The following is a 70,657-nucleotide window of genomic DNA, read 5'->3' on the forward strand; positions in this document are numbered from 1 at the left end:
TTTGACTTCAGTATATACCTTCAACCGTAGAGACAGACACTGTATTTTAAATTTAAATAGAAAGAGGCCTCCACAGAGTTTGATGCTGGAAAAAAAAAAAAGTCTGAGTGCCTCCTCTCTCATATTCCTTATCCTCTTGCTCTACCTGCTTATATCTAATCTTTCAAGGTATATATGGTATCATGAGGCTCACAATCTACATTTCACATGCTAGCAGAGCTATGTGGCATGGTCTACTCTAGGGAAATTAAACCTGTGAGAGCACCCGGAGAGCTCCCGGGACATTTGCATCCGCACATCCCTACTGTCTATGCATGGCCCAATAAACAGTCAGAACAGACAATTTTCCAGCGAGTTTAACAGCTGGTTTAGGGTTAAACGGTTCATCCTGAACTAGGCTTGTGTGAACACACACATAGAGAAGCTGAAAGGGGCAGACTAGTCCACCTGATACTGTCCCATAATGCACTTGTTGCCTTTTGAAATCTCCCAGGATGCATTGCTTCTGGGAGCTGAGCCAGGACTTGTGGGGTAGGTATGCAGAGACTATTGCAACTAAAAGAGTGTGGGGACAACCGTTGGGGGCCAAAACTTAAACCAATTCATCATGACTAGTGTGAACGCACCAGCTGGTGCCTGAACCACTTCACTTGTGAAAGGGATACAGTGTACCCCCAAGTTCCGCCTCACTTAAAAACTACTTGTTTACAAAATCACACATAAAAGTACCAAAGGGTTGCAGCTATTAGTGAAAAATTGCTGACTTTCTCATTTTTACCATATAATTATAAATAAGTCAATTGGAATATAAATATTGTACTTATATTTCAGTGTATAGTATATAGAGCAGTATGAACAAGTCATTGTCTGTACGAAATTTTAGTTTGTACTGACATTGCTAGTGCTTTTTATGTGGGCTGTTGTAAAACTAGCCAAATATTTAGATGAGTTGGTGTACCCCCTGGAAGACCTCTGTGTACCCCCAGGGGTAGTTGAGAACCACTGATCTAGTGTAGATAACGTCTCAAGAGCCAATCCTGCATGAACTGCCCTGCACGTTTCTTGAAGCCATTGGGATTAAGCTCTTAGTAACATCTGTCCTTGCAAAGCAAGTTCCTACAAGAGTTCACCTTCTCATTGACAAAGTCTGTCTACATGGTGGGAACTTCCCCCCAAAATTCTAGCCAGTTTTTAAACCAAATCAGTTGAAACTGGCTTTAAATAAGAGTGGGCAAAAAATTCAGTCAAAATGTTTTTTCCAGTAGAAAACTGGGTTTTCAACTAAACAAATGTTTTTGTGAAAAGGATCCGCTTTCCCTGGAAACACTTGGTTTTTCAGAGAAAGCAGGAAAACCAAACTATTTTGGCCCAAAACTGAAATATTTCAATTTCTAGTCAAACTTTTCAGCATTCAAATTTCAGCAAAAAAATAAATACATAAATTAAACTTATCCATGGAAAATTTAAATGAAAATGATGTTTTTATTTTGTTTTCATCAAAATGTTCCATAAGGGAAATAAAGCATCTAAGCACTTTTTGACCAGCTCTAGTTTTAAACCAGTTGGAGCTGTAGCATAGACCAGGTCTGGGTATCCTAATCATTTTTACTTGTGATGGTTCTGCAAAAGCGGTTCAGGCCATCTAAGCCTTGTCTACACCACAGCTCCAACCAGTTTTGAAACCAGTTTAGCTAAACCGGTTTTAAAACCAGAGAGAATTTTTTGGAAAATATCCCGGCTGCAGACTAACCAGCTCACTTTCCATGAGTTCAGTGTGGAGAGCTGTACTTTAATGTTTATATAACAGCAAATATCCTAATCAAAGATTCTTCCTACTTTCTTTCCTAAATAGTGAAATTCACATTTTCATGGAATTTTCTACCTTTTTCATAGAAAGTCCTTGGGATTTATCTGTGCAATGACAAAGCAGCTACCATGATTCAGAGGAATCAATTGCTGTGAGATACAAGCACGAGGTGCTGTGTTTTCCAGTTCAAAACATTGGGAGATTAGATAGGACGGCTAGATAGATTGGATGGAGACAGCAAGCGAATGAGCAAACCTAAGTACCCTCATAGACCCAGTGACCACCAGTCCTTGATTGTGATTGGTCCGGGCTGGATAATGCCAGGAATAGGCATATTAAACACATGAATGTCAAGTTCTAATTCATCTCTTTAATGTTGTACAGTAGAAGGACTGTAGCCCCCTGCTGCTGTGTAATTTCACGCTAAGGAGTCTGATGGGGTTTCCTACAGACTGATCCTTTATGGATCAGAAAACTCACTTTCACTTTGTGTTAGAGGGCCTAGAGATTATCTTATTAACTCCTTTCATGCCAGACCTGATTAAACAGAAGGCTTTGCCTCCTCTAAGGAATCCTATAGCACATCCCAGAGGTGAACAGTTTGGGGTTTTGCTCTGGTTTTTTTCCAGTGAAACCCTACAAAAGGAATAAAAATCAAATGTCAATAATCTACCACATTTACTTGAGGGAGGGACTTGCTTTGCCTCTGCTGAATGCACTCAAACAGCACAGCCATGTCTACACTAGAGAACTAAACTGGTTGCCACAAATGGTTTGGTGCGTCTAAGCTAGCCCTGCTGAACCGGTTTGAGTTTTAGCTCATGTCCACACGAGCGCAGTCCTTAAACAACTTTCAGCCACAATGCCTTCTGAACGCCTATCCCACTGTTCCTGGCTCAGTTCCCAGGAGATTGTGAAAGGCCAGCAGTGCATTATGGGACAGTGGGAAGAGAACTAGTTGAACTGTTTCAGCTTGACTGCATCCACACTGGCTCTAAACTGCTTCAGACTGAACCAGTTTAGCTCTAACTGGCTATTGCATCAAACTTCCTCCAAGGTCATCTTTTCTAACTGACTATTGGACCAGTTTAATTTCCCCAGTGAACACGAGGCCCATGAACCCAAAACATATGTCTTGAACAAGGTGAAAAAAAAATGGCCTTGACGGGCAAAATGAAAACCAGAGAGACAGAGAGATTAAAAAAGAGCAAAGAAGGGAGGAGTAATTATTATGATAAAATAAACGTGGTTTATAAATCATCCCCAGGCCCACCCCATTTCTGACCGTCTCACTTATGGAGGAGCGTTAGCGTTAGGAGAGTCTGTTCCCAACCAGATTACAGTTCTCGAGTGGCACAGAAGAGCCGAGAGGTGGCTGACTATAAAGGGGATTCTGTCCTGAGGCTACCAGACTCTTTTTCTGGGTGCTGGACTGACTGAAGACAACAGGCCCATCAACCTCCAGCACCTTTAGATCACTCCAGTGGCAGCAGAACACCTGCAGACCACCCCACTGTTCACTCTGCTTGTGAGTTACATCACTAACCCGCCGGTGTTTTTTCTTGTCTATTTCGATTGCAAACTCGCCAGGAAAGGGGTGACTCTCGCTGTATGTACGTACAGCATCTGGCATCATGGAGCTTTGATCTCAGTGGGGGACCCCAGGCACTACCATAATACAAAGAGGAAATAAATAAATAAAATAATGATAATAAATAATAATAATAAATGATAATAATAATAATAATAATAATATGAGGAAAGCTGGTGGATACAATGGCTAAGATTATTTTTATTATTTTTTTTTTTATTATTTATTGTTAGAGCCCTAGTCACATGCCAGGACTCCCTGGTGCTAGGTGCTGTACAATCACAGAACAAAAGGACGATACTGTCCCAAAGAGCCATGTCATGAGGGCCACAGATACAGATCAACCCCCAGGGAATCTTCTTGGCTATAGGGGACTGTCCAGGTGATGAGGAGATGCCAAGTCTTCTGTTCTCACTGCTAGATGGTGCTCCCTCTCAATGTGGCCCCACATGGGCAATATGTAATCAAGGGATATTCCGAGCTAGGAGAATAATTGAGAGGAGACGATATGATGTCATTTTCTACCCTCTGCCCCTTATCTGGACTCTCCTTCCCCAGCCTGGCAGGGTTAGTCCCTTCCTCTGAAACGCTTCTAAACAGAGTGTGAGACAAGTTGTTTTTAAACTGGCTAATGGCCATTTGGCAGCGATTTGATTTTCCACTTTTCCTCACATGTCACAGAAGAAACTCACAGGACAGAGAGGCCCTAAAGGGCAGTGTGCACAATCTCAGCTGGTCACAAAGCCCAAGGTTAGAGACAGGCTGGAACTACAAAATTCTGATCTAGGATTTCAAACCCGGCTCTCTGAAGTCTGGGGTTCTTCAGATCAAAAGACTCTGATTCCTATTGAGTTACTGAAGATCAAATCACTTGAGGTGAGAATGGAACTGGATAAAATAAGTACAACAGACTCCCCAGACTACACTGTGGAGAGAGGAAAGCCCATACCACTGCCACAGGTTAATGATCCTCACACTGGACTGCATTTATGCCACATTTGAGTTAGTGGGTGTTGGTCCTGCTTTGAGCAGGGGGTTGGATTGGCTGATCTCCTGAGGTCTCTTCCAGCCCTGTTAGTCTATGAGTCTACGATTCGTGTCTACACTGCAGGAGGGAGAGCCAGATTCTATTCTGCCTCCTGCATCATCAACCAGACTCTTAACTAAGAAGATCCCACTGCAGCATGTTGTTAATGGAGAATGATAGAAAGAGCCCAGCTGGGATTTTCGGAGCCTAAGCAGAGTATGCAATGCCTGAAGCTAGAAAATAGCCGCGAGACTCAAACATGTGGTCTGGACTGGTGGGGAACTGAGGGGAAATAAAACACAGAACCTCACAACACACTATCATTGCAGAACCCCCCCAACCTGAGTGTTGCCACATTGCATTACACTCCCTTTGCTAATTTGCTGGCTGAGCCAACAAACCATCACATACGAAAGGTCCTAATTAATCTTACTGCCAGTGGAATTTTTTGCATTGACTCCCATGGGAGCAGGAGCAGGGCCTAAATGTTTAGAGCTCCTGATCCGGACAACACTTAAATTCACACTGACGTTCCATTTAAGTCCTGTGCTGAAATACTGCCCTGGAATAAAAATGCTTTGCTGAATCAGGGCCTTAATATCCCCTCCTGGCCTGCCTGATGCTGTTAAATGCAATCACTTAATCTGGTGCAAGCAACATTTATATTTAAACTGCTTTGTTTGCTGTATTGTCCCTCATCGACTCATGCTAAGCCTCGCCGAAGAACACAGGGGAAACGTCACCCCCATCAGAGGCACCTTCTCATGTTAATGAAAAACAACCTGCACTTTATCTGCAGCACTAGCCTTGCCTAGGTCTTATCACAGCCCAGTCAATTATTTAATGGATCTCTGAGCATTAAATAATCCTCACCCAGCTCAATGGTTGTGTAAAGCTCTTCCCGGCTGCTATATAGTTGGATTAGGAGGTGCTGCTCAGCACCCCTGCCCCCCAGATGATATTTCATCGGAGGACACAAAGTCTCATAGGAGAGTATTTTTCTTCCCCCTTAATCCAAGCATTTTTCATTCCAGTTACAGAATCTGCCCTATTTCCCTGGCACCAACCAACTGCCATGCCGGGCATCTGTTGTCAGGGCACATTCTCAACAGCATGGGGAACAGGGGCTCGAGCGGAAGAGACACCAGGTAGCCAAAGGAACTGCCTCCATCTCTGCTCTCTGTAGCCAATATGGGGATGAGGAATCTAGGAAGTTGTCAGGTCTTTTATTTCACAGAGTCCAACTCTGGAAGGGGCTGAGACCCAGATCTTCAAAGATATTTAGGCACCTAAATCCTATGGAGGTTAAGCACTTAAATACCTATGAGAATCTGGGCCTTACTATAAAGGCTACACATGGTCAAGGCAGCAGAGAATCAGGACCTGAGAGCTCCTCTCACCAATCCACTGAAGGGCTTGCAGCTTTGGCCCTTAAGCTAAAAGTTTCCCTCTGGCTCATTGAAAGACATGATCCCTGGCTTTGCAAGGGCTGTGAAACTGTCCCTGTGTAGCCATTCCCTTTCTGTTACGCATTGAAGTCATGTCCAAAATGTGTTGCATGCTTTCCAAACTTATAAGAAGAGGACGTCCCTTCCCCAGAATTTTGCAGTTCTCCTGTACCAGATGGGCACTGGTCACCTGCAAGAGGATGGGACAGGAGGGATCTGTGGAACCGTGGACAACATTTTGGGGAAATGTTGTGCTGTTTTCCTTCACCCAAAATATCAGATTTTCACAATATCTTGGGAAAACAGCAGTTTCCCTGCAGAGCCAAGTTTCATCTCAAAGCAGTCACGGGCCTCACTGCAAAAAGTTTCAAACAAGAAAGAACACAAGTAAAGTCTCCATGAGAGAGGCAGAGTGTAGTGTGTTTACCTCCTCTGGCAATCTGTTCTGAGCTACAAGAACAAAATGGCTGATGAACTGTCTAGCATACAGGGAGAGTGCTAAGAAACTGAAAGGTGCAGGACACAAGAGACAAAAGGACACACAGTTCCATAGCTACAATCCCATTCAATTCCAGAATTTCAATGAAAGGGGAAAATGCCCAAGTCTCTCACATGCTAAATGTTACTGTTGGGGGAAAGGACATCTCATCAGCCAAAAAGGAAAAACATAACAGGGTCTTACCGGCTGCAAGGGAGCAAGATAGCACTTGTGGCTGGTAGATGCAAAATGGCCAGTTTATGGATGCAGGTCCCTAGCTCTGCCCAATTTAAAGGGACAGTTCCAGAACAGCATGCTGGGAAGTTCTAGACAGGCATGCTGCTAAGAGAGCAACCCAGCACTGGGGAAAGTTAGTAGGAAGCAAGCCTTTTATTAGTGAAGGCTAGTTGGTCCAGTGGTTAGGCTGTTCTTTTATGCTATAGAAGATTTGGGTTCAAATCCTGCTCCTGTCTCACTATTCTGTACCACTTAATTAGTCTTTACATGGCTTAGTTCCCAATCTATTCAAACAAGCATTTCCCCCTTTCACAGGGGTGTGGGACAGCAAGTACCTTTCAAAAACAGTGAGGTGCACAAATACTGTGATGATAAGGGGTGAGTAAGAGAACTAGAAGGTTCTGCAGGGGGAAAGGGCAGCTTTGATGTTGTACCTGCTAGCATGAAATCACATGTGCAAACATGTTGCTCTGTAAGGAGGCAAGAAAGGAAGGATACGGCTGCATCCCAGCTCTGTTATACATAATAGCAATACAGGAAATAAACAAAGCTCAGGCATCATTTTGGACAAGTATGAATGGAAACATTGGACTATTTTTTCCCTAAATGTATTTATTTTTTACATTTTAAGGCTGGGATAATCGGTAATTGTAACCTGTTATTTAAGCCTTACAAATCACTGTTGACTACTTGTGCTTTGGGGTCTTTCTCTGAAGCTTGTGCAGGCTTGGCCTGTGGAATAAGATTTCTGCTATTTAGTTTCAACCAAAATTACCCAGGTGGAAAAACCATTTCCAGGAGTGGAAATAACCACAGAAAAGCAAATCCCTAGCCGTGAGATAAAGAGTGATTCACTCTGCAGACAATGGACTTGGAACCCTTTGTTTAATCTCTGTGCTGAGCAAATGCAACTGCTGCTGGAACACTGGATCCACTTGTGGAGCCCACAGTTCAAGAAGGATGTTGATAAATTGGGGAGGGGTTCAGTGAAGAGCCAGGAGAATGATCGAAGGATTAGAAAACCTGCCATACAGTGATGGACTCTAGGAGCTCAATCTACTTATCTTAACAAAGAGAAGATTAAGGATGTGACTTGATTACAGTCTATAACAGTGGTTTTCAAGGCCTGGGTGGGCGGCAGGGTCCTGCCTGCCCCACACAGCGGGGGTCCAGGGTCAGGGTCACCGCCTAGCCCGATTGGCAGCAGTCCGGGGCTGCCAATCGGCCCCACGGGGTCCAGGTCACCAACCGGCCATGTATGGAGGGAGTCCGGGGCTGCCTGTGGAGGGGTCTTTGGTCTGGAGGCCCTGGGCATAAGGGTCTGTGAGGGAAGTTCGGTGAGGGGCATTGTGGTTCTCAACCTGCGGCCCAGGTAACACATTGTGGGCCACATATGCAGCCCACAATGAGAAATAGGTTGAGAAAAACTGGTCTACAAGTATCTACATGGGGAACAAATCTTTAATAATGGGCTCTTTCTAGCAGAGAAGGGTGTAACATGATCCAAGGGCTAGAAGGTGAAGTTCGAGAAATTCAGACTGGAAATCAGGTGCGAGTAATTAATCACTGGAACAATTTACTAAGGGTTGTGGTGATTTCTCCATCACTGACAATTGTTCAGTGAAGATTGGATGGTTTTCTAAAAGCTCTGCTCTAGGAATTACCTGGGGGCAGTTCCCTGGCCTATGTTCTATGGGGGGTCAGACTAGCTGATCACAGTGGTTCCTTCTGGCCTTGGGATCTATGACTCTAAGAGACAATGTCTCAAGGGGCCTGGCTAAGCAGATTCACAACATCATTATTTAGTGAATAGTGTTCAGGTGACCCAGATGTGTTTCATGGCAAAGTAAATAGCTGGCCATTTGCCCTCCGGTCACTGTGCTTGTTTCCAATAATATAAAATGCCGGCTAGAGTCATAGAATCTCAAGGTTGGAAGGGACCTCAGGAGGTCATCTAGTCCAACCCCCTCCTCAAAGCAGGACCAATCCCAACTAAATCATCCCAGCCAGCAGATGAGAAGGTGGCAAAGTCCAGGTGGGCATGGCTGAAAGAGTTGGTGATCTGTACAATCTGGGCACTATACTGCACCAGCATTAGAGAGGTAGCTGAAATTTTGCCCTTGACATGGGAATCCCAGGAATGTCCAGATTTTTACCACAGCTTGGAAGCAACCAGAGAAGCAACCCTGAGACTAGAACCCAGGACAGGCAAGAGAGCACAGCTGCGGTGGACACACAGAGCCTCTGAATTGATGGCCCTAGGCATGTCTGGGGTTTCTGGATGTGACCTGTACCCTTTTCCACAGGGGAACATGGCAGAGGACTCACTTTCCCAGGCCAGGAGCATCCGCCTCCCGCTAGTCATTCACTCCCAACACCCACCTCACACTGTTCACTCTGAACCAGTCCCCATTACCCACAAATGCCCATTATTTCAAATGGCCTTGAATCCCTTCACATACAGTTACACTGAAAACTCCCTCCTTAACCCACACCCCTTTTACGAGTGGGGCAGTAACTCTACTGAAGGTTAAGATAGCTTACTGTTTACAAGCCAATTCTTCTGTTGCTCCAGTCAGGGATTGCAGGCCAGGTTCTCAGCTTTGCCCCTTCCATGCCCCCTGCCCAGCCCTGCTTAGCCTCCAACAGCCCCTTCCTTCCTCTGAGACCAAGCAAGTATCCCAGAGGGTGTAGAGAGGACATGGGGGACGGGACAACATGACAGCATCAGCAGCAGCAGGGTCAGGAGCTGTGCTCCCAAGCAAGAATGGAGCTGCAGGCTCTGTTTAGTCCCAGTGCCATTGCCAGTTCCAAGGGGGCAGAGTTAAGGTTATGGGGTGGAGTGGGTGGTTTTACTGTAACGCCTGGGTTTTAGAGGTTTAAATGTAGCCACCCTGCACACTCTGGAAGGGGATGGGGCAGTATTGGGCAACCTTAACTCCCTGTTAATTACTTTTTTTTTTAAAGTGAATCTGAATAAATTGCAAGTCCCCCGTTCTGTTCAGATGAATACTTTTTTTTGGCGATACAGCTCATTAACTTAATTAATTAGCAATGCCTTGAGAGCCCTCTGCAGAAGCACAGGGCTACAAATGTCCTATTCTGCAGCATAAGGTAACACTTCTTGTTTAGCCCTATCTGGGTCAGGCCGTTCTAAATCAGCCTCTATTCCTTCTCTTTGATAGGTTCCTAAATGAAAAGCCGCTAATATTTTAAGCGGAAGGCGCTCCCCTGAAAGTCACTTTAAATCCCCTGGCTCGTCCTCCCTGAACCCTGGTGTAACGCCGTGGGTTTCAGTGGCACAGAATCAGGCCCTGCTCCAGATCTGGGGAAGGGGCAGCAATTGAGGACACCGGCTGGGCATTAGACGGGGGCCTTTTGAGCAGCGTAACTCCCTCGGTGCAGAAGTTCTCCCAAGCAGCTCCAGAGAACTAATACTTCATTGCTGGCGGGGAGAAGAACTGATAGGAGGCTGACTAAGAAGGGCTCATGCAAATGCTCCTGAATTAAGCTCCGGCTTGAAGTTAGAAAGGAGGGATGATAAACACACTCAGCTTTAAAACTGCCAAATATGCTTTGCAGGCATGACGCTGAGGAAGTAACAAAAAAGCTTGACATAAGCAAAGCATTTCTGCAGCTCCCTAAAACCAAAGTCCCATTAAAGAGCCCTAACTATTATTTACACTTCGAAATCTTAAAACCATTAACAAAAGCCACTTAATTCAATTACCTTCCCTGGGCGCTGCTGTTATTACAATCTCGTGGCGGAGGCACATTTGGCTGCGGTCGGGGATGTGTGTGTGGGGGGGGTTGTTGATTTCTCCCCCACCCTCCACATTTTCATCCCCACCTCGTCTCCCTTCCCCGACGTCATTGTGTGGAGCTAATGGGGTAAAGTGAAATGATGTCTCTCCCCATTGACAGGTTTATGAGAATTTAATAAAGCGTGGCGCGGATAAAATGAGATATTACAACGCCGCACCAAGCTGATTTGACTCCCTCACGTCAGCGTTTTTGTGCCGGGATATTGACAACTCCCGGCCTAATCACGTCATTCGAGTGGAAAGACGCTTTTATTTATTTTATTTTTAAAAACAGGGCCTCGGGGCTTTGCGGAAGCCCCAGCTTCCTGCCGCCGGCCAGAGGATGAGAAGCCGAGGGCCAGCCAAGAACTTTTCTTCCACATGCACCCTCTATTTCATCTTGGTGCCTAACTTCCCTGTGGAATTATACCAGGGAGGTGTCTGAGAGTCCAGAAAAGAGCCTCATAAAATCAAAAACAACGAGGAGTCCTTGTGGCACCTTAGAGACTGACACATTTATTTGGGCATAAGCTTTTGTGGGCTAAAACCCACTTCAGATGCAAAAACAAGCTACTCCTCCCAGCCGAGGTCCTTGTGATTACAATTATAGTTCATTCTTTGTATTGTGGATGTGTCGAAGAACCTGTTACGGACCAGCACTACATCGTGCTAGGGGCTGTACAAACAGCTGACAAGCTAAGAACTCCTCATGGGCTCATCTTCCTGCCACTTCTGACATGTTGGTCCTCCCTCTGCTCAGAGCCTGATCCAGTCATGGGGGTCCAGCCAGTCACCAGGGCCCAGATCCTCCAGCGTATGTCGGTTCCTAACTCTCATTGATTTCAGTAGAAATTAAGGGCCTACGTACCATGGAGGCTCTGAGACTAGGAGTCTTGCCAAGCCCAACCCCCAACATGAAGCTAGCCAACTGCAATGCGCGGGGGCCCACTGTTCTGCCTCAGCCTTATGCCTTGCTCCTCGGCCCCATGTTCTAAGTGTGACGTCAGCAGTTAGGAAAGAGCAGCGCCGCCAGGCAGCTAAGCCATTCCCAGGAATTTCTAACTCCCAACAGGGATTGTACTCTACTGTATTTAGCCATCAAACTGTCATGATTTTTTTTTTCTGTGCTGCACCTTTAAATTTCTCAGAGTCTACTGGAGGCGTCTGCCATTGTGTGTTTTGTTCCAAAGCAGCATGTAACACAGGAGACATGCACCCCGTGCGTGCTCTCTCTCTCACAGACTTTATTTTTGTTCTTTCTTGTTTCCCCTCGCTCTAAAACAAAAAGGCATTCAGACTCAATGGATCAGGTTGGTTTTGGTTTGTGGAAAACAAAGACACCTGGCTACAAAGGCACATACCCCAAAAGTCATAACAGTCGCAGCCACATATCCCAAGCAGTCACTCTTTTAATCAACATAAGAACTGCCATACTGGGTCAGACTAACAATCCATCTAGCCCATTATCCTGTCTTTCAATAGTAGCCAGTGCCAGGTGCTCCAGAGGGAATGAACAGAACAGGGAATCATCAAGTGATCCATCCCCTGTTGCTCATTCCCAGTTTCTGGCCAACAGAGGCTAGGGACACCATCCCTGCCCATCCTGGCTAATAGCCATTGATGGCCCTATCCTCCATGAACTTATCCAGCTCTTTTTTGAATCCTGCTATTTTCTTAATAAATTAATTTCTCTGCATGGACCAGGACCCATTGTGCTAGGTGCTATACAAACAGAAAAGACAATTCCTACCCCATTACCACACCAGGACTGGGAAGCAGCCTGATCTGTAAGAATGAGTGTAACTCAAGAGGTCCAGAGTTTCTACACCTGACTAGCTGCATGACCTTGGGCAAACCACTTAACCCTCCCAGGCCTCAGTTTCCCCATCTGCAAAACAAGGCTAGGAAAATCAATTACTTTCTCTGAGCCTCAGTACATGTCCCTCACCCTATGTCAGAGCAATAGTTAGATACTTTTAAACATCCCTGTAATTAATTAGCGAGGTCCCATGTGCTGGGAGGTACTGAAGCCAACGGCTCTGAGGCTGCTCAGCCCTTTCTAGAGTATCTGTCCGGCACTACAGTCCTGAGTGCTGGAGGCGTGCCAATAAACAACTGAATTAAGACATTTGCACTGATGGTAGTTACACTGGCCGGAAGGAAAACCATTGTTTGTCCGAAAACTCCTCACCAGCCTGACATTCAAAGTCTGGGTGAAAGTGCTCGAGGGACCAACAGGCAGGACAGGTTTGTGCTACCAACCTGCTGCATGACCATGGGCAAGCCTTGCCCCCACTGTGCCTCAGTTTCCCTTCCCCGCCCTTTGTCTGGCTTGCCTATCTTGAACCAGTTCATAGCCCATCCTGTATGCCTGCACAGAGGAGTCAAGCACCTACGTACGGCCCTGCATGGGCTACCCTTCCCGTGGATAGGTGCTCCAGCAGCCACCACAGTGATCTAAGCATGTGAGTAACTCTAAGCATGTGTGTTAGCTCCATTTACTCACATGACGGACGCACATACATGCATAATACATGCATGTGCAGTGTAGGTCTCTGTCTCCCAATAATGGCCAGCCCCTGAGAAGAGGCTTATGCAAGAAATAGCCAGTGAAACTTCAGCTGGCTTCTTCCTCAGAGACTGTGGTGATTTGTGCTTTCAGATCCAGAAGTCATGCGTTCCATCCCTGCTGAGGGTCTAGAGAAGGATCATGATCTCAGTGTCAAAGCTGAATATAGCAGCCTGGCTTGGAGGAGGGAGGCAATCCAATGGGTTATGAGCTGCAAAGAATGTGATCAAGGAAAAGGGCTGACTCTTGAGGGGTGCTGAACACTGAAGGGGTGGCTGCCTGGGATCTGGCTGCCAATGCTGGGGCAAAAAAAGTTAGAATCTTAAGAATTCTAACAGTTTCCCCATCTAAAATATTTGCTTACACTGGGCCCAGCCCCACTCAAACGGCGGCCAAGGGCCAAACTCTCTGGCTGTGCTGCACAGAACTGGATTTAGGTCGTGATCCTGGGCTGGCTGTTTATAGGGGCCAAGTCTCAAGCCAAAGCCCTGACCCTGCAATTGGCCCCATGCAGACAGAGAGGTTTACAGAATGGGTCCCTTGCTGTTGGTATGTTTTCACTGCAGAGTTAATTTGGGCTTTTACCTTAGTGTTACCCCATCTCCCCTCCCATCCATACACAAAAAGCTCTAACTTGAGTGTGATGGTGCTTTCAACTCTGGGTAGCTGGCCCATCCTAGGGGAATCATACAATATTAGGGTTGGAAGTGACCTCGGCAGATCATCTAGTCCTACCTGCTGCCCAAAGCAGGACTAATCCCTAGCCAGATTTTTGCCCCAGATCCCTAAATGGCCACCTCAAAGGGTGAACTCACAACCCTGGCTTTAGCAGGCCATGCGCAAACCACTGAGCTATCCCTCCCCCCTACAGCTCAGCTGTCACTGTCACTCAGGCTGAAACCCACACCCTCTTTGCAATGAAGACACATGCTAAACCACTCCAGGGCTGACTGTCCTGCAGTGCCTTCCCACTGTTCCCCCTGCGTGCCCAACTGGACAGACTCGCACTCCCCCAGATCACTGGGACGGAATCACAGAGTGGCACAGGATGTCCCAACGACACCACAAGACATAGACGCTGACTCCGTGGGTGCTCCGGGGCTGGAGCACCCATGGGGAAAAATGAGTGGGTGCTCTGCACCCACTGGCAGCCAAGCTCCCCCCACCCCCAAGTCCCACCTCCTCCTTCATCTCCTTCCCTGAGCACGCTGCGTCCCGGCTCCTCCACCTTGCTCCCAGTGCTTCCTGCCCAGCCACTGCCAGCCAGCTGTTTGGCTGTGTGCTTGGAGGGAGGGGAGGAGCAGGAACGTGGCACACCCAGGGGAAGAGATGGGGCCGCGGCAGGGATTTGGGGAGGAGCTGGAATAGGGGTGGGGCAGGGGTGGCGTCAGGGCAGGGCTGGGGGCACAGCAGGGTCAAGCACCCACTGATGGGAGCAGAAGTTGGCACCTATTCTATAAGGGAAATGCAGCACCAGTGAGGACACTAATTCGGGATTGGGCTTTGCAGTTTTGCTGCCCACACCCAGGCTGGGCTAACCTGGACCAAGTTAACTCTGCAGCAAAGCAGGCCCTGCATAGTCAGTGTCACATCCTGGCCGGCTTTCTGGCACTAGCACCATGTTGTGTTGTTTATGCAAGGGGATGCTTAAATCTAAGCTTGCTACTTAAATTGTTTGCAGCACTAAAAAAATTCAAACCGTTCATGCCAGAATTTCTATCCACCTGCCCCCTTTTTTAAATACCAGGGGTGAAATCCTGCCCCCACTGAATCACTGGCAATGCTCCCACTGACTTCAATGGGGCCAACATTTGACCTCACACCTATGTTTTGATTCTAAGTTAGCTGATAATGTCCCTTTAATTCTAGTGACTAGATTTAAGTCCCCTTCCATTATTAAAAATACTCTGGGAGCATGACCAGCTGCTCAGGAGTCAACGGGTGTGTGGGTATGTGTTAGGGTGACCAGATGTCCCAATTTTACAGGGACAGTCCTGATTTTTGGGTCTTTTTCTTATACAGGCTCTTATTACCTCCCACTCCCTGTCCCGATTTTTCACATTTGCTGTCTGGTCACCCTGTAGAGAGTCGGCTTTCAGCACCAGGTTCTTAGCAAAAATCCCCCAGTTTGTTGGGTGACCCAAATCAAATGGCAGGATGGAAGTTCAATCTCACCCTCTAGTGGTTTAAATTTGAAAGACTGCATTGCCCAGCAGAATCTGTCCCTCTAACTATATGTGACACAAAATAAAACGATAAGCCAAGAATCAGAGTATATAATTTTTTTTTAAAAGCAAATGTTCTTATCTGATTGTAACCCCTTAGGTGATTGAGGCTGGACATGCTTTTAACATCTAAGTACCCTGCATTTAGTTTTTGTTAAGTCCTTCCTCCTGGATACGGAAAATAGAAGCACGCAATTCTCTTTTGGGTCCCGTCCGCTTCACTAGCTGGATCTCAGGCCTAGCACAAGGTGCAATGTTGGTAGAGCAGTGGCAGTGTGGTAAAACAAGCAAACTCAGGGCTCACTGATATTTTAGAATATCTATTAAATTAAGAGTATTTATGATTAATTATTATTATAAAAATACCTAAATTCTGGGCACAAACAATCCAACAGTAGGACAGACTCTGTCCCTTGTTCTAGCATTTAGGGTCCAATAAATAAATCTAGGGGATTTATATGGCTCCCATTGGGGGGGTGTCACTTCAGAAAAATTCAGGGAGGGGGGAGCAAATTTGTGTCAGCATATAGAACATTATGTGATTATATAATATCCTGCAATGCCTTGGAGAGAGGGGGAAGGGAGCATATAGACCTATGTAAAGTTGGAGTGGGCAAACCAAGGTCTGTGGGGGTGTAACAAGGCACATCACTTAGCATCACGGCACCTCCTGCTGGCTCTTCTGGGAATTAGCTCAAGATCTCCAGCGCGCCCTCCTCAGATGGTGTCTCACCTGTCGTCACTTCTGTCTCCACCTCCAGGATCCGCATCGCTCCCTGGACCATGTTGCCCACCCTCTTCTGGACACAGCCCTCCGGCTATGCCTCACTCGGTTCTTTCCCCCTTCCGGGGGACCGACAGTCCTCAGTCCAACCACTTGCCTCAGTGGCAATCTGCAGCCCAGGCTCTAGCCGCTCGTCTCAGGGGAAGACTGCAGTCCATGCAGTGGCCAATGGGGGCAAACGGGGGGTACCCAGGCCCACCCACTACTCTGGGTCCTGACCCAGGGACCCAATAGCCAGCAGCCACATACCGCCCCTCCTCCAACTCTGCCGTCTCTTTCCCCGGGCCACTTCCCCGCAGCCCCAACACCTTCTCCACCCTTGTATACGGGCCTCAGGCGGGCAGCCTGGAGCTTTCTCCCATTCTGCTGATCCTGCCCAGCTCCACCCTAGCTAGTGTCCTCCTCCCTCACCCTCCAGGGAGTGACTACCCCTGCTCTAGTGAGCAGCTCTTCTTATACAGCCCTCCCTGGCCCTGATTGGCTGCTTCAACAAGCCAGCCCCTGATTGGATCTCTACAAGCCCTCCTCCCATTGGTTGGGTTTGCGCGGGCTCCCTGAAGGCTGCTTTAACCCTCCATCTACCTGTGTGGGGCAGCCACCTCCCACAGCAAATAATGTCCCTGGTCCCCAAGCATCTCACAGTCTTTATCTTCACAACATCCCTGTGAGGTAGGGATGTGCAGTTGTCCCTATTGTACAGATGGGAAACTGAGGCATAGAAAAACTAAAGGGATTTGCAGGCGTCTATGTGGATCAACCTAGCTTGCATGGGTACATTCACGCAAGCTGCAAACCACACCCAGAGCTGCAGCATAGCCGTAGCCTAAGTGACTTGTCAATGGGCACACAGGCCGTCTGTGTCAGAGCAGAGATCTGACCCCAGCTCCCTGAAAGCCTGTGCTCTAACCACTGGATAATCCTTCCGTTCTGCACGCTCTGCAGCTTGCCAGGCCCAGGTACCTTCAGCCAATCCCTGGAGGGCTGGGGGCAGAAGGGGGTGGGCCTGTCGCATATGGCATCACTGGGCTTCTGGGCCTATTGGCAATGTAGGATGGGCTGTTGTATCTCAGAGCAGCTGCTGGCCTGAGCACACTGGGGGCAGATTGTGAGCCTGGAGCAGCCCACAATCCAGAGGTGCTGTAAAACCACCTGCCCCAATGCTGGGCACCTTGGAAGCACAGCAGAAAATTGGACCCAGTCTCTCCCACTGAAAATCACTTACGGCAGCAGCTCATTTCTTTGCATATTAACTCCCCTTATTAGAGCAGGATCAAAGCAGTAGCCTGAATTAATCAACCTCCCATGTTACAAGACCCTCAAAAGATCCCCCACACCCTGATTGCTCCAGTGATCATCCAGCTGGTGTTAGTTCCGTGAGTGGTTGTTTTAGGCAGGTTTCACTGTCGCTGAACTGACCATTTATTGAGTCATTTGTACACAGTTGACTTACAGACTCCTTAAATTCAGGCTGATTGCAAGGGTTCCCAGACACCTCCACTGTGTCTAAGACCTGGTCTACACCGGATGGATCGCTCTAAGTTACGCAACTTCAGTACATGAATAACGTAGCTGAAGTCAACGTACTTAGATCAACTTACCATGGTGCCTGCACTGCGGTGAGTCAACTGCTGCCGCTCCCCCATCGACTTCGCCTGCGCCTCTCGTGGCAGTGGAGTACAGGAGTCGACGGGAGAGCACTCGGGGGTCGATTTATTGCATCTAAACTAGATGCAATAAATCGACCCCCGCTGGATCGATCACTGCCCACCAATCCAGCAGGTAGTATAGACATACCCTCAGAGTCAGGCAGTCTCAGACTTTCCACTCCCTTTCAGCCATCTCTACGCTCCCTTTATTGACTAGCCCCTATCATTCTGCGAAGGGCCAGCAGAATACTTCAAAGAACCAGGGTAGCTATAAAGTCCACAGGTGGATCCAAGACCACTCTAGTGGGCTCTTGATTGGGCCCCTATGAATCAACTCACACGTTAGTCATTTATTTCAGAAACAGTCACTTCAATGCACGGAGAGTTGGCAAATGCAGAGCGCTCCTTAACGATGTGTGGTTTGCGATGTTGTTGCAGCCGTGTTGATCCCGGGAGGGGAGACCTTTCCCAGACCCCCATGAAGCTCAGAAGCTCATCTCTTTCACCGACAGAAGTTGGTCCAATAAAAGATATTACCTCCCGCACCTTGTCTCCCTTAAAGATTTGACTGTTGGCCTATGATTATGAGGAGCATGTCAGGCTGTACAAAACTACCGACTACATCTTGAAAGGTTTTATTACCCAAGATCATTTAAACTGAATTTCACACACACACACACACACACACACACACACACACACACACACACACTCACACACACTCCTTGCTTTAATATATATGCAGGAGCCACCAATAAAAGGGAAGTGACCAAATTGTTCCCACTTGAAGGCTTTCGAGCCAGGAGATCAGTTAGACTCTGCTTCCATGTAATCAGCTCGGGCGGCGATCAGCCTTTCCGAATGTAAATGTATGTAAATCTTTGGCAATATCCAGAATCCACCTCTCTCTCCCCCACTCTCTTTCCAAGCCAGTTGGAGTAATCACAGTGCGGCCCTGTTCTGCAAAGCGTTTCTGCTGATGAATGCAGTCACTATGAACATAGTTTTATGTATCATTAATTCCCTTAGCGTTCAAAAAATAACTTTCTCTGACTGCAGATAATACAGTAATCACTCACAATTGCCAATACAATTATCTTCATTCAGCTGTGTAAAACTACTACGGGAATATTTTTAGCTACTTACATTTTCTTTTTCTTTCTCTCTCGCTCTTTCTTTTTTAATGTTCACATTAAATGCAAAGCTGTTTTGACTCGGGTTGCTGTGACGCCGGCATTCCCGTCTAGAAATTAGGCCCCAAGTTAATCTGCAAGAAGGTGAGAGGAAGGGGATGTCGATCACAGCGAGGCCCTAATTTTCTGCCATCATGCTGCACAGGGAAACCAATTACAGGCCCAGGGCCAAATCCTCAGCTGGTGTGACTCAGCATTGACTGCAGTGCCGGGGAGGATCCAGACCTTCATTGAAAGCAACACGGGTGGTAGATGGGTGGATCCTGTGGGTCTGGGAGTGGATGGCTTGGAAGATGGGGGCTCAGCTAGGTGCTGGCTGGAGTGGGAGGAGCCAGAGCTGTTGGAAGTGTGGCACCTCACATGGGTAACACAGAGATCAAGAAGTCACCCTCCAGCAGCAACTGGCAGAGCAGAGGAATGATGCCTCCCAAAGCCATGCTGGCAAGGAAACACAGGGTCCCAATCCAGAGGCACTGGCACGTTGCAGATCTGGGGGCAAGTCAGCGCTGATCTTGGAGGATTTGGGTGTTTTGGGAACCTAGCCTCCCTGCTTCTTGCAGCTGTGATCAAATTCCCTCCCTTTGGGAGAACTCACAGGAAACCCCATAGGTAGAATCTCCTCTATGAGCACAGCTCTCCCCCCCACACACAGTATGACCAGACACTGAGACCAACAGGACACAGAGGAGGCAAGTTTGCGTCTTCCCTGTGGCAGAAAGGAGGAGGCAGAGACAGCCCCATGTGACCAGCCTGCTCTCCGAGTCATGAGCAAGTGACCCATGGATAACAGTTTGGGAACGCAGGGTTTGGTCATCAGTGTTTCACCTCTGGAGACCTGACTTCAAAGGCTGACGTGGGTCACAGAAGTTTTAAGCTGGGCTTGAGGGTCCATTTTCTTTGCTCCCCATCTCTTTGCACAGAGGTGCCAGGGCTAGGAACTGTCTGGCCCAGAGGTGCCGGGGCTAGGAACTGGCCCAGAGGTGCCGGGGGGCTCAGCCCTGGCAAGGTGCGACACAAACAAAGCACTGCATATTAGGCTTTTGATGTCTGAAAAGCTTTTGGGAGCTCAGTCGGCCACCGTGTTTTGAGTCAGTTTCTGTATTATTTGTTTCCTCCAGAATGGTTAGAAAAATGGTTTGGGCGTCATCCGTTCACCTCTGGAGCCCTGAATTCAAGGGCTGCCATGGGACACACAAGTGAAAGCTGGGCGTGGTGGCGGGGGCTTTTTTTTTGCTCCCCATATGTTTGCATGGAGGCTCTTGAACTCTAGCACCTGAGCACCTTGCAAGCACTGAGCCCCCCCCCCCTCCAGGCAGAATAAATGTGATTAGTGCCTGGCTTTTTTTGATGACTTAAGAGACTCACTTGCCCCATTCCTAAGAGCACTAAAAGCACCGAGTGCTGCAAGCTTCCCTGAAGAGGAGAGAATCCTTGTGAGAGGTTTGGCCATTTGCCATTAAGAGAAGTCATTCATTCCTCCACCTCCCCAGGTTCACAAACCCCAGAGGCTCTAGGACTTGCAAACAGGGTTTTATTCGGTTTCTCTCTTCGTGGATTCCATTTTGAACAAATGCCCCAGTTCTGTGCTAGGGGGCGCTATGCTACAGGGGAGGTGCTAACTTGGGGAGTTCAAATGTAGTTCTCATGACCAAACCCTGCCACTTTTCACAAGAGCTGGGTGGTTGGCTCTGGTGTCCTAATCAAACAGAGATGTGGGTAATTACATCAGCTGATCCAAATTCTCCTTTCAGCTGCATGTGGTGTTCTTCACTTCTGGTCCCCAATAAAAGTGCGTTGGTGATGCTAAACAACGGCCATGGCCAGAGCTGGCTGCATTTTAATAGGGGGCAGAGCGCTCCTTGTTCATTAGACAGTTGGCACATCAGGTTGCATGTCAGGGTGGGATGGTTGTGTTTCAATGTCAGGTTGGGTTGGTTGGGTCTGCACATCAGATTGGGAAGGCAGTGTTTGCACATCAGGCTGGGCTGGTTGTATTTCAATGTCAGGTTGGGTTGGTTGTGTTTGCACGTCAGGTTGCATGTCAGGCTGGGTGAGTTGTGTTTGCACATCAAGTTGCATGTCAGGTTGGGAAGGCTGTGTTTGCACGTCAGGTTGCACATCAGGTTCGGTTAGTTGTCTTTGCACGTCAGGTTGGGTTAGTTGTGTTTGCACGTCCGGTTGCATGTCAGGGCCAGAGGACTGTGGGCACCCCTGCAGTTGCACGTCAGCTAACAAATCAGTTTGAGATCCTGGTTTTTGCACATCCGTTTGCACGTCAGCAACCAGATCAGTCTGAGCTAGTGTTCTTTGCACATCCATTAGTATGTTCGTTTGCACGGTCGTGCGGGATGCTTGCGCTTGCACATCACTTTGCCCCTCTGTATGCACATCATTCTGCAGATCTCTTGCCACATCAGCCTGGGCTCTTCCACGCTGTAAGTTATCCTCAGTTTGCTTTTTCTGCCCCTGGGCCAGTGTCTCCACCTCCTTCATGAACCGAAGGCACAGCTCCTCCTGCCACGGCAGAGCCACGCATTGCACCGCCACGGGCAGCCCCATGGCTCCTTCCACAGCCTGCAGAGGGGAGAAAAGCCGAGGAATATTATTAGGGACACTCAAAAGACCTGTGCTGCTGTGGGGCACAGGACCTATAGAGCAGGAGTGGCCAACCTGTGGCTCCAGAGCCACATTTGACTCTTCAGAAGTTAATATGCGGTTCCTTGTATAGGCACCAACTTCGGGGCTGGAGCTACAGGCGCCAACTTTCCAATGTGCTGGAGGGTGCTCACTGCTCAGCCCCTGGCTCTGCCACAGGCCCAGCCCCCACTCTACCCCTTCCTGCCCCCTCTTCTGAGCCTGCCATGCCCTCACTCCTCAACCCTCCCTCCCAGAGCCTCCTGCATGCCACGAAACAGCTGATCAAGAGGAGGAGGAGGCGCTGATCGGCCGGGCTGTCGGTGGGCAGGAGGCACTGGGAGCAGGATGGGGGAGCTGATGGGGGGCTGCTGACGTGTTACTGTGGATCTTTGGCAATGCACACTGGTAAATTCTGGCTCCTTCCCAGGCTTAGGTTGGGCACCCCTGCTACAGAGCCTCCTTCTCTTCATGAAAGAAGAAGGGAAGGATCCTTCCATAGGACCCAGGATTGGAATAAGGGAAGCCCCTGCAGACATACCCCCACCAGCTTTAATCTGGCTAGCTCAGGAGCAGTGACGCTGCAGCGACGTACATGAGTAATTATGCAGGGTTCTGGGCTGGCTTGTATATCCCACGCTGGAGCATTCATTGCCATGGCTTCACTGCTCCCGGGCCTGAGCTAGCTCAAGGAAAGCTCCTTTGGATATAGCTACACATGTTGCCATCACACCCGCTGACTGTGCAGTGGCCAAGAGTGCAGCTGGCAATACATTAGGCCATGACCCATATTCCCCACGGGAGTTGGGCAGCAGGTTATTTTGCCATCAGCCACAAAGCTAGCCATGAGCTAGTGGGGCTGGCTGTGTGCAGGTGGTCATCCACTAGAGTGCTCTCCAAGGTACAACGGCCTGGCCCACCCCGGGGAAATTTTCCCTGCCCAGCAGGGACCCTGTAGCAATGGATCTACCTGGTAGCCTCTCTGCTCTGCAGAGAAGAATTGGGCCCTATCTACCAAAGAGAGAGACAGAGTCTACTATGCAACACTCCCAACCTGCAAGAGGACAATAAACTAGAAAGCAACCACCCTGTGATCTTTCAGTAGTTCTGTAGCAAGGCAAGTACCCTACTCTGGAGAGAAAGGGGTTAATACCAGCTCTGAGAAAGGGCTGCCCCAAGGAGCCAATCAGGTGAAGGCAGGTAGCAGCCAATCTGGGCCCGGTAGGGCTGGTATAAAAAGGGCTGTGAGCTAGAAGGCAGGGAGTCTCACTCCAGCCTTGGGGTGGGAAGGACCGGGCTGCCTAAGAGCACAGGGTACCTTCAACAGAATAGTGCTGGAGAAGGGGCAGGCTGAGCTGGGGAGTTCAGGCCTGGTGACCTCCCAGGCTGAGGCCTGACAGGAAGGCCTAAGGATGTACTGCGGCTGCAGGGAAAGGCAGCAGGTCCAACCCCCTAGCCGATGATGAGTGGCCATTGCAGACTGCCATTTGCCCCTGAGTAAAGGAGCTAGATGAGGACTAGCAGTAGGCCACTGAGGCAAGGTGGGCTCAGAGGAGTGGGGTTCCCTGGGTGAGGGGCAGCACCCCAAGGTAAGGGGCACCATGGTCTGGGAGGGACATGGGGCCTATATGTGGTGGAGATAAAGGGACTGGAGAGGGGTATATAACAGAGGGTGAGACACCGGCCCATAGAGGGCACTCCAGGGCTGAGAGAGCTAATTCCCAGATGCCTAGCAGGAGGCATGTGCCGGTGAGTCAGCACTTTGCTACAAGCCCCTTCGTTGGGATCGATATGACAGCATCCATGTCTGTGGATATTAGGACCATCTATGACCACCTAAGACATCCCCCAGCTGTCACTATATTGTACACCGTTGCCGCTTGGAACTCCATTGCAACCTCAAGGCCAGGACTCCGATCTTCCTACTCCAGAAACATAGCTCCCTGCGGCTTGAGCTAAAGGAAAATCATCATGAACAATATAGAGCCAATGACCCACCGTGGAGCAGTTCTGATTCCATTCAGTAGAGGGCAGTGGTCCACAAATACACACTAGCCTGGTCATTATAATAGATTGTTATATAAACGCCATGGTGGACAGCCACCCTTGCTCTGAAACATGTAGACTATGGATCTAGGGAAGCATTCACCTGTGAAATCTGCATCTGGCCTGGACGGTTTGCTATGATAAGATATAACAAGATCTGTCAAAAGAAGGCCATGCTGCCCCGAAACCCTAACCTGCCTATGCCATAAAACAATGGGGATTCATCACTGTGAAACTGACCTGTCTCAATCTCCTATCCCAGGGGTCACTGTAGTGCCCTGTGTAATGCTTCAGATTTTCCTCATCAGCCTCCGTAACGGTGGTGACCGGCACAACCCCAGCAGGGAAGTTTAAGACGTTGTACAACATGGTAGAGGAAACAGCAGCTGGAAATGTGATGCATAGAATATGGTAATAAATCTGGGGCCATATAGGACTCTGTGACTGCACATCAGGATTATCCTGGCAGCAGCACGGCTAGAACTCAGATCCTCCTGCTCCAAAAAGCAGAGACACCTGCCAGTTGAGCCAAAGGAGGATCACTCTCAGCTATTAGTAGTGCAGGGCCTATGTTACACAAGTACCCAATTCTCACTGCCTCCAGGACACACCTACCTACACTAACACCGGCACCTTGAGCATCTAGCATTTTCGGGAGTTCAAATCTTACTTCTGATATCAGTATATCAAATGTGTACCCAACAGGGACTGCATGGCTGTCACCTTGCTGGGCAGCATAGCCCCCTGGAACTTCCTGATAGCAATAGTAGCTAGAACTACCATCCATCCTATTACAATATAAAATCTGAAGTTCCTTGGGAGGAAGAACATAACCAGGGGTCTAGGATCCTGACAGTGCAAAATCAGTGAGAGAAATCAGAATCAATCTGTGTCAAACACAGAATCCATTTCTCCCTAATTTGGGGATCTGGCAAACGGCCTCTCTCTTTATACCATGGCCTGGATCTGGAGACACCCGACCAGACTCAAATGTAATGGCTTGAACAGTTTTCAGACGCAGGCAAAAACTGGGGAGAGGAGAGAACTAGTTAAGCAAAGGTTCCTGACCCACCAAAGAAGTTCGGTTTGGTTCAATTTTTGCAGGATGCCTTAGGACAGTTCTTTCTAGCACTGCAACTTACCAATAAGTCTCCCAGGATACCCCAGGGTGAAGGCAGGGCCTAACACAGGACACAGGATGACATCCAGATCCAGGTTTCTCCATCTGGAGAGGAATTCCTGTTGGTATATCTAGAACAAGGCAGCACCAGGATTTCCCCAATTAGTAAGATGTAATTATAACACTTGGCTTTTCCTCTGTGGATCTGATTGTGCTTTATAAATATTAAGGCTCCACGAAGTGATCTGGGTGAGTTATTTGGAGAAAATAATGGGTGGAACTGACTCCTGTATGGAGGGTCAGAACAACTCCTATGAACCCCTTAGTAAATGAGTTTTGTGCTGGCTCCTCTGCATGGCATGGTATGAGTTTCACCTTCTGCAAACAGTTTGGAAAATTCTCTTTTATATTCCTTATTCCACACAATTTACCAATTTCTCCGATGCATAAGTTTTGATCTGCAGATGGTTTGCAAATAGTTTATTGGGAATATTTGAATTCCCTCCTTTGATCAGTTGATCAAAGACCTGGCAGGTTGATCGGTCACGTGAGATGATTTCTGTTCCTAGATTAGATGACTTGTGTGCAGGGCCTAACTAACAGCAGTGCAAATTTCAAATTGCATATTTGAGGGGATAGTTCTCTGAGCTGCAAAGTTTGAGCTGTGGTTGGTTCTAGTTCTGCAATTTGATATTCACGGTCACTGACTATTTGTGAATTTACTTTTGACCTGCACATGCACTAGTAAAGCTTGTTTACTAGAATATTTATGGACAGTAAACACATAGCATGAACACAGCACAAATATTCAGATACCGCTAGGCTAGGCATGGTAAAAGAGCCTAGTTAGAACAGTTACAATATTCACAGAAAATTCCCTCTCCAATATAAATGGCTGGTAATTTCCTGCTAATGTTCCACGCTGCTGGGACTGCATACCAAATCTTTGGTGGTATGGAAGATGCTAGCAGAAACCTAGATGTCCAACCTGGAAGAGCTGAGTTACCATGTGTCCCAATACGTGCTGTTGCATGGTAGGGTGAAGAGCTTATGGGATTTTGGGACCAGGCGATTTAAAGGTTGTATCAGTTGATGACAGTGCAACTGATTGTGTTTGTGAACTAAATGGCCACTCTGAGACTGGGGCAATAGTTGATTTCCTCAGGAATATGTCTGGTTAACAGTGGCTTTTATCTTTTGTATTGAAAAAGTCACACTACCATCAATGCAGCATGCAGCTCCGAGAATTCTTTCGGCGACCTAAAATTAGGCAGACAGAAGAAAGTGACAGAGATTATTGAGCGGGCAGGTGACTGGTTTTCACTACCAAATTTGGACACAGTGTCTCTATATGGGTGGTGTGTGAATGGATGAAATATCGATAAAGCACAGTGCAGTTACCATCTGGTTTCTTAACACACTGACACCCCCCTCTAGATATGCCAGGCAACGTAACCCTCTTTTAACACAAAACACACTTCAAATATGTAGGAATTTGGAATGGGCCCAGAAGAATAACTGGTGTCCAAATTTCATAGATGGCCCCTGTTTCTGCAATGGCCTGAACGAAGACCCTTGATTCAGATAGTCCTGACATTTGAAGGGGATAAAAAAATGTGGATCTGAATCAGAACTGTGCAGCTCCTGCGGAACTCTATTGGGTCCTTTAATTTCCAGGAAACTCAGTAGAACATCGACATTGTAGGGCTACAATTTTAAAATGATCACTCATCATGATCATCACCACCAGGGCCCTGATCCTGCAAGGAGCTCAGAGCCTGCCCAGAGCAGCAGTGAAAGCAGAAGGGATCCATATAGGAGCAGGGGTCTACATGCATGGGGATCTGCTTACACACTTTGCTCTTCAACTCTGAGACCCTGAGTCTAGGATCTCTATTTGGCAAAGCACTTATTCATGTTAAACTTTAAGTATGTGCTTCAAGGCAAGTCCACACTACGCAGTTAAGTCTACTGAAGGCTATGTCTACACTAGAGACACTGGTGCTTCTGTCGGTGAAACATATCTCAGTCATGGGATTGGTTTTTTCACACCCCTGACTGACAAAAGTTTTACCAACAAAAGTGCTAGTGGTGACATAGCCTAAGTTATGTTGATGTACAGCCACCACGGTCACTGAATTGCTTTTGCACATCCACACTCTGCTTCTTGCGTGGGCAGTGCACATTTTCACCAGGATTTGCACTTGCACCAATTTCACTGTCAGTGTGGCGCATTGTGGGACGGCTTCTGAAAGGCAGCACCAGTCGATGTAAGCAACGCAGCGTCTAAACTGATACCGGGTCGACCTCATTGCATCGACCTAAGCACTACGCCTCTCACCGAGGTGGAGCTATTCAGTCGATGTAGTGGGCACGTTACATCGGTGGGAGCAGCATTTTAGGTCAACCTAACTCTGTAGCACAGACCAGGCCTCAGTCTCATTGACATAAGCCTGTGTGCAAATGCTTTGTTGAGCACTGATCAGGGGAACACAGCCGCTGCTCACCGATTCTCAGCCAGGGTCTTTCTAGGCCACAGGAAGCTTCAACCCTTATCATACTCTTTCACCCAGAGGTCATGGTGGGGGGAGGTGAGCAGACAGGACAGTTGTTTCCATGTTTTTCCCTCACTGGAGTGGACATTCTGGGCTAGATCCTGAGCTACTGCCTGCCTAGCTCCGCTGACGTCAAGAGAGGTGTGCCTATTTACACCACATATCTGTCCTTCTGTCTGCCGTGCACTTTGTAACACACACACTGTACAAGGAACCGGTGTGGCCTTATTCACCAATGGGAGAGCTACACAGGGGGATAAGATTTGGTTCATTTTCTTTACACTCTTCTACCCTGTGGTTTCCTTGGTTTTCAATTAGAAAACACTCCTCAAACTGGAAATGTCCCTATATTTTGCTTTGAGAATTTTAATTTTTTTCTCTCCGTTGAATTCCTTCCCCAACCCAACCTTGCCTCAGTTTCTCTTCCATTCAACCCCCATTTTTTCTAGACTGCACTGTGTGTTATGGCAGCTGCTTTTAACATTAACACATGGATTCAGAATGAAGCCACAATAGGAACTTTGACATGACGTAATTAACACAGATCCTAGAGCAATAACTATTAGTTGTTTATCCCACCTCCCATCATGCCCTTCTGTGATGTGATGCAAATGAGCAATAATTGTTTACAGGACTATTCTTCCCAGCAGCTGACATTAGCAATTTCTCTGTTTGCTCTAATCACTTGCAATCTTTCAATTGTACCAACAGGTGGCACTAGCAACTTCTCAATTGGTTAAAAAGTATTTACCATCCATTCATCCAACCCTGCTGATTCTATGAAAGAACATATGTCACAATTCACTTCCATTTCCCAGGAACAATGCAATCAGATGTCTGCACAACAAAATCATTCTGAAACAGGGAACTTGTGCTGGAAAGATCTTTTCACTTCTACACGACTATAAACTGTAACGTGAAATCATCGCTCTCTATAGTTACTTGAACAGAATACTGTTATTAAAGTCGAAAAAAAACGGCCTCTTACCACACTCCACACAGTGCATTCAAATAACTGGAGAATCGAGGGAACTGAAAAGAAACATAAGTGTCAATGAGCATCACCATTGGGAAGCCAGAATCAGGTCAGATTGTCGAGAAAGGTTTTCAGAGGAAGGAGTTATGCTCAAACAGCTCCAGAGGCACTGATATGGCACATGCCAGGATGCACATTTTGTCAAGCAAGCACAGACACTGCAAGTGATCCACTAACAAACTTACCATTGGCACAATCTTTTAGTGACAAAACTGAAGATTATGAATAGGGCCCTACCAAATTCATAGTCTATTTTGGTCTATTTCCTGGCCATTGGATTTTAAAAATCATAACTGTCATGATTTCAGCTATTGAAATCTGAAATGTGATGGTGTTGTAATTGTAGGGGTCCTAACCCAAAAAGGAGTTATGGGAGGGGGGTCGCAAGATTATTGTAGGTGGGGCTGCGATTCTGCTACTCTCACTTCTGTGCTGCTGCTGCTGATGGCGGCGCTGCCTTCAGAGCTGGGCAGCTGGAGAGCAGCGGCTGCTGGCCGGGAGCCCAGCTCTGAAGGCAGAGCTGCCATCAGCAGCAGTGCAGAAGTAAGAGTGGCATGGTGTGGTATTGCCACCCTTACTTCTGCGCTGCTGCTGGTGGGGCACTGCCCTCAGAGCTGGGTGCCCAGCCAACAGCTGCCACTCTCTGGCCACCCAGCTCTGAAATCAGCACAGAAGTAAGGGTGGCAATACCACAAACCCCCTACAATAACCTTGTGACTCCCCTGCAACTCCCTTTTGGGGCAGGACCCCCGGTTTGAGAAAAGCTGTTCTCTCCCATGAAATCTGTATAGTATAGGGTAAAAGCACACAAAAGACCAGATTTCATGGTGGGAGACCAGATTTCATGGTCCGTAACACATTTTTCATGGCCACGAATTTAATAGGGCCCTAATTATGAATGATCTAACTCTATGTATCTTTCCCAAACATTTAATTCTGCAAAATCAAAACACTAACACTGACACTCTGCTGTGCTTGCACAGCGTGTTACAGCCGAGGATCTCAATGTAAGCATGTATCGTTATCCCCACTTTGCTGATGGGGAAACTGAGGCACAGTGATCAGCTACAGAACTGGGAATAATACTCAGGAATCCTGACTCCTACATGCCTGCTCTTGCCACTAGAAAGACTCTCTTCCCTTAAGGCTGTGACTTGGAAGAGAGTGGAAAACAGTTTATATCCTGCCTGATGGGTGGAATTCACCCTGTGCAGAAGGCCAGCACAAACCCTATTACTCACATATGTCACACTTTAGCCCTGGGATGGCTCAGTGCTAGGCCTTTGCCCAAGGGCAGATTTGACTGGCTGAGTATTTAAATCGAAAAACCGAGTATTCAACCAAAAAAACAACATTAATGTTTAAAGAGCCTCACAAAGAGAAGGCGGCTAGCCCAGGGGTTTGGGATGTTGGAAGAGCTAAATTCAATTCCCAGCTCTGTCACTGACTTCTAGTGTGTCCTTGGGCAAGTTACTTGTCTCAGCTAACCTACAACGGGGATCCCTGCTCTGCCTCCCAGGGGGTTGTGAGGAACTCAGATCTGAAGGTTATGGAGGCTGCGCACCTTGCTATATGGGGAGAGGATCACTCCCATTGTTTAGATTTTCCAAGGAGTGTTTCACTGGACTCCAAGGCCCCATGGATCCACCCCCGTGTCTCTCCCTAGTGTCCATGTCCTGGCTTGCTCACTAACACTTTTCAATTATTAGTTTGTTCCTAGGCATCTCCTGCACTCAGTGTCTGCTGTGATGGTTCGTGGTTCACACTGATATTCAGGACTAAAGCTGCAGTGAGCTAACTCTCAGGATGTAAGGTTACAAGCTGGGCTCTAAGCCGGGTTACCATGTTAACCCTTTCCCTGAGCAACTATCCCAAACTGTGTCAATACACTATGTGTTACCCTGAAGGAGATGGCTGTACTCTGGGTGGGTCCCTGCTTGCTTTTCACTCGCCCTGTGTAAATCAGGAGTAACTGCATTGAAGCCAGTGGAGCTGCACTGGTATAGAGCTTGTGGGAGTGAGAGCAGGACCAGACCTCAAAGGAATTTATGTGCCTGTCTCCCATTGATGTCAATGGGAATTAGGTGCCTAGTGCTTTTGAGGATCAAGGTCTAAGTCCCCCCCTGAGCCAGCTGTGAGTGTGAAACATGCCCTCTCTCCGGCACTGAAGGGAAGAAGATGTAACTTACCAAGGGTTTGGTGAGGAAAGCCAGAATCTTCTTCAGGAGAAAGGGGAGTCTGTAGCAATTGATCTGGGAGCAGGAGTTGGGATCCACACTGTCCAGTTCACTGGGAAGGGAGACAGAAAAGAGGCAGTCAGGATGAGCCAGCTGTGCTGATTCCTAGCCAGAAGATGTCTGACATTCATTACATAACACAGACCTCAGCTAGCCCCTTTCAGCCAAGGAGATCAACGTTCTTTGCAAACAAATAAATCTATGACTGAGAGAACCCCTGGAGACCAGGCCAGGCTCCCACAAAGAAACAGTCACCAGATCAGCTGATTTGCAGTCCTGTGCGCTAGCCACTACATAAGGCGCAAGAAATAAACTCTTCCCTGTTATAAAGAAAGAGGCTGGAAAAGCCTGCCTCCTAGCCTAGGTTATCATGTTACTCTTCTTCATGGCATCGCTCAGTGAAACCAGCTGGCTTATGGACTAGTCCCTTGCCTGGATAAATGCCTGGGTATGCCCAACAGGAACTGGCTCAGAGGTACTAGGCCAGTGGCAGCTGGTGCCCAGAACAAGTGGTGGGGCTTGACCAGCAGGGGAAATGGCATTCAGACCCAGGCTCTGTGGCCGAACCCCAATAGCCCAGCTGAAGGCCATATTCCCAGTTCAGTGCTTCCTTCCTCTGCCACTTGCAGTCTGCGAGTGTGTCTACACTGCACACTAAGCCCAGGATCTGACTCAGGTTTGAGCACAAGCCCCACTTCCATCCACACCCACATCCGCATGACTCAGGTCAGCAAGCACGCCAGATCCGGGTCATAAGACCCTATGGGGGGAGAGAGGGGGGAATCAAAGCCCAAGTCCACCAAAACTCAGGTCCAAGCCCTGTCATTTTGCAGTGTAGACACAGCTCAAGCCACAGAGCCGAGTCAGAAGGTCTGTGTGCTGCAGGACGGATGTGTTAGCACAGCTGTGAGACCCAGAATTACAAAGCAGTGTGGATGCTCAGGCCTGGGCTTGGAAACATTGTGTGTGTTGTACAGACATACCTAAGGCTACGTTTTAGTCATGGGTATTTTTAATAAAAGTCATGGACAAGTCACGGGCAGTAAACAAAAATTCATGGCTCGTGACCTGTCCATGACTTTTAATAAAAATCCCTGTGACTAAAACTTGGGTGGGGGGCTGCAGGTACTTGGGGGGGGAGGGTTGTCCGGGGTGCCATGGGTGCTAGGGGAGGTGGCCCAAGACCCCTGCTCGTGCTAGGGGGGAGGGAGGAGTTGGCCGGGCTTCCCGGTGCTCCCTACCTGGCTCCACATCCCTGTAGCTCCTAGGGGGTGGAGAGGCACAAGCACCGGCTAGCACAGCTCCCATTGGCCAGGAACTGCAGCCAAAGGGAGCTGCAAGGGTGGGGCCTGCAGGTGCAAGCAGCGTTTGGCGCGAAGCCACCCCTGCCCCCTCGGCCATCTAGCAGCTGCAGGGCCATGCCAGTGGGAGCCCCCCACCACAAGGTAAGCACCCCCCTGCACCCCACAACCCCATGCTCCTAGCCCTGAGCCCCCTCCCACATTCCCAATCTGCTGAATCTCTGCACTTCTGGGCCAGGCAGATCAGCGCCCTGGCACCTCTAAGCCTAGCAATTCAGAGCCCCAGCACCTCCGGGCCTGGTAGTTCAGAGCCCCGGCACCTTCAGGCCAGGCAGATCAGCGCCCTGGCACCTCTAAGCCTGGCAATTCAGAGCCCCGGCACCTCTGGGCCTGGTAGTTCAGAGCCCCGGCACTTCCGGGCCTGACAGTTCCTAGCCCCAGCACCTTCAGGCCAGGCAGATCAGCGCCCTGGCACCTCCGGGCCTGGCAGTTCGTAGCCCTGGCACCTCCTGCTCTGCTGCATCAGTGATGAGTTTAAAAAACTTGCTTGAGTTCCGGCAGCTCTTTCATTACAAATTAAGCTCTGCCTCATTGGTGGGGCTTAGCTCCGCCAGCCTATCGGGACCAGCCCCTCCGTAGCAGACCTGGCCCAAGTTCACCACAGTTGTAAGCAGCCACGACTCCACAGAAGACAGTGCAGTCAGGCCCGCAGCACTGCTAGGCAATGATCCCGTGTCCCTGTAGCTCCTTCACTTCATTGTGGAGACCCAGCCTGCTGTCGCTAGTTACACCCATCCCTCTGCGTATGGCCGGCCTCGGTCACACTTACAATTTCTCAAGCAAAGCAGCGCCGCCATCGGCAAACAGGCCCTTCATGAAGAGCTCGTTCATGACGTAGTCGATCCGTGGGGGGACGAACGGGATCAGCTGGGTGAAAGAGGAGGCGGTTCAAAAACCAGGGGACAATACTTCATTGTAAGCACTTATATTCTGGTAGAATCCAGAGGCCCCACCTGAAATCGGCAACCCACTTTGCTCGGCACTGCATGTACACTTGGTAAGAGATCTGGTGATTTGCCTGGCAGAGCCAGGAATTAAACCCAGATCTCCGGAGTGTCACTGCAGTGCTTTCTTCACAAAACAACCCTACCTCCATTTAGCCAAGATCTGCAGTATAAACAGGACTCTTGCTCAGCACCCATCTGCACGCAGGACAGTTCTGAGAGTGCAAGCTGCAGAGTAGCCCATAATATTATCATCATTTAACTCCTGCATAGAATCGTTTGCTGGCCACTGAGTGACATGAACACACCTAGGATGTAATAACGCCCATCAATGGTAGTGTTGGGTTTTATTGAAGAGTTCCTGCATATTATGGATGTAAATATACTTAGATTTCAAAAGAAAGTTGAGAGGAGAGGGGAGAAAGCTTTTCCTGTTTTCTTTTATTCAATTTATCCTTTTCCTTTGCCATCATCTTACTAAAAATAATACCACACAGTCACACTGTATAGCATCTTCCATCCGAAGATCCAAAAGCACCCTCCAAAAGTATGATTAGCCTCTTTTCACAGCAGAGGCTCAAAGAACATACATGATTTGCCCAAAGTCACATGGGAAAATAAAACCAGCGTCGCTTCACTGAGGTCACCAGTTTACTCCACCTGGCCCACAGGTCCTACTTAAATACTGTGTTTGGTTTTGTTTTTAAAATTAAGAGCGAAAGATACCACAGAGTTTAGTGGAGCCAGTTAACACAGAAGAATTACCGAGAGTGTCCGTCTCTTCCCCAGAACAACTCATCTGGTAGTCTGAAAGTGGATGGATAGTTTACATAGGATGGAGAGACTACAAGGCACAGCTATGAGTACAGTAGAAATACCTAGACAGAGTCTTAAATACTAATGTGCGGAACGAAGTCTGAGTACTATCTTTGAATGGAAAGGAGAGAAATTAGAGCAGACTGAAGACGTCTTTTTCCATTGGAAAATGTCATTTTATCGCAACTGAAATTCCACAGGAACATGCTGATTTAAACCAAATTTTGCTTTTAAAAATATCAAAATGAAGCATTTCAATAATGCTAAGTGTATTTTAAAATTTTTTAGAAAAGCAAATACCAAAATGGAAACAAAACCGAAACTGGGAAAATTAAACAAAACACCAGTTGAGCTGAAGCAAAGTTTTCAAGAGTTTTGTTTCATGGGAAATGTTGAAATTTTGGTTTTTATTCTGATTTGGGACAAAATATTTTTCTGAAATGTTGGAATTTCCCATGGAACAAAAATGCCAGTTCCCAACTATCTCTAGTTGCAAGATCTTCTCGTTAGCTGATCCTCTTGTATTTGTGAAAGGCATTTTAATCATTATACGTTTCATCCCAGTCACAATCAAGGTAGTGTGATAACTAGATACAAATATGTGGTTCTCTGTTGCCATCTGCCATGAGACTTGGTAGGCTTCAGAGGGTTAATTAACCTATACCTTGCAGTCAGTCGGATTGCTTCTCCTTATCACTTTGATTCATGTAGTTATATCGATCATGTGAATAAAGCTGGCTATGAACAAACAGGTTGGTGCCACTGAACGTACCGTGTGTCCAGCCTCCTGCAGCAACGTCCTGGTTTCATGCACAGCCCGTCTCATGCAAGGAGGTAGCAGGAAATAGCCGTCTGTGTCATAGTACCCGATCCGAAGAGGGGTGGAACTGGAGTACACCTGAAAGGAGAGATATCTGCCCTTAATGTCTCTTGAACTGTGGGAATAATGGGATTAAACCACTATCAGCCAGACTCTTCCCAGCTGGGACTAATGATGGGCAAACCTTCGCCCTCAGCCCAATCCTATGAGGTCCTGATTCTGCTCCCTCCCATCTCCCAACTCAAAGATCCTGCCCCCAGCCCTGTCCCCAGTGGTTTCTCTCTCCTAACAAGCCCTGTGGCTGTGATTCCATCATGGGTGCTCAGCTCTGATATTCTCTCTGTCTCCGAGGTTCTAGCCAACAGCATCCTTCCAAACCCCACACATTCTGGAATCTCCCCACGTCAGAGGGACCACAGGCCCTGACCCCAAGGATACCAGGTAGTGGGATGTGAAGATGTTGGCCAGATCAGCCAACATTGTCACGGCTTTTCAGACCACAATGTAGATTTCAGCAAAAGAAGGAGCCTAACCAGTGTGACCATCTAACGTTAATTGGTCACTGTTCAATGACCTACCTCCTCGTTGAAAGGCAGGGGTGGCACGGTGGGGTCCAGGTGGAACATGTCGTCACACAGGAGCGCTCTCATGCACAGAGCCAGGCTGTCCACGTCCCTCGCCATTGGCCCGACCATTCCTGTAACTGAAGTAAAAGAACACACGTAGCTAACCACTAAGCCAAATGTTTGAGCTCACCCAAGATAGCCAGATGTCTCAAGGACAGGTATGCTTATAGCATACACAATGGTCTCCATATCTGTCTACAGCTGTGATAATAAAGGGATAAATTCTTTTATTCTGAAGATCTAGAATAAACGGTGTAGCTCATGGAATAAGAAACTCCATTTATTTCTACATTTGAGCTCCTCATGAGCACTTTGCCCATATACCATCTCTGATGGAACTGCTCACACACACAGAAAAGCACTTCCTTCCTTCCCCTCTCCCCCATGTGGATAAGGTCCAAGTTCAAGGTCCCAGAAGACAGAGCTGTCAGTAGTTAGCCTGACATGAATAAAGGGCATTCTTCAGTCTAATAAGGGGCTGTCACAAAACATGTCTGCCTGAGTGAGGACTGGAGAACTTGACCCGCTGAGTCTGTCCCAGAGCTGAGCCAGGGAGGACACAGCAAGAAGTCCACGGGTCATGGGGGCAGAAAAGCAAGTGTACGGGAAGATAATGCCCTTCTTGAGGGGCTAAGGAGCATGGATGGGAAGAGAGGCTAGTCATAGGGACAGCGGAAGTTCTGGTTGATCGGATTCCCAGTCACTATATCCCACCTTTGGCTGAAACTTGCACTTAGATGAGCATTTCCCAGATTTCATCTCCAACCTAGTGGCTCACCATCGAGGTAGGACAGTTTCCATTATAATTAGTATGTCTTTGTATTACCATAGAACCTAGAAGCCTCAAGCAGAGCTCAGCTTTGCACAAGACAAACTGAACTCTTTGGAGCAGGGACTAAGAAGGCACGAGACAAAGGAAGGGTTATTACCTCCACTTTACAGAGGGGGAACTGGGACACAGAGAGGTGAAGTGTCCCTGCCCAAAGTCACCCAGGGATGGAACATAAAATGCCCGTGTCCCAGTCTAGTTCCTCTCTGAGACCCTCACCGTGGTTAATATCTGTTGCCAGAGGTTCAGATCGAGAAGGTCGTTGAAGAAATGGCTCACCTGTTTGGACGTAACTGACAGGGCCGCTAACTCCGGAGGGACCGTGGGAGACAGAAATAAACAAACACATAAATACTGTGGATAACAATAGGCGGCATCTGAAGGGGGCAGGAGGGGACAGGCAGGGAAAATAGATTTAAGATCTGTCAACAGATCAGCTGCCATGTTTAGTTGTAAGGGAGAAACCTGCCCAGGTGGGGGATGAATCAGCTTGCGGCTGACCCAGCACCTACTGAAATGAAGGGAAAGGCTCCCATGGATTTTACTGCTCATTGGATCACCTTTCATGAGGAAAGGCCATTCCCCTTTCTGCACAATCTGGAAATAGATGGTGCCCCTCAGCAGGGTAACCACTGGGAATGGAAGGGGAGGAGCTCAGCACTAGCCCCTCCCCCTAATCCGCAAGGGTCCTATTCTCCACTGCAGGATACAGATCTGAGTCCCAAATGAAGCCACTGGCAGTTACTCATACCCTGCAGGGCGAAATTAAGCCCCGAGGAGTTTAAAACAAGACCTGCCCATGCAGGCCCCAATCCAAAGCTCACTGAGATCACTTGGAGTCTTCCCAATGATTTCAATGGCATTTGGACACAGCCTTTCAAGATCTGTGATGACACTCAGAGAGAGGGAGCTGGGGTTTCAGTGGGCTTGGATTTGATTCACAAGGCTGGGGACCAGACTGGCTTTGGGCAATGGGTTTTCACCCCCAGTGGCAGCAATTCAGGGTGGTGGGCACTTGGTCTCAGCACATGCTGTGCCATGGAAGCTCCTTGTTACCTGTGAGGGGCTCTGCACAAAACAACAAACAATCAATCCCTTGTCAGTGCCACAGAAACCAACGCAGCCCTTTGGCAGGCTGGGGGCAGGTCTCAGCACCTACCTCAGCCTGTTGCCCGTCGGCTTGAGCCCGCACAGCCCGCAGAAGCTGGACGGCAGGCGGATGCTCCCACCTATATCTGTCCCAAAGCCCAGGACGGACCCTCCTCCAGCGATTAGCGCCCCTTCCCCTCCGGAGGAGCCACCAGGGCTTTTCTTGTGGTTCAGCGGATTCACCGTCTGACCAAAGATCAAGTTGCTGCAGTCGTAGCTGAGTGAGATGGAAAGCAGCAGGTCAGTTAATGGCAGTGAGCTCAGTTCTCCACATCACATTCCCTTCCATAGTGCTGATGGATGCAGAGGCCTGCTTAACCTTTCACCTTACCGGGACACCTCACCTCACCTTATTATGGACCCAGATCTCCACTCAAAAGACCAGTGAAGCCAACAGGCAGCAGAGTCCAGCAGATCAGCCAAGACCAAATGTGCTGACTCCTACTTCAACAGTGATCTCAATAATGGGGGACTAGCATAGGCCGCTCGCTGCTGGTGAATAAGGTACAATGCAGCTCACAACTGGAGAACAACGGCGGGCGGGGGAAGGGGGAGTATGCCCCTGATCCACCTACAATATAGTCCTTTATTGGTAGGGCCCTACCAAATTCATGATCCATTCTGGTTAATTTCGTGGCCCTAGGATTTGAAAATTAGTCGATTTCACATTTTCAGATGTTTACATCTGAAATGTCACAGTGTTGTAACCGACCCAAAAGCGGGTAATGGAGGATTGCAAAGCTGATGTCGGGGGTTGCAGGATTGCCACCCTCATTTCTTCCAGCCCCAGAGCGTCCTGCAGCTGGTGGAAGTTCCTGGAAGTGGAGGTGGGTCTGATCCCCCCTTCCTGCTGGGAGCCCCCCAGCCAGGGTCTCCTAGCTGCTAGTTTTGGCCAGTGATGGATTAGCTATGCCCAGGAGCTCTGGACAATTTGGGGGTGCCCCGAGCCCAGCTCTGGGGTTGCTGCAGCACAGAAGTGAGGCTGTACCACCCTCACCTCTGCACTGCCTCTGGAGGTGGGTCGGATCTCCCCACTGAGAGCAGTAGTGCAGGGGAAGGACAAGTCATGTCCCACCTCAGCTCGCCTGGACTAGCGGCTAGGAGCCCCCAGCTAGGGTGCTCCCAGCAACACGGGGGAGATAGGATTTCACTGGGAAGGACTTATTTCATGGTCCACGGCACGTTTATCATTGCTGTGAAATTGGTAGGGCCCTATTTACTGGAGAGCAGTAGCCTCAGCACAGTTCTCCTGCACAGGTGCCTGGACTATTGCGGCTGATGGAAAAGCAAGAGAATTGCATGGAAACTGACTTCCAGCGGGAGCTGCCGGAGCCCTGGCTGCTGCCTTGTGTGAGCATTTCTGAGTTAAACGCAGGAAGGGGGAGCAGGACCTGAGCCGCCCCAAGTGCACAGAGTTACTCAGAGCCGCGTGGCTCTGGCTCACCCCCTTCCATCAGCACCTCCCTGAAGCAGAGTCCCCAGCAGTCCTGGGAAGGCCCTCTCTGATGGGGTGGGGGCCCCCCTACACTGAGCACAGAGAGATGGGGTACATTAACTTCCACTGGATCTTGAATGTTCACGGTCCAGTTGGGACCACCTTGCTGCTGGGAGTAGTCCCGGTGAAGATAACGGCCCAGGGCCTCAGAGATTATTAGGCGCCTAACTCCATTGATTTCAACTGACATTAGGTGCCTAAACACCTTTAGATCTGAGCCAACATGATTGGTCACACGAGCAAGGTGATAACAGTCTGGCCTCTGGTGTTTCTCTAATGGTAAATTCTCAGAATGGAGAGTGGTAAGTAGTGGTGTTCCCCAAGGGTCAGTCCTAGGAGCAATTCTATTCAATTTATTAAAAAATGATCTGGAGAAAGGGGTAAACAGTGAGGTGGCAAAGTTTGCAGATGATACTAAACTAATCAAGATAGTTAAGACCAAAGCAGATTGTGAAGAACTTCAGAAAGATCTCACAAAACTTAGCGATTGGGCAACAAAATGGCAAATGAAATTTAATGTGGATAAATGTAAAGTAATGCACATTGGAAAAAATAACCCCAACTATACATATAATATGATGGGGGCTAATTTAGCTACAAGAAGTCAGGAAAAAGATCTTGGTGTCATCGTGGATAGTTCTCTGAAGATGTCCACGCAGTGTGCGGAGGCGGTCAAAAAAGCAAACAGGATGTTAGGAATCATTAAAAAGGGGATAGAGAATAAGACTGAGAATATATTATTGCCCTTATATAAATCCATGGTACACCCACATCTCAAATACTGCGTACAGATGTGGTCTCCTCACCTCAAAAAAGATATTCTAGCACTAGAAAAGGTTCAGAAAAGGGCAACTAAAATGATTAGGGGTTTGGAGAGGGTCCCATACGAGGAAAGATTAAAGAGGCTAGGCCTCTTCAGCTTGGAAAAGAGGAGACTAAGGGGAGATATGATAGAGGTATATAAAATCATGAGCGATGTTGAGAAAGTGGATAAGGAAAAGTTACTTACTTATTCCCATAATACAAGAACTAGGGGTCACCAAATGAAATTAATAGGTAGCAGGTTTAAAAAAAATCAAAGGAAATTCTTCTTCACACAGTGCACAGTCAACTTGTGGAACTCCTTACCTGAGGAGGTTGTGAAGGCTGGGGCTATAACAATGTTTAAAAGGGAACTGGATAAATTCATAGTGGCTAAGTCCATAAATGGCTATTAGCCAGGAAGGGTAAAGAATGGTGTCCTTAGCCTCTGTTCATCAGAGGATAGAGATGGATGGCATGAGAGAGATCACTTGATCATTGCCTGTTAGCTTCACTCCCTCTGGGGCACCTGGCATTGGCCACTGTCGGTAGACAGATACTGGGCTAGATGGACCTTTGGTCTGACCCGGTACGACCATTCTTATGTTCTTGTTTACGTTCTCTCTCACTAAGCACTGAGGGCCAGATCTGAAGGCTACCAAAGTCAGTGGCTGTCTTCCCACCCTCCCACACTGGTTGCCACGGCAGGGGGGTACGGAAAATTAGCAATCCTTGTCACCCGCCAATTACTTGATCAAGCATTGGGAGATGTTGGTTTTCACAAACGGAATGGCCCCCTGCTTCTTCAGCACCTTCACTAAGACGCTGTCCTCTCGCTCCGGGTAGCCGAGGTACTGTCCCAAGCCACAGGTGGACACGTGACCCTTGGAACAGGGGCAGACATAGAGCACGTTAGAGACACGGGACTGACACCATGGTCACCATGGATGAATCCTCTGAGCCCTAACGCGAGGGGTGGAAACGGACATGCAGGTGCCTCCTAGTGTCCTCTGGTACATGGCCATTAATGGTGATACAAGGGCTGGCAGCTCCATTGAAGGCCCTTCTCTCTCTCCTGGGGATCATTTTGCTCCACCACAAATGAGCAATTTCCCCTACATATCCTGACTGCTCTCCAGTCCCAGCCATGAGATGCCTTCTTACAGTCTGACATCCTCTTTCGCCCCCACAGCCCTTTGCCAGTCACCCCCTCTGATATTGCCACATCTCTCAAGGCAGCTGACTCAGTAGATCACAGGGATCTTTCTGCCAACCTGGCCATGACACTGCTTCAATGCAGCCTCATTGCACTCACACTTTGATGGCAGAGCCATAAACAAGCTCATCGATATTTCAGGGATGAGCCAATACTTTTAATTAAGCTAATGACACTGTAATGAATTCACAGCCAGCTGGAACTTCACAGCATCAGTGGGGAATAGAACTCAGACCTCCTGCTCCAAAAGCACAGCTCCCTACCAGTTGAACTAAAGGAGAATCTCTGTTCACTCTCTACAGCATACAGCTTTTGACACATATGGACAGTTGCACTTCTATCTAGCAGAGGGCAATGGTGCACAGACACACCAACTAGCACATATACCATATCAATTGCTCTTTATACCTTCCACTACAGTGGTCCGTGTATTTTATTACCAATTCCAACAAGTGCACTCCCTTATCTCAACATTACATGCCTCTTTAAAAAGGGGAAATACAGAAGCACCTCGTATCCAATGGAATCCTTGATACTGACTGGAACTCCATACAACAACCCTTTCTCCCTTTGCGTCTTCACTTCCTGGAGCAGGTGCACACACTCTTGAATAAAATCCGTCACACAGTTCACGTCCCGGTTCACCTCTAAGGCCTTGCCAAGAAAATACAGGAGGGAAAGAAAGGGTCATTCACCTCTTAAGACCTTTAATTCACCCTGCATCTGAGTTTATGCTTTATAACGAAGGAAGAAAAGCAAAACCTTGTACCCAGGTCTACACTTGAAAGTTGTTTCTGATTAAGGTAGGGGGTGAAGTTAAAGTGCAATAGCTATTCCTGATTAACTCCATGTGCGGACACTCTTATTCTGAAACAGGAATGCCTTATTGTGTTTCATGGCATAGAAACAGAGGAGTTAGATAAAAAAAAACATAAAATACTTTTGCTGCAAGGTTACAATGTAACACAACTTTACTTCTCACAATTCAGACCCATAACACATACACATGCAAGAATGCAAAAAACAACAACAACAACAGAAAGAGACAAAACAGGCTGCTCCCTAAAACAAAAAGGAACAACTCATTCCACCTTATTCTAGCAGGCTAGCTGCAGACTGACTGCTGCCGCATGCTAGGCAGGTTTATGCTTCCCTACAGAGCCCCCTGGTGTGCAAGGAGGATGAGGAAAACCTGAGAACTTAAAGTAATAGATCATAATTTTCACAGTTTTCAATACACCACAGAACAAGACATTATCTCTTTGCATTAAGTATTTCCACACAGGGACCTAGACAGGAACAACTTCTGTGTGTAGACAGACAAGTCCTAAGTGGCATTGCTCCAGGCAAAACTCCTAATAACTCTATGGGGGAAATTTTCCCTAGTGCAGAGGGCCAGCCCTAGATTTAAACAACTCTGATAACTTACTTCAAAGAGAAATTTTAAGCAAACAATCCCAGTTTATCCTAAATCTAGCACTAGTTATTATTATTGTATCTGTTAGAGTTGGCCTGGAGGACCCAACCAAACTCAGGGCCACCCATTGTGCTAGGTGCTGTTCAGACACATAATGCATCAGTCCCTGCCTGGAAGAGCTTACAGATGAAATAGCAAGTTAAAGGGAGTGTTATAATCCCCATTTTATAGTTGGTTAGCTGAGCTCAAGGCAGATTAATTCCCTTGCCCAAGGACACACAGGGAGGTGTGTGTCAGAGTCTACAGTTGAAGCCAGATCACCTGAGTCCCATTTCAGTGCTTTAACCACATCCTTGCTGTCTTGAAGAAGGGATGACTTCCTCACCTTGTCCATGTACGTGTAGAGGACGCTCTCTGGTGACAGGGAATCTTCCTTCAGTTTCTTGACCAGCTCAACAAGTGGCAGAGAGAGGATGTGACTGGCCTGTATCTCTGGGTTCTGCAAGGTGTAGTAGATACATGGAAATTATTGTGTAGAGCACAGAGCTGGTTGGAAACTCTTGTGTGTATAATAAAAAAAAACAGGTGAAAATTTCAATCAGTTGTTTTCCCCAATAAATATTTTCCCCTGTTTTCTGACCAGCTCTAGCAAAGCATTGTCCCACAGTTACAGGGTCAGCTTCTCTCCCTATCTTGTCTCTGGGTTTCAAGACCTGGGTGAATGATTCCCATCGACAGCTGAAGACCTGTGAATTCAAAACAGTTGCATTTCATTGCAAAGGTGGTCAAATTCCACCCTCTCCCCCGCAACAAAATATGCAAGATTTCCTGTTTTCACTCCCAAACAGTTCTAATTTCTGAGCAAACAGCTGATTTCCCCCGCAACATTTTCCAAGGAAATTTGGCTGAAAACAGAATCAGTTTTTACATCAATGCAGTATAGGGTATATGACACATAGATGATCATTTGCAAGTTTCCATGCTGAATGTGGTCTGGGCTCATTCCTAAGGATCTCCTGCTGCTACATTATTTATAGCAGTCCTATAAGTAGCTCTGAACTATTAACTTGAGATGCAGTCTGGTCTATGATGCAATGCATGACATCAAATTCAGCCTGCTCCGCCAGCGCCATCTGCTTCCGGCAGAGTGCACGGTAAAGCCAAATTTCATGTAACACATACGACAAAAAAAATTAGCTCAGGGCCTCGCCAGGTGGTAGGTCACTGTGTAGGCAAGAGATGGGGCTGTAGCTCAGACAGCATTCAAATAAGTTCACTGATTCTGACATACCGGGTTGCAACTCAGCTAAATAGTCCGGGGTTAAGTAGGAGACTTGCAAATAATTTTGGGTCTGTTCCTGTTGCCCTTAAGATGAGCAGTTCCTTATTCCATGAGTGGGGCTAGGCTAAGCTTGGAGCCGTCCTAAGGTCCTGGATGATCAGGGACAAAACAAATCTCACGCTGGGAGACAGGTCTGTGTGCTATGGGGTGAGGCTGACAGCTAAGACCCCTGCGTGCAGGAGATTATAAAGGAAACTTTCGGGCAGAAGTCACAAAACTTCAGGGATCATTCATTCTCCCAGCTCTGAGGGGAGTTTTTTTTTGCAGCTGGACCCATGACACATTTCTTTGAGACTGTTAATGAGATGAGCGTGCATGATCCTTTCTGAGGACGAGAGGAATATCCGGGTGTGTCACCTTTTGTTTGAACTGCTGGACAACTTCTTCCATCTGGCCCAGGGCGCGCACTCGGTTCCTCCTTGCCTCCCGCATCCTGTGCTGCACCAGCTTCTTCACCATCCACTTGAGCACCAGGAAGGCCACGGTGGAGCTGCAGAGCAGGACGGAGATAACGCTGGGATCCAGCTCCACCTCTGGCAGCAGCTGCTGCATCTTCTCAGGGATCATAGCGAGACAGGCCTTGCCGGCGGCCAGGGCACCCTGAAATCAACAAGGAAAGTAAGGAAGGGCCAATTCTCAGCCATTTGAATACCAACCACGATCAGCCTCCACTACCACTGGAGCTAAAGGAGGGGCAGAAAATGGAAGTGCTGGTTGTTGGTGCTTCTCAAGGGGTCTCGTTTTAAGACCCTGGTCTCCCAAAGGGTCAAGGTCCCTGCTATAGTGAGTGCATTGACGTGCTTGCATGCTTGGTTTACAGGCTGTAGGAGAGGGGACGTTTCTCAAAGCCTAGTACCCTCTCCCTTCCTGCCAGGAGGAGCTCTGCAAGGCCCAGCCATGCAGCCAGTAGGATCTGTTCCCCTCACCCCACACCCTGGTCTCCTGTCACTGCAGGATCTGAGCAACCTCCACTGATGGGAGAAGTGGGCCCCAGGCTGAGCAGCAAAGCAAAGGTCAGCCCATTGCATCAGGCTGGCACATGTGGCCTGCTGGGGCAGACACTAGGGGCCCAGTCCCCTGGGGGTTTAACTCCCAGGGACGTCAGACAAAGACGAAGCAGGTGGGGATTCAAAACCTGCACCTTCCCATTCTTGCTCCTTCCCCGCACTCCCCCATGCATCCCCACCCCCATCCTTGCTACTTCCCTGCACCCCATCCCCCCCACACCGCACCCACTCCCTCCTTCCCCACAGCCCCCCCACTCCAACGCATCCCCCCTCCTTCCCGCACCACCCACACCATCTCCCTTCCTTCCCCACAGCCCACCCCCCATCCATCCATCCTCCTTCCCCACAGCCCCCACCTCCAACCCATCCCCCCTCCTTCCCGCACCACCCACACCATCGCCCTTCCTTCCCCACAGCCCACCCCCCCATCCATCCCCCTGCCTTCCCCACAGCCCCCCCTTCAACCCATCCCCCCTCCTTCCCACATCACCCACACCATCCCCCTGCCTTTCCCACAGCCCCCACCTCCAACCCATCCCGCCTCCTTCCCGCACCACCCACACCATCCCCCTTCCTTCCCCACAGCCCACCCCCCCATCCATCCCCCTGCCTTCCCCACAGCCCCCCCTCCAACCCATCCCCCCTCCTTCCCGCACCACCCACACCATCCCCCTGCCTTCCCCACAGCCCACCCCCCCCATGCATCCCCCTGCCTTCCCCACAGCCCACCCCACCCTATCCCATCCCTCCTCCTTCCCCACAGCCCCCCACACCTCGCCCCATCCCCTCCCCCCTCCTTCTCCGCATCCCCACACACCCAACCCCTTCCTCCTTCCTTCCCTGCAGCCTCCATCCCCCATCCCTGTACCCCATCTCCGAGCCAGGAGCAGCACATTGACCTCTCTGTTGGGGGGCGTTCCAGGCTCTCTCTCTCAGGCTGAGCCTTGCTTTTCTCTCTTCAGCTCATTTTCCCGCCCCTGCTCCCCAGACCCTGTCCCTCCCAAGCTCATCGCTCTGCTCCTTCATCACCGCCTGGCCCCTCATCTGCAGCGCAGGGGGACCCTGCCGCGCTGAGCGTTGCCTTCAGCCTCCCGCCAACTGCCCACTTCCAACTGCCATTCCCCTCGGCCGCGGAACCTCCCGTTGCCAGCCTCCAGATGTCCCGATTTTATAGGGACAGTCCTGATATTTGGGGCTTTCTCTTATATAGGCGCTTATTACCCCCCACCCCTCCTGATTTTTCACACTTGCTATCTGATCACTCTACTCCTGCCCCTCGGCCAAGGGCTCGGCGCTCCCTGAAATGGAGCACCATATCTATCCACTTACGTCCAGCACACGGAGCAGCACTGGCTGGGGTGGAGAGACACAGGCTATGTCCACACTGGAAAAATAACAACCCCGTGGAAGCGAGTCTCAGAGCCCAGTCAACTGACTCCAGCTCGCACTACTGGACTGAAAATAGCAGGGTAGGCATTCCCACTCAGGCAGGAGCCCAAGCTCCAAGACCCACCCGCCTCGCCGGGTTTCACAGCCCAGGCTCCAGTCCAAGCCGGAACACCTACACTGCTGTTTTCAGCCCTGTAGCACAAGCCCGAGGTCTGACTCGCTGCTGGGGCTTGCTTTGGTTTTGCAGTGTAGACGTACCCACTGTGAGATCAGTGCATCAGGCCCAGGATGAGAGGAGCTGGGTGTGCTAATGAGGAAAGGCTGCTGGTTTTAAAACTTTAAATTGCTAAGAATAAGCCATCAGTCTATCGTCAGGAGCAAGTTTATTCCAGCAAGGATCTAAATCCACCATGGACAAGGCCCATATACAAGGCAACGTCCTGCTTAAAACACTACTTTGATCTTATTTATTTGGCTAACCGTGGTGTGTATCCAGTGTTAAACCATTACAGACAAAGCCAATGGAAGGGGAGGAAAAAATCGATGTTCAGACTTAGCCAGAATTGTAGGAACTCATTACTCAAAATTTTTGTGTTATTGTCTCTCTTTCAACAGCTTCAGTTTACAGTTTGGGTGTTCCCTCCTTTAAAATTTGACAACCTTTAAAAAACTAGGGACTTTAACCTGAGCTGGTTGGAAAATAGTCACCCCCCCCCCCCCGTTAATTATTTTTCATTTTTGTCAAAAATTTTCACTAAAAAATTGATGTTTTGGTGAAATTTCAGCCAGAATAGATACTTTTTTTTGACAAACTATTAGAATTTTCAGGCAAAAGCAGACAATTTTCACAATATGTTTCATTTCATCAGAAAAATGTCAACATTTAAACCTCCAACAGCCACAGGTAGTCTTCATCTTATTAGCCTAGCACCACCTATTGTGAACGAGTATTTGAAGATTAAAATAGTTGCTATCAAAGTTGTCAAGCACAAAGCCCTCACCTTACATTGCATTTGTTTTGTTCTGATTTCTAATATGGCCAGATGGCTGCAATACAAATAAAACTGTAGCTTCTGTGTTCACAGCTATGTAAATTGCCCGCAACTTAATAGGGTTTGGTTGGTTTTCACTGGGGAAGGAGGGGGAAGGAACCTCGCTGCTAGTGCAGACTGGGACATTTCTTCCATAGAAAATACTGTCCCATAGCAGGTCTAAGCACTTAGACCTGATTCTCAGTGATTTTGGCTGTAGTGGTCACTTAACAGAACAAAAGACTCTCTATGGAGCCTAATCAGCTCTGTCTTTAAACAGTGGAGAGGGACAGGTCCCCACCCTCTCTTTTGATGCCCTCAATCAGCACAGGCTAAGTACAGTTCTACTGCCCTTTACTCATACAATAAGAATAACATTTCATTTCCCCCGCCCCTGCCACACACACACATTCAAGTGATTTGTAACCCAACCCCAGCCAAAGTCTATCACTTGGGCAACACAACTCTGTTTGCTGGATATCTAGGAAGAGCGTGACTGTAATACAATCTGGTCCTGATGCCTCCCCCAGCTCATCACTAGCTGTCAGGGAGAACTCATTTAGGGCTTGTCTACATCAGAAAGTTGCAGCGCTGGTGAGGGAGTTACAGCGCTGCAACTTTGAAGGTGTACACATCTGCAGGGCACCACCAGCGCTGCAACTCCCTGTTTGCAGCGCTGGCCGTACTCCCGTTTTGTCTCGGGTGTAGAGGATCCAGCGCTGGTGATCCAGCGCTGGTAATCCAATGTAGACACTTACCAGCGCTTTTCTTGACCTCCGTGGAAGGAGGAAGCCTCTGGTAATCAAGCTGGTCTCCTTTCCCGGTTTGCTCTCTCGTTCCCGGAGCCCAGAGCAAGCAGGTCTCCTTCCCTGCGGTTTGCTGGGTGGCTCCGGGAACGCGAGAGCAAACCGCGGCGAAGCGGGTCTCCTTTCCCGGTTTGCTCTCTCGTTCCCGGAGCCCCGAGCAAGCAGGTCTCCTTCCCTGCGGTTTGCTGGGTGGCTCCGGGAACGCGAGAGCAAACCGCGGCGAAGCGAGTCTCCTTTCCCGGTTTGCTCTCTCGTTCCCGGAGCCCCGAGCAAGCAGGTCTCCTTCCCTGCGGTTTGCTGGGTGGCTCCGGGAACGAGAGAGCAAACCGCGGCGAAGCGGGTCTCCTTTCCCGGTTTGCTCTCTCGTTCCCGGAGCCCCGAGCAAGCAGGTCTCCTTCCCTGCGGTTTGCTGGGTGGCTCCGGGAACGAGAGAGCAAACCGCGGCGAAGCGGGTCTCCTTTCCCGGTTTGCTCTCTCGTTCCCGGAGCCCCGAGCAAGCAGGTCTCCTTCCCTGCGGTTTGCTGGGTGGCTCCGGGAACGAGAGAGCAAACCGCGGCGAAGCGGGTCTCCTTTCCCGGTTTGCTCTCGCGTTCCCCGAACCGCCGAGCAAGCAGGTCTCCTTCCCTGCGGTTTGCAGGGGGGTTCGCGGAACGCGAGAGCAAACCGCGGCGAAGCTGGTCTCCTTTCCCGGTTTGCTCTCGCGTTCCCGGAACCCCCCTTGAAGCCGCCCAACAGCGCTGCAGTGTGGCCACATCTAACACCACTTGCAGCGCTGGTTGCTGTAAGTGTGGCCACTCTGCAGCGCTGGCCCTATACAGCTGTACTAATACAGCTGTAACAACCAGCGCTGCAAAACTTTAGATGTAGACATGGCCTTAGACTTTGCTGACAAATCATCATTTGAAATGATTAGGTTGGCCAATATCACTGAAATGAATGCACTGACATTGTCATAAAAAATAACGGCTGTATAAGGAAGCTAGTCTATGTTCAGACTTTTAAAATCTATTATATTTTTTCAGAGACACTTATTTCATCATACACTTTATATGCGTTTAAAGTGTGTATTAATGTTTCAATTCAAATTTCCAGACAATCATTACATTGGCAACACTGCACATAACTTGTTCACAAAACTGGGAGTGTTGGGGAAATTCAGGGTTGGGCAGGAGCGGCGCCAGGGTTTTTGGTGCCCTAGGTGCAGGGCCGGCTCTAGCCATTTTGCCGCCCCAAGCACGGCGGCACGCCGCAGGGGGCGCTCTGCCGCTTGCTGGTCCCACGGCTCCGGTGGACCTCCCACAGGCGTCCCTACAGAGGGTCTGCTAGTTCCGTGGCTCCGGTGGACCTGCTGCAAGCGTCCCTGCGGAGGGTCCGCTGTTTCCGTGGCTCTGGTGGACCTGCTGCAGGCGTCCCTGCGGAGGGTCCGCTGGTCCCGTGGCTCAGATGGACCTGCTGCAGGCGTCCCTGCGCAGGGTCCGCTGGTCCCGTGGCTCCGGTGGACCTGCTGCAGGCGTCCCTGCGGAGGGTCCGCTGGTCCCGTGGCTCCGGTGGACCTGCTGCAGGCGTCCCTGCGGAGGGTCCGCTGGTCCCGTGGCTCCGGTGGACCTGCTGCAGGCGTCCCTGCGCAGGGTCCGCTGGTCCCGTGGCTCCGGTGGACCTGCTGCAGGCGTCCCTGCGCAGGGTCCCGCTGGTCCCGTGGCTCCGGTGGACCTGCTGCAGGCGTCCCTGCGCAGGGTCCGCTGGTCCCGTGGCTCCGGTGGACCTGCTGCAGGCGTCCCTGCGCAGGGTCCGCTGGTCCCGTGGCTCCGGTGGACCTGCTGCAGGCGTCCCTGCGCAGGGTCCGCTGGTCCCGTGGCTCCGGTGGACCTGCTGCAGGCGTCCCTGCGCAGGGTCCGCTGGTCCCGTGGCTCCGGTGGACCTGCTGCAGGCGTCCCTGCGCAGGGTCCGCTGGTCCCGTGGCTCCGGTGGACCTGCTGCAGGCGTCCCTGCGCAGGGTCCGCTGGTCCCGTGGCTCCGGTGGACCTGCTGCAGGCGTCCCTGCGCAGGGTCCGCTGGTCCCGTGGCTCCGGTGGACCTGCTGCAGGCGTCCCTGCGCAGGGTCCGCTGGTCCCGTGGCTCCGGTGGACCTGCTGCAGGCGTCCCTGCGCAGGGTCCGCTGGTCCCGTGGCTCCGGTGGACCTGCTGCAGGCGTCCCTGCGCAGGGTCCGCTGGTCCCGTGGCTCCGGTGGACCTGCTGCAGGCGTCCCTGCGCAGGGTCCGCTGGTCCCGTGGCTCCGGTGGACCTGCTGCAGGCGTCCCTGCGCAGGGTCCGCTGGTCCCGTGGCTCCGGTGGACCTGCTGCAGGCGTCCCTGCGCAGGGTCCGCTGGTCCCGTGGCTCCGGTGGACCTGCTGCAGGCGTCCCTGCGCAGGGTCCGCTGGTCCCGTGGCTCCGGTGGACCTGCTGCAGGCGTCCCTGCGGAGGGTCCGCTGGTCCCGTGGCTCCGGTGGACCTGCTGCAGGCGTCCCTGCGCAGGGTCCGCTGGTCCCGTGGCTCCGGTGGACCTGCTGCAGGCGTCCCTGCGGAGGGTCCGCTGGTCCCGTGGCTCCGGTGGACCTGCTGCAGGCGTCCCTGCGGAGGGTCCGCTGGTCCCGTGGCTCCGGTGGACCTGCTGCAGGCGTCCCTGCGGAGGGTCCGCTGGTCCCGTGGCTCCGGTGGACCTGCTGCAGGCGTCCCTGCGGAGGGTCCGCTGGTCCCGTGGCTCCGGTGGACCTGCTGCAGGCGTCCCTGCGGAGGGTCCGCTGGTCCCGTGGCTCCGATGGACCTGCTGCAGGCGTCCCTGCGGAGGATCTGCTGGTCCCGTGGCTCCGGTGGACCTGCTGCAGGCGTCCCTGCGGAGGGTCTGCTGGTCCCGTGGCTCCGATGGACCTGCTGCAGGCGTCCCTGCGGAGGATCTGCTGGTCCCGTGGCTCCGGTGGACCTGCTGCAGGCGTCCCTGCGCAGGGTCCGCTGGTCCCGTGGCTCCGATGGACCTGCTGCAGGCGTCCCTGCGGAGGGTCTGCTGGTCCCGTGGCTCCGATGGACCTGCTGCAGGCGTGCCTGCGGATGCTCCACCGGAGCCGCGGGACCAGCGGACCCTCCACAAGGACGCCTGCGGGAAGTCCACCGGAGCAGCCTGCCACCCTCCCGGCAAAATGCCGCCTCCCCAAATCCTGGCACCCTAGGCGACCACCTAGGTCGCCTAAATGGAAGCGCCGGCCCTGGGGGTGGGTGTGTAGGGAAATCCCTGCCCCTTCCCAATTTAAGATCATTGGGGGGGAGCCAATTGTGGGACTCTCTGGCAAATCCGGGTGCTAGGTGCAACCTGTGCTTGTCAGCAGCGTTTTGCTCAGCTCGGGGGAGGCCGGGGGTGGCTGTCAGCGGAAACACTCCCTCCCTCGCTCCCTGGGGGAGTGCGTTGCACAAGCACACACACACACGCACGCTGATTTCCTGCACACCCTGAAGTGACACGCGCATGCGTCTGTCTTTCAGGCCAATCAGTTGCACCCTGGCTCCCCCTGCCCGGGGCATCCAGCCGGGGCTGGGCTTTGCCTGCCGCGGCGCTGCGGGAGCCGCGATGGGAGCCGGCGCCTCGGCCATCTCCGCCCTGCTCTGCGGCGCGGCCGCGGCCGCCCTGCTGCTGCGCTGGCGCGGGAGGAGCGGGCTCCGCCGGGCGGTGGCCGAGGCTGGCCGGCGGCGGCAGCTGGCGCTGGGGCGGATGGAAGAGGCCGCGGGGCGGTTTCGGGAGCAGGTGGGCGCCCCGATGCTCCTGCTCCGGGCTGAGTTCCAAGCCAGACTCCGCCGGGCCGCACCCCCGGGCTGCAAGCACCTGCCCCGGCCGGGCTGGAGATGCCCTGGTGCCTGCTGGCTGTGGCCGGGGGACATCGAAGTGCTTAGCTGCCACCGGGCTACAGGGCAGGGATGGGTGGTAGCGACTGTCCGAAAGAGAGACACCCCCACACCCCCCAGGGCCCTGTCGCAAGGCAATAGGGCAAATTTAGGGACCCTCTGAGCCGCACGTGATAATCTTCAGAAGTTCCAGGGCTGGGCGTGCCGGGGGGCTTCAGCCCTGCGGGGAGGGTGCCCACTGCGGCTGGGGGCTGCTCAAGCGAAGCCCCAAGTCCTGGCAGGTGCCTCTCACAGGGCTGAAGTTTGGAGCTCCCCCCTGCCCCGAACTGCGGGGGCTCAGTGAGCTGCGCTTTAAATGTAGAAGAGCAGCTTGTGGCTCTCGAGCTGTGGTTTGCCCACCCTTGTAACAGGGTTTAGTGGCAATGATCCCAAGCCCCTATGGAACCTGTTCAGTAGAGAGCACTACAGCCGGGGGGTGAATTCTCTGCTGAGTTCTGTGGGACTTTTCCAGGTGTGTGTGTGTGTGTGTGTGATGGGCAATGCACTGAGTGAATTGAACATTAACTGCCAACTCTGCGGCTTTCCATCATTTTGTTCATAACGTGCTTTTGCTAGGCCAAAGTACAACTGGCTTGGGGGAGGGGAGCTGTGGCCAACGTGTGTTTCAATTCCCCCTGCACCAGCAAGACCTGAAGCAAGAAAGGACAGGCCGAATCACCTCATGATCACTTTGCAGGCTTAATGCCCAGGAATTTGGCTCCTCTGTCCAGTCCCCATTTTCCCAGACTGGCTGCCATTTAATCACACAGCTGATCAGTGAGTTTGGTTGGTGAGCAACCCACATGCACAAAGTAATCTGTTGCATCACATGTGGTAGCGTTATAAAACTGGTGAGAGCAGATTTCTTCAGGTTCTTTTAAATGCTTGAAGTCTCAAAGGTTGCATCCCAATAGCAGTCACATCTTGCATCACCTTTGCCCACTTTAACTCTGTAATGTGAAAGCACCAGTGCCAGAGTCTCACTAGTATATTTCACCAGGATGAATAGATTCAGAAATAAAGGCATGTAGTTCAGCAGGGGTAGTAGGCCCCTGCTGTTTAGGAAGGCAGTGTGATTTACTAGATAGAGCTATGGGCTGGAAGTCAGGAGACACAGCCTGCTGGAGGACCTTGGAGGAGTTGCTTTGCCTGTATGCCTCAGTTTACCCATCTGTAAAACAGGGATAAAGATTCTATCCTCCTTTGTAAAGCTCTCTGAGATCTACTGTTGAAGAGTGCTGTGTAAGAGTTAAGTCTTCTTATTACCTGGATAATAGTCGGGATGCAGCATTTATTTAGAGAAATGAGATTTGGATCGATTCAAATTTCAGTGCTAGTGATATATAGCAATGGAAAATAGGGGGTTTCATTGCACATGGGCCCCAAATGCAGTTCTGTTGTGTTCAGCTCTGGGGGTTGCTTCAAACCCAGCTCTCATTTTGAGGTGAACAAGGTTCTACTGTGTAACTTGTGCCACTGGGGTATCTCTGAACCTAGAGAGAGTAAGCCTGGATGAGTTCCGGAGATACCTAGTACCCTGCTCCCATAACCACTCTTGTGTATGTTTGTAAACTAACCTACAGGTATCAGTGTTTGAGCCAAATGCTCAACCCTGCAGGCTCCTGAGTACTGTACTTTGGCCCTGATCCAGCCTTGCACTCAGGCATGTGACTAAACCTAGTGGCTTCAGCTGAGACTACTGAACTTTGAGGTTGCAAGTACATGTTTGAAGTGCTTGGCTGGGTCAGGGTCAGAGGCGCTCAGCTGCCTGCAGAACTGAGCCCTGAGTTTGTTTCTGGAGGAGGCCGGGAAGTTAACGGAGAGGCTGGGGAAAGTGGGAAGGTCTGGACTAAAATAAAAGCAGGTCTGCTGAGATGAAAGGGCCTAAGGTAGTTCTGTTTTTATTTGCTTTTTTCCATCGTGCCTGAGAGTTTCTCATGGTCTTTGAGAGAGGCCTGGGGGCCGTTTAGCTCTCTGACCTCCCCAGAGCTACTCCAGAAGTGACCTTTGAGTCAGCTGTTACTTTCCTGCTTTTACACTTGTTCTGCCCAATCCAAGGAGCATGGCCCCAATCCTGCCATTTGACCTTTACACCACACGGGCTGACACCAAATGGCAAAACTGGAGTCTCTCTCAGTGTCAAGATTCACTGCTTGGCCCTCTTTTGCTGTAGCAAGACTTAAAAAAAATGTTTGTAGAATTTTTATTGTTTTAATACAGGGCAGGAAATGATGCTGGTTTTGCCCCTTCCATCATCCAAAAATCAGAAGAAATGACTTTGTTTGAACTTTTTAAAAGTCCTTTAGGCAGACAGCAAGCATGGGGAAAGTCAACCCGGAGGCAGCTGGTTTTGAAAAGTTATGAGCGTATGACAACCAGAGTCATCGCTGTTCTGTAGCCTTAACTATGCACCTTTAAGGATCCGTGGGTGTTTTATTTAACACAGGTTACATATGGGGATTGCAGCACCTGCTGCCAAAGTAGATCCATTTCCAGGGCAGATTGCAGCCGCTGTTTGAGAGCACAGCAACATTCCCCAGCACTTCACAAGTATAGACGTACCAATTCCATGTTTAATTCTTCCCTCAGAATCCTGATGTAGAGGCGGATCCCATCCTGTCTCTCTCCTTGGTGGAGCTCTCTGAGAAACTCCGGGACGGTTCCCTTTCCCCAGACTGGGTCTTCTATACTTACATGGACAAGGTGAGGAATGCACATGACATATTTCCAAGGCTTGTTACTAATCAAACTAGGTGTGATTTTGTGCTTGGAGGTCTGAAAAGAGAGCATTGCTCAGTGCAAACAGAATATGTGGTTGGGGCTGAATTCTCAAGCCAACAATTCACGGTGAAACAAAGAGGATGCTCAGAATTTGAGATGACTACAAGGAAAAGCTATCATTGGGATAGTTTCTAGGCTCAATCTGCATCCCAAAAGAGCTTATGAAGCAAGCTAACATTCTGAAAGTGTGTATCCTTAACCACGTCACTACTTGACTCATGAAAATGTCGGATTGGCTAACGAAGTCCTGCACAGATCCAAGCTAGGGGAACTGCTGTGGCGTATTCTGCAACTTGGGCTAAGGGAAATAATGAACAATAAATCCCTGGTTGTGCAAAGGGACTTCTATGGGTCGATGCTTGTGTGGCAGTGAAATCAATGAGGCCCCACAGTGTCACGCCATCTGCCTACATGGATTCGGGCATGGTGGTTTCATAGATTCATAGACTCTAGGACTGGAAGGGACCTCGAGAGGTCATCGAGTCCTGTCCCCTGCCCTCATGGCAGGACCAAATACTGTCTAGACCATCCCTGATAGACATTTATCTAACCTACTCTTAAATATCTCCAGAGATGGAGATTCCACAACCTCCCTAGGCAATTTATTCCAGTGTTTAACCACCCTGACAGTTAGGAACTTCTTCCTAATGTCCAACCTAAACATCCTTTGCTGCAGTTTAAGCCCATTGCTTCTTGTTCTATCATTGGAGGCTAAGGTGAACAAGTTTTCTCCCTCCTCCTGATGACACCCTTTTAGATACCTGAAAACTGCTATCATGTCCCCTCTGTCTTCCCTTTTCCAAACTAAACAAACTCAATTCTTTCAGCCTTCCTTTATAGGTCATGTTCTCTAGACCTTTAATCATTCTTGTTGCTCTTCTCTGGACCCTCTCCAATTTCTCCACATCTTTCTTGAAATGCGGTGCCCAGAACTGGACACAATACCTCAGTTGAGGCCTAACCAGTGCAGAGTAGAGCAGAAGAATGACTTCTCGTGGCTTGCTCACAACACAACTGTTAATGCATCCCAGAATCACGTTTGCTTTTTTTGCAGTAGCATCACACTGTTGACTCATATTTAGCTTGTGGTCCACTATAACCCCTTTCTGCCATACTCCTTCCTAGGCAGTCTCTTCCCATGCTGTATGTGTGAAACTGATTGTTCCTTCCTAAGTGGAGCACTTTGCATTTGTCTTTATTAAACTTCATCCTGTTTACCTCAGACCATTTCTCCAATTTTCCAGACCATTTTGAATTATGACCCTGTCCTCCAAAGCAGTTGCAATCCCTCCCAGTTTGGTATCATCTGTAAACTTAAGTGTACTTTCTATGCCAACATCCAAGTTTCTGCCTTCCAAAAATCAATACGTCCGTTTGACCAACTTTTTTTTTATGGGCAAATAAAGCATCAAGCTTTTCATTGTCCTCCATCACCATGTTAAGATTTTGGCACAGGGTTTTTTATTAAAATTCATGGGCAGGACATGGACAATAAACAGTGAATCATGGAAGCCAAGCCCCGCTGGCCGGTGGGGGTCTGACAGCCGGAGCCAGAAGTCACTGAGGTCTGCTAAAATCACGGAATCTGTGACAAAATCACATCCTTAATCATGGCTAGTAAACTTAGACGTGTATTTAGAATTGATTTTATTTAACAAAAAATAGTTAATGACCAACACATTATTTTTAAAATATAATCCTAGAAACTTCTCCAAATAAATTGCAATACTGTTCTGTACTGGATCCTCAGCTGGGGTCAATGAGGGTAATCCCTCTGGAGTACATCGGTGTTAAAGACTGGTCTGCATTAGAAAACTAGAGTGACCCAGCGAGATGGTGTGAAAAATCAACCTCCTGGAGGGACTTAGTTAAGCCGACCTAAGTCCCCATGTAGACAGTGCTAGGTTGACAGAAGAATTCTGACATCAACCTAGCTACCAGCTCTTGCGGAGGAGGATTAATGAATTGACAGGAGAACCCCGTCTAATTGTAAACCAGCCAGGCCATCGGAGGTTGTGTCTCAGTGTCTTTCGCACACACCCAGAAATAATTGTCCTCAGATAAAGCTGCCTGAATGGGGAAAAGAATGGACAGAGCTACTTTCTGCTCTGATGTAGGCAGTTTCAGAATCCGGCCTGGTTGTGGGGTTCTCTCTGGAATGACTGTCTCCCTCACTGGCTTTGTCTGCTTTCCAAAGGCCCTGCAAGTGACCAAGGAAATCAACTGTGTGACTGATTACCTCCAGGAGTCTGAGTCCCAGCTTCAACAAGTGAAAAGACAGAAGAAGAAGGACTTGCTGTATGGGGTCCCAGTCAGTATAAAGGATTCCATTAACTGTAAGGTACAGCACACATCCGCTGATTGCTTTAGAGCTGCAGGAGCATAAGCCTAATGGAATGTTGTGAGCAAAACACTTCCTTATTCGCTGATCTTCCGCTGTCTATATCTTCATGATTTGTAATGTCGGTAGCAGCCTCTGAGTCAGGCATAGTCTGTCAATTAATGGCTGGATGGGGTAAGACAGGTGCTCGCAAACATTTCCATAATGAAGGCAACCTCTTAATAGAGAAATCATCTCCCGGACACCTCCCTCTCAGTAACAATTGCAACCCCACCTTGTGAATTGCTGACATGGGAAAGCAATATTAGGAATGTATTTAGCTGCGAATAGGCTTGGCAGAATTCATTTATTAAATCATTTTGATGGATAATATCAGTGTTTGATTTTTTTAAAGCATTTTTAAATTTTTTTTATCAAATACAGTTTTCACAGTTGCAGGAAATTATGGGGGGATCAGACACTTCGGGGATCAGATAGTCATCAATGATAGCAGCAGTTGAGATTCAAAAAGTTAAAGCTTTTATAACGCTTAAAACACAAATTGTCAATATCACGTATCGAAATATACAAAGCAAATATCCTTAAATCAAACGCTGACGATCTCAAGCAGCGTTGCTTTTGTTTGTTTTTGGTTGGTTGGTTTTTACTTTGCCTATTTGTACATTTCAATTATTGCTGGAAATATTTTTTCCCAGTTTTGTATGTGCACAGTGAAATCAACATGACTAAAATTTACCAGTTTAAAAATCGAATCCTTCCAAGTTTAGCTATGAGTAGATGCCAGTATCGCTCCTTGTGGACCTGATACTCTCCTGTTGTTGACCTCTCCTTCCCCTTTTTATTTTTGTTTGGGGGCTTCAATCAGGCGTCATTCTGCATGGCCATGGGTCTCCCCAAGCCAGTTTGAAATGTTCTTCTCAAGTGTGTGTGTGTGCGCGCGTGCATGATTATGCATGCAAATACACACACACACACACACACACACACACACACACACACACACACACAGAGATTCATAAAGTAAACTGTGCCAAACACTGCTGCTTAATTGTGAGAAAGTTGCAATCCTCCCTTTGGAAGTTTTTGAATCTACTGTCTCTTTTCCTTTAATTTTTTCTCAGGGCCACGATTCCACCCTGGGGCTTGTGAAACGTCTCAATCAGCCTGCTGCTGAGGACTGCGTGGTGGTGCAGGTGTTAAAGAGACGGGGGGCACTTCCATTTGTGAAGACCAACGTTCCCCAGTCCCTGTTAAAGTAACTGGCATCCTTTTATTGGATCTGACTCATTTTTGTTGCCGTAGCGTGTATATACGTCATTAGAGTGGGTTGAAATTTCAGTGAAAAAAATGTCGACAGCATTTCTAATTTGAATGAAAAATGGGGGAGGCCGGGACGCAAAATCTAATGATTCCCTCACTCAGTTTCCCCCTACGTTTTCAGCCAGTTTTAAAGCTGTTCAAAATAGAATTAATTTAAATTTCTACAAAGAAGTGGACTTCTCCCCCCGCTGTTCCTCCACTTCCCATGTATAAACATAACTGGAAAAGATCATGTTAATTACAGTGTATGTATTACATATAGTGTATTTAGCTAATGGCTAGGGGGGAGGGGAGGGAAATATACTGTAACAAATAACTCCATATTGCAATATAATGGCCTGACACAAAGCACACTGAAGTCGATGGAAAGGCTGCCACTGACTTCAGTGGACGTTGGATCAGGTTTTAAGCGAGCCTCGTGTATACCTAGTGTCCTTTCTCTTCCGATCTCTTTTAGCTATGACTGCAGTAATTTAATCTTTGGCCAGACAGTGAACCCTCTGGACCACAGCAAAACGCCTGGCGGCTCCTCTGGAGGAGAAGGGGCGCTGATTAGCAGCGGCGGATCCATCCTGGGCATTGGGACGGATGTAGGAGGAAGCCTCCGTATTCCAGCAGCCTTCTGTGGGATTTGTTCGCTCAAAGCCACTGGAGGCAGACTGAGGTACTGTGTATCACTGGGTCTTGCTGTCTTGTAGTAACTCATGCTTCAGTGAAAACCATTCCGGGGTGGAAATCTGACCCAGTGACGTCAGTGGGTGTTTTGCCATTGACTTCAGTGGGACCAAGATGTTGCCCGTGTGTCTAAAGTATGAGACACTGTAACAACTTCACTATGCCAGCATGTTGGGTGGGCACCTCTTCTACCATGTGCAGTGATCATGCAAATATGAGAAAAGATTTAGAAACCTGACCTACACAGAAAGTTTAAAAAAACGGGACATGTTTAATCTTGAGATGAGATGTTATTGTGTCCCCTGTATAGTCATCTTCAAATACGTTAAGGGCTGTTATAGCGAGGATGGTGATCAATTGTTCTCCATGCCCACTGAAGGCAGGACAAGAAGTAACAGGCTTCATCTGCAGCAAGGAAGCTTTATTAGGAAAAACTTTCAAATTACAAGGGCAATTAAGCTCCGGAACAGGCTACCACGGGAGGTGGTGGAATCCCCATCAGTGGCGGTTTTTAAGAGCAGGTTGGACAAACATCTGTCAGGGTTGGGCTATGTTTACTTAGTCCTGCCTTGGTGCAGGGAGTGGGCTGGATAGCCTCTCGAGGTCCCTTCCAGCCCTTCATGTCTATGATTCTATGCTGGCATTTGACATACAAGTTTTTCACAACTCAGCAAACTCCTCCTTTCATCACAAAAGCAAAACCCATGAGAAGCACTCTTAAAGTGCAGTTCCTCCCCTGCCACGTATAGCCCTCCCGTAAAGAGAGAGGGGCTATACGCTATTCCCAAGGCACTGAAGGGCATTAGGTGCTCAACTCTCATTTCAGTGGGAGATGGTTACCTAATTAACACTACCTAACTCTTTCATCAGTAGATTTGCAAGCACTTTACTGAAGCTCAATATCATTATCCCCGTTTTACAGATGGGAGAAACTGAGGCACAGAGAGGAGGAGCGGCGACTTGCCCGAGGTCGCCCAGCAGACCAGTGGCAGTGCGGGAACTAGAACCCATGTTTTCTGTGTCCGGGTCTGTGCACATGCAAATTCTCCTTTGGGCAGAGACTTAACTCTGCGAAACTTCAGCCCAAAGTGTGAATGCTTTGGAAGGACGTGGCAGTGGTCGTGGGCTAATGGAATCCTCCATAAGCTTGGCTCCAGCATTCATGACCAAGTGAAAGCGGGGTGAAAGCAAGCAAGCAGATCCTTCCAGAATAGATCTGATTCCTTTTATCAGGAACTCCTAGTTGTTTTCAAGTGCTGTGAGGTCCAGCTCATATCAAGGAACAGCAATTCACAGGAAGGTGGTTGAGAATCTCTGCTGGTTCTCTACATTACTTAATATCACCCACGATTTTAAAACAAATCTTCTCTGTTGTCTGTCTTTATATTCTCCCCACAGCAAGAAAGGAATGGTCTCCAGTATTCCGGGGCAGAAATCAGGTAGGATTTTCTCTTTTGATTATTGGGGAATCTTTCTTTCTTGGGTTTTGGCTCCTCTTAAATGAGATCCACATGGTTGGAGAGCTGCAAAGCGATGTAGTGTCACTTTAGGGGCTCGAGAAGAACCTAGCCAGAGCGAGAGAACCCTACCCTGAGATGTTCTCTGGAGATGAGCTGGGTTGTATTCAGGTGAAGAGGTTGGGTTTGCTAGACACATGAACTTGGTGGCCTGCCCGTTAACGCAGCCGGAGGCACATAATTCACTGCTCTTGCATGAGGTGTGGAAGGTAACAGAAGACAATAGACCCTGGGATAGTATGGTTATGGGGGATAGATAAATGCCTGGACAGAGAGTCTTCATGCAGGACAAGTGGCTGGTGAAGATGTACCTCTGCTTGGACTCTTCTATATAGTATTCTGCACTTTGGTGCTGAAGGGAGCATGTGACCCATGATTCTGGATAAAGGACGCTTTGCTGTTCTTTTTTCATGGCTTGTTCTGATAAAGGCCAAATGAAAACCCTGAGTTTTCAGCCACAGCCTGGTCTACCTGGTGTCCGTCCTTACAGAAGGACAGATCCTGATTCCTAATCTATTCACAAGGGCCAGCCATAAAAACATCTGAAGGTTTCCAGAGATTGCTGGTGCTCCCCTTTCCCAATCCCTTAGCTGTCTTATTGAGCACCAGTTCACATGTCCTGTTCCAGGTCTAAACTGTGGAGTGCTGCCGCTCTCACTGGCGTGCAGAGGCCTAACAATAGATATGGTGGCAGGCCGGAGCTCGGACCAACTCTGTCTGGAATTCTTCAGAGTTCCCTGCCTCTTTTCCAGTGCAGGCCGGCTCCACTTGTGACAGAGCTCTGGGGTTTCTTGTTAAGCCTTAAAAGAAACCCAACAACAAAACTCAACACTGTTTGGCAATTTTCTGGATTAGAAATGAAATAAGTATCAGAGATACCTGGACTCCTTCTACATTTATACGGTGAATGAGAACATTCAGAGTTGTTATAGTAAGAATTGAGGGAGTGGGAAGGAGTTCTGGCAGGGATATGAACCCTCATGCTTCAGGGCATAAGTCAACCTCTGATTGTTGGGGGCAGGAAGAAACATTCCCTGAAGACAGATTATCCCATCTTTGCCTGCTGCAGGATTTCTAGCAATTCCTCAGATGCAGCTGGTACTGGCCACTGTCAGAGGCAGGATCCTGGACTAGGAGGACCCCAGTCTAATTCTGTATGGCAATTGCTATGTAAGCTATGCCCCCGAAGATGCCCACAAGGTCCATATGTTTGACTGCATGAACGTTCTCTCTGGTTCTTGTTCCAGCTGTAGTAGGGGTGGGGCCAATGGCGAGGGATGTGGACAGCCTGGTTCTGTGCATGAGGGCACTCCTGTGTGAAGACATGTTCCACCTGGACCCCACCGTGCCGCCGGTGCCCTTCAACGAGGAGGTAAAGAACCAGACAGGTCTCTGAAGGAGGAGAAATGTTCCAAGAGCATCCCACTGATGAGCAGCTCCTTATCCTTTACCTTTGAAAATAGAGCAATAAAGTCACTTGCATTCTGCTGGAGCTCTCAAAGCACTTTTCACAAATTAAGTCTCCCCAACTCCCTTCCCTCCTGTGAGGTTAATATAATATAATCTCCATTTTACCAGTGGGGAAACCGAGGCACACAGGAGGGGAGTGATTTGTTTGAGGCATGCAGTGCAATCAGTGGCTGAGTCAGAAGAGACCCTAGTTCTCCAAGTCTCTGGCTTTACCTGCAAGGCCATGCTTTATATGAACTTTAACTCATATCTGAATGTGCGTGAACTATGTCCATCTTTGCATAAGTCTTTGGTGCTGAGACCTCGCCGGAGCCAAGCTCTTCTCAGCCCTGGTGAGGTCTCAGTTGGAGAACTGCATCCAGTTCTGGATGCCACTCGTTAGGAAGGATGTGAATTCATTGAGAGGAAATCAACAAAAATGATCAAAGGTTTAGAAAACCTGACCTGTGAGGAAAGGTTTAAAAAAACTGGGCCTGTTTAATCTTGGGAACGGAAGATTGAGGAGGGACCTGGTAGTAGTTTTCAAATATGTCAAGGGCTGTTATAAAGAGGACGGTGATCAATTGTTCTCCATGTCCCGTGAAGGTTGGTCAAGAAGCAATGGGCTTAATTTGCAGCAAAGACGATTTAGGTTAGATATTAAAATAAACTTTCTAACTCTCAGGATAGTGAAGCCCTGGAATAAATTTCCAAGGGAGGTTGTGGAATCCTCCTCATTACAGGTTGGACAAACGCCTGTCACGGACGATTGAGGTTTACTTGGTCCCACCCTGGTGCAGGGAGCTGGATTTGCTGACATCTTGAGGTCCCTTGCAGCCCTAGGTTGCTATGATCCGTCCCCATCGGTATACGGCAGAGGGAGGATGTGAAAGTTGGCACAAGGGAACCTGCAAGTCTTGCCCAGTGGGATTGATTTAATTGGTGTATGTTCCTGGCTTGACAGCCTCAAATGTGACTGTCGTTCTTGGCAGAAGCTTCACCTTCTACTACCACCACCAACAACCTTCCCTTAAAACCCTTTCTTCCAGGTGTTCTCCAGCTCACGGCCCCTCCGCGTAGGATATTACGACACTGATTCTTTTACAATGCCAGGTCCTTCCATGAGACGAGCGGTTTTGGAGACCAAGCAGCTTCTGGAGAACGCAGGCCATACGGTACTGAGAACAAGAACACACTTGTGTGTATTGTGGTAGCATTTCTGAGTCCTAGTTGGAAACCAATGTTTCCTCTCATTTTTTTCGCATCCATGTGCAGAATGAATTTTGTTACATGCACCAATATGGAGGTGATGTGTGGCGGGGGTGGGGCCAAGGAGTTCAGAGTGCAGAAGAGGGCTCAGGGCTGGGGCAGAGAGTTGGTGTGTGTAGGGGGGGTGAGGGCTCTGGCTGGGAGGCAGGCTCTGGGGTGAGGCCGGGGATGGGTTTGGAGTGTGGGAGGGGGTTCAGGGCTGGGGCAGAGGGTTGGTGTGTGTGTGTGGTGGGGTGTAGGCTCTGGGATGGGGCCAGGGATGGATTGGGATGCAGGCAGGGGCTCAGGGCTGGGGCAGAGGGTTGGGGATGCGGGGGAGTGAGGGCTCTGGGGTGGGACTGGGAGCTTTGGGGTGCAGGCTGCCCCGGGGTTGCGGCAGGAAGAGAGGACTCCTGCCAGCCCTCTCCAGGGTCAGGGCCGGGAGAGAGGCACCTCTCCTCAGCCACAGTCCAGGCCCCTGTGGCTATGCGCCTGCATGGCCCTTGATAACCTGCTGCACGGCTGCACAGCTTAGAGGGAACTTAGACCAGGACCCCATTGTGCTAGGTGCTGTACAAACAGAACTAAAAGACCGGCCCTGCCTAACTGTTGTCCGTGTACATATCAGCCTTTCCCATTTCTTTCATGCCTCAGTCAGCGTCCCACTCAAAGAGCACAAATCAGGGCTTCCCTGCACAAAGCCTGCTCTAAACACTTCAGATCAAGCCCTGAGGGAAGCTGTGGGAATTTTGCCATTGACTTAAATGGAGTCAGGACTTCATCCTTGGGCTCCAGTATATAGATATCCCCAAAGCAGCCTCCATGACATTAGCATGCGCTTACTGCGAGAAATAAATTGTCATTTGGTAATTTGTGCATCTTGTGGGGGGGGGGGTGTTTAAATTGAGAAATGCAACATTTCAGTAACTTGTTTAATTTTCTTCAGTCCCTTGTGAAAGGGTCCTATTGAATGTAACAGAAAATAACATTAAAACCACCCTATTAAATTCTGTAGGATTTTAATTTCTTTGGGACCCTATTCAATTCCTGGAGGTCCCCATTGTTTGGGGGATCCCTTTTGAGCACCGCAGACATAATAGTGTAAGAAATCAGGTCTGTTTCTCCAGTTTCCATCATGATTAGGAACAGGGGCTGTATACAGAGTGAGCAGAGCAGTTGCTGGCTGCAGATCTGCTTTTCATTGGGCCAAACTCTGTGTGGGTGTAAGTTAACAGAGCTGCTCCATCACTGTGTGCTCAAGTGCTCTCAGCAGACTCGGGCTCACTGCCACCCAGTGCAGAGTAACTGGCTTCAGGAATAGCGGCTTTCTTTGTCCTTTGGGTTTTTTTTTAAGGTTTGGGGGATGGAACATCAGCATCAGAAATTCCTTGTGAGCCCTGGTGAACAGAGTGAGAGTGAATTGTGCTAATGGACAGATGCAGGAGCCCTTAACTGTTTCCCCCATCCCAGTTCTGTACCACTCGCTGTATTGCGTCACTAAAGCCTCTCATACCCCACTGTCGTTTGTCCCATTTAGCTGGTGCCATTCAAACCCTGTCGTATTGAACACCTTATGTTTGATATTTCTGTAAGAGGATTGTTTGCAGACGGGTGCTCCACCTTTTTGGACCGCTTGTAAGTATCGTCTCGAGCAACTGTTTGTTGCACAGGAATTAAAATGTGCATATGGGTGTCATTAAAAAATACCAAGGGGAACGAAGGGTAATCTATTGGGTAAGGCCAAGTGACAAAGAGGAGTGAAGGACAAACTATTGATTAAGGTGCTGGACTGGGACTCCGAAGACCTCGAGTCAATGCTTCGCCACAGATACTGCGTGTGACCTTGGGCAAGTCACTTAACCTCTCTCTGCCTCAGTTTCCTGTTTGTAAATGAGGGATAATTCTTTCCTGTCTCACAGGGCTAGTGTGAGGATAAAACCGTTAATGATTGTGAAGTGCTCAGATACTGTAGTGATGGGGAAGGAGGCGGGGGAGTAGCTATATAGAAAAGCAGATCTGCTGGATATTGAGGGTAGCTGACACCCACTGGTATCAGTGGTGTTGGCAGCTTAAGAACATAAATTTTGAGTTGAATCTTAGGTTGGCTGATCTGCTCAGGGATGTTAGAATTACAGCTTTCAGGAGAACCCAATGGAGTATTTCATGGAGTTCAGCATTAACATGCCATGCAGGGGAGTTGATGGTATGAGAGTTGAATTACAGCTCCAGCCTTAATGCCTAATAAACTGAGTGTATTGTTCTCTTTCAGGCAAGGGGAACTAGAAGATCCCAACATTAAACAGTTACTTCTGTTGTCTAAAGCACCAGGCTGGCTAAGAAGTCTCTTGTCCTGGATTAGCAAACCAATAGTAAGGTTCATTTATTGCTAACCTCCTTAGAATGTATGGAGCAGCTGCTGACTAAGGTGAGCACTGAGGGCCTGATTCTCAAGTTGCACTCAGACCCCTTTGCACCACTCTGCAGGTGTAAAGGGGGCTTAACGTCGGCATAAATTATTTGCCGCTTTAAGGCCCCTTTGTGCTGCCAGCATGGTGTAAGCCAGGACTTGGCCCTGAGAAATTTAGCAGGGTTTCGGGGAGGAGACATCTGCCCGCCTGTGGGCATGGTGAACCTCCTGCATGTGCCTTTTTCTAGCTGCAAAACTATCATATCTAGAATGGTTCAGTGGTTTGAGTGCTAGCCTAAGACTTAGGGGTTCAGTTCCCTGTGTGACCTGGGGCAAGTTACGGAGCATCTCTGGGCCTCAGATCCCCAGCCCTACAATAGGGATAAGAGCATTCCCTATCCAAGACTAAATACACTAACGATTCTGCAGTCGTGGGGGGCCAGCTAGGTACCTAAGATAGAAACATTTTTGTCTTTAATCAGCCGTTTTCAGTCCACCGCTGTACAAAGATGTCTCTATAAGCACGGCTCCCTTTGATTTTTGCACCATGCCCATCCAAGCAGCTCCCACCTGCTTCTTTGCAACCCCCTCGGGACCGCCACTTGCTGTACATATCTATTCAGCTAATTTAAATAGGTGGCTCCCAGTAAACCTCTCGTCTTTGTATTGAGATGGTTACTGTTTATCTGTATTCCGACAGTGTCCACAATCGGCCCCGGCATTTGCCATAGACGGAGGAAGGCCCCATTTCTGCCCCAAAGAGCTGGCCGTCTAAGAAGGCAGGCAGTATACACGAGGAGAGCAGTAGCAATGATGGCAGGTTCAGTCTGGAGTTCCTCATGAAAGGAGTTCCAGCTGAGCTGTATCCAGAGCAGAGAGGAGTCCACATCACTGCATTTGTGATTTGGCTCAGCTGACAGTCTCTGGATGGGACCCCCCCTTCTCGCTCCTTAAGCAGCATGGCCCCATCCAGTTCACACAGCAGCACAGAGGTGCTAAACGTAGCAGGGTGGCCATGGTGTCTCAGATGGCAATGGTGGTATCCCCATTTTGAGGTGACTTGTCCAAGGTCACACAACCAAGAAGTGACTTCAGGAGTCCTCACCCCTGGGTCCCCTCTTCCAAGCACTACCTTACACTGTTTCCCAGAGGTGGGAATGGAACCCAGGAGTCCTGACTCCCAGCCCCCTGCTCAAACCACTAGACATGCACGTTTCATTTTTAATTTCCCAAATTTACATTTGTTGTGGCCACAGTCATCTAAGCTGCTAGATGTATCTTTAAACAAACACACACCTGTATTCCATGTCCGTTTTCTTTCCTCCTTTTTTCCCCTCTAGGTGCCTAGATTAGCAAAAGTCCTGGGAAACATGAACGAGAGGTAAATAATTCTGAGTCTGAACAAATACCTCAGGGCTTCGCTCTATTTTTCTGTGTTTTTACCATTTTGAGTTTAAAAATTGACCTCATAATATTATTATTATGCCTAAGCAATAAAATGGTCCCTCTGAAGCACCTGCCATTGGCTGCAGTCAGAGGACGGGATATGGCCATTATGTTCTAACCTTCCCAGGCTGCCCTGTGGGCCACAGCTCCTGAATCTCTACACACTGGGGCCCTGCCTCTGACACACCCTTCCTGCTCTCACGTCCCCGGCTTCTCCTGCTGGCTTCTAACCCAGGACTTTTAGGGACACTTTCCACTGCTCCAGCCCTTTTACATGATGCAAAGGGACCAGAGCAGAGTGAGAATCTCGTCCAACATCTGCCCTGAAATGACAGTTCCCTCCGGAAGGAATAAGCCTGACCTCCTCTATAACTAGGCTTGGCAGAATTCAAGTCTGATGGGTGAGATTGATGTTTTAAAGAATTTTTCATTGTCTCGATTTTAAATGTCATAGTTGCCAGAAATTATGGGATGGTGGGTCAGACAAGAATTATTTAATGAGAGTGGACATCGAGATGTAAAAAGTTAAAGCTTCAAACACAAATTGTCAACGTCACATGTCAAAATATTCAGAGTAAATAGCCTTAAATTAAACTCTTAAGTTCTCAAGCAGCATTTTTCTAGCTTCGCCTATCTGTAAATTTCAGATATCACCCATGGAAGCATTTTTTTTCCCGTTGGTTTGTGTGTGTGCAGTGAAATTGTTTACCAACATTTACTGATTCAAAATCAAATCTTTCCAAGCCCGTGTCTAACACAGGCCATAGAAATTCCCCGAAATAAATCCTGCAGCAAATCGTTTAGAAAACCATCTAAGCTTGATTTTAAAATGATGGAGAATCCACCTTTCAGGTATCACTGAACCATTGTCCGGAATGTGCTAGCTGTCTCTCTGATGGTGCCTCCCCATGACAAGCTCTGTCCTGCCATGGCCCAATACTGAAATCCCTTCTTGTAATAAAGAATGGATGAAATTCTGGCTTCACTGAAGTCGATGGCAAAACTCCCATTGACCTGTATGTCACCCCGTGTCTTTAGCCAACCTCAGTCATAAAAATATAAGAACGGCTGTACTGGGTCAGACCAAAGGTCCATCCAACCCAGTATCCTGTCTTCCCATGGTGGCCAATGCCAGGTGCCCCAGAGGGATTGCACAGAACTGGTCATCGTCAAGTGATCTCTCTCCTACCATCCATCTCCGCCCTCTGACAGAGGCTAGGGACACCATTCCTTACTAATGCTGGCTAATAGCCATTAATGGACAGTCAAGTTGTAATCACTCCCTCACTTTCTCAGTTGCACACTATGACAGCCAATTATGGGGTGCAAAAGCCAGTTTTTTTTAATTGTCTCTTGCAATTGGTTTAATTCTTTCAATTTTCTTTCTGACATCTGTAGGTCAGTGAAAGAACTCTGGAAACTTCATTGTGAGATTGAGGTAAAGGACCATCTGGAGAAGTTGGTTCCACTCTTTAATCCTTCTTTGTCCAGCCTGATTCAGTGCTCAATGACATCAGCAGAAAGGCTGCCAGTTACTTGGGTTGGGCCCTAAACCTTTGGAGGGTAAACCAGGATAGAGTCCAGTATATTTGCTCAGCTGATTTATTTTGGCGGCTCTGAAATATCTCCCTGGAAGCTAGGATTGAATTGGGGGTGTCCTTCCAGGTCGGGTCTACTAAACAAGGAGACATTTTTTCAAAGACAATAAAAAGCTTGGACGTCTCTAGTGTGATAGAACCTACAGGCCCCAGCCAAGATCAGGGGCCTGTCTACACTTAAAAAATACGATGCGAGAAGTTCTCCCACTGGTATAGGGATTCCACCTCCTCGAGGGGTGGCAGCTAGGTTAACTGGAGAATTCTCCATCGGCCTAGTGCAGTCTACAGTGGGGGTTTGGTTGGTTTAACTGCATGGCTCAGATGTGGATTTTTCACACTCCTAAATGATGTAGTTCTACCCACCTGATTTCCTAGTGTAGACCAGGCCTAGGATTCCACTGTGCTCGCTGCTGTATGCACATGGTAAGAAATCATTCATATCCCAAAGAGCTTACTCTCTAGACAATGAATAAAAGGGGAAACCAAGGCCCAGAGCGACATGACTGACTTGGGGTCACGTAGCAGGTTAGTGGTAGAGTTTTTGGAATACTGGATTGAGACCTGGATTCTGTCCTCTAGACCACATTGCCTCTGGATAATTCTGTGAGTTTTGCAGTGTGTGAAAACAAGGCGTTCCCAGGAGCTCCTCTCCCACGTATTCTAATCAGGTCTCCGCTCCATAGTTTTACTGTTGGCAAATACAGAGGATACACTCTGCTCCCTGTGTCTTCTAACTGAGAATGATGGCAACTTAAACAAGGCGTTGGGATCTGCTCCTTTCCCGAGGAGTGATTTGGCCGACACTTTCAAATCCCGGTTCCTAAAGCTGGGGACCCTAAATGCATATTTAGGCTCCTAAATAGAAGTGGTGTAACTTTCAGAGATCCTGAGCACCTGCAGCTCCTCAAGGGACTTAACTGGGGTTGCAAATTCTCAGCAGCTCTGAAAACCTGGCCACTTTTATTCAGGACCTTAAATAGGCATTTAAGAGCCTAACTTTAGTTTTGGTAGCTAAAGCTGGTCAGGAATCTTTCTTTGACATAGTGTTTTCTGGTCAAAACTAGAGAGAGACTCTCCCTCTGGGTTCTGAAAAATCCAGGTTTACACAGTAGAACCTCAGAGTTATGAACTGACCAGTCAAATGACACACCTCATTTGAAACTGGAAGTACACAAGCAGGCAGCAGCAGAGCAGCAAATACAGTGCAGTGCTGTGTTAAATGTAAATTACTTAAAAGCTTAAAAAAAGATTGGACAAGGTAAGGAAAATGTCTCTGCGCTTGTTTCATTCAAATTAAGAGGGTTAAAAGCGGCATTTTTCTTCTGCCTAGTGAAGTTTCAGAGCTGTATTAAGTCAATATTCAGTTGTGGACTTTTGAAAGAACCACCAGAACGTTTTGTTCCGAATTATGAACAACCTCCATTCCCGAGGGGTTTGTAACTCTGAGGTTCTACTGTACTCTGTGTTCTTAAGCAGGGACTTGAATTCCTGAGCCCTCTAATCACCAGGCTATAGTCTGTCTCTTCTGTTGGAGCTGATCCGCTTTGTCTAAATTATATCCATTAGCCAGGGAGATTGATGCAGAACAAAACCAAACTTGGAATCCTCAAAATGTTTCATAAAACAGAATTCTTGCTTTCCAGCCAGCCCTTTTAAAACACTGTCTTATGCGGTAACAGTCCTAGGTTGTGTTTTATCTTCTGCAATTCACCGGTGGGAGGAAGGGGATAGGGCAGACAGGGGATTTGGGTTCTAATCCCGACTATTCCGTTGGCTTGCTGCATGACTTTGGGCAAGTCATTTGATTGCTGAGTGCCTCGGTTTCCCAGGGGTGTTGGTGTTTACCCACCATTGGAAAGCACTTTGAGATGGGCGGTTGAAAGGTGCCAAATACTGTTGTTTATTATGTGCAGGCTTTGAGAAAAGACTGGAAAACTGTTTGCTGGTCTGAAATCGTAATAGTTGGGAGCCTTGTCAGGAGGAGAGATGTCCTGGCAAACTCCCACTGCCAAGAACACTTTAAAAGCTGTTTTATGGTGGAGCCCCAGTGACGATCCTGCTAACCCGGAGCCTGACCCAGAGACCACTGAAGCCAATGGGAAGGGATTTTTGTTTCATTGACTTCAGCAGGAATTTGGATCTGGCCCCGGGTTTATTATTTTAAGTCTATTGTTTGGTAGGATCATTTTTATGATCTTATTGTCACTGAATTCCAAGTGTGTTTTTGCTCCTTAGGAGTATTGCCAAGAATTCATCACCGAATGGAGGAAGCTGGACCTGGATGTGATGCTGTGTCCGGTTGTGGGCCCTGCTTTTCAGGTTGGATTTCCTGGGAAGCTCTCAGGTAGAACTCCTTGGGAACTTCTAGAGTCAGGCCCATCTCAACTCTTTGGGTTGTTCAAGGAACTCTAACTAGGCAGTTCTTACTCTGCTTAATAGTCCTCGCAGTCCACTGTGAAATGGCTGGAGGCTAGCCTACCTC

At 48.9% G+C, this 70,657-nt stretch overlaps 2 protein-coding genes across 2 annotated transcripts in view; one reads left to right on the forward strand and one right to left on the reverse strand.

The window, feature by feature from the left end:
- Positions 1 to 20,674: 20,674 nt before the first annotated feature.
- On the reverse strand, positions 20,675 to 45,154 carry LOC127056030 (vitamin D3 hydroxylase-associated protein-like). Its single transcript, XM_050963670.1, has 16 exons — positions 45,128 to 45,154; positions 43,610 to 43,852; positions 42,296 to 42,409; positions 41,004 to 41,147; positions 40,028 to 40,161; positions 36,992 to 37,198; positions 36,112 to 36,137; positions 34,956 to 35,080; positions 34,330 to 34,455; positions 32,567 to 32,664; positions 30,389 to 30,488; positions 28,152 to 28,195; positions 25,829 to 25,868; positions 24,631 to 24,739; positions 23,729 to 23,874; positions 20,675 to 21,382 (listed from the first exon to the last, which is right to left on the reverse strand). The coding sequence occupies exons 1-16, from the start codon at positions 45,152 to 45,154 to the stop codon at positions 20,675 to 20,677; spliced, it is 2,391 nt and encodes a 796-aa protein (XP_050819627.1).
- Positions 45,155 to 51,082: 5,928 nt separating this feature from the next.
- The window catches only part of LOC127055098 (fatty-acid amide hydrolase 1-like), a 21,723-nt gene continuing 2,148 nt past the window's right edge, over positions 51,083 to 70,657 (forward strand). Inside the window, exons 1-13 of the mRNA XM_050961707.1 lie at positions 51,083 to 51,256; positions 53,983 to 54,096; positions 56,372 to 56,515; positions 57,637 to 57,770; positions 58,293 to 58,499; positions 59,909 to 59,949; positions 61,275 to 61,399; positions 62,526 to 62,651; positions 64,262 to 64,359; positions 64,994 to 65,093; positions 66,472 to 66,512; positions 67,976 to 68,015; positions 70,411 to 70,519. Coding sequence (XP_050817664.1) covers positions 51,083 to 51,256; positions 53,983 to 54,096; positions 56,372 to 56,515; positions 57,637 to 57,770; positions 58,293 to 58,499; positions 59,909 to 59,949; positions 61,275 to 61,399; positions 62,526 to 62,651; positions 64,262 to 64,359; positions 64,994 to 65,093; positions 66,472 to 66,512; positions 67,976 to 68,015; positions 70,411 to 70,519 — 1,453 coding nt within the window. The remainder of the gene's footprint in view (positions 51,257 to 53,982; positions 54,097 to 56,371; positions 56,516 to 57,636; positions 57,771 to 58,292; positions 58,500 to 59,908; positions 59,950 to 61,274; positions 61,400 to 62,525; positions 62,652 to 64,261; positions 64,360 to 64,993; positions 65,094 to 66,471; positions 66,513 to 67,975; positions 68,016 to 70,410; positions 70,520 to 70,657) is intronic.

This window comes from Gopherus flavomarginatus, chromosome 7, assembly GCF_025201925.1.
Source record: "Gopherus flavomarginatus isolate rGopFla2 chromosome 7, rGopFla2.mat.asm, whole genome shotgun sequence".
NCBI lineage: Eukaryota > Metazoa > Chordata > Testudines > Testudinidae > Gopherus > Gopherus flavomarginatus.

Excerpts from the sequence above, each read along its gene's own strand:
- LOC127056030 (XM_050963670.1), bottom strand. The coding sequence starts at position 45,154 with ATGTGCTGCTCCTGGCTCGGAGATGGG. Across the intron at positions 36,138-36,991 it reads CCGACGGGCAACAGGCTGAG|CGGCCCTGTCAGTTACGTCC; the intron begins GTAGGTGCTGAG and ends CTCCGGAGTTAG. Across the intron at positions 32,665-34,329 it reads TGCAGGAGGCTGGACACACG|CTGATCCCGTTCGTCCCCCC; the intron begins GTACGTTCAGTG and ends TCTTTCACCCAG.